Source organism: Sceloporus occidentalis, unplaced genomic scaffold (assembly GCF_023333645.1).
Source record: "Sceloporus occidentalis isolate IW3139 unplaced genomic scaffold, rSceOcc1.0.p SCAF_107, whole genome shotgun sequence".
In the NCBI taxonomy this organism is placed as follows: Eukaryota; Metazoa; Chordata; class Lepidosauria; order Squamata; family Phrynosomatidae; genus Sceloporus; species Sceloporus occidentalis.
In genome coordinates, this window is record NW_028317087.1 from 2,150,118 (window position 1) to 2,222,206 (window position 72,089).

General features: G+C 37.7%; 1 protein-coding gene across 1 annotated transcript; it reads left to right on the forward strand.

The window, feature by feature from the left end:
- The first annotated feature begins 14,151 nt into the window (after positions 1-14,151).
- LOC149283258 (gamma-aminobutyric acid receptor subunit alpha-2-like) lies at positions 14,152-55,408 on the forward strand. The gene is made up of 9 exons (XM_089497755.1): positions 14,152-14,225; positions 15,837-15,952; positions 23,841-23,908; positions 29,816-30,036; positions 36,616-36,698; positions 37,839-37,982; positions 38,851-39,003; positions 47,882-48,084; positions 55,115-55,408. Exons 1-9 carry the CDS (start codon positions 14,152-14,154, stop codon positions 55,406-55,408), a joined length of 1,356 nt encoding a protein of 451 aa, XP_089353881.1.
- Positions 55,409-72,089: the final 16,681 nt, after the last annotated feature.

Below are 72,089 nucleotides of genomic sequence, written 5' to 3' on the forward strand. Positions count from 1 at the left end.
AGCCCCATTGAGTATGGAAAAAAAAACATTTTACATTTATTTAAATAAATTACTGAAAACACAGGTTTTTACTTCACTTTCACAGTAGCTAATAAACATTGCAAATAAAAAATGAGGTGGGCTGAAGGAGGGGAGCATGTGTGATCTGCATGGATTAACAGAGAAAGTGGCTGTGTGTATATTTGCAAGTGCATAGTGTGTTAGAGTAGCTATTTGTATGTATGTACAAGTGTATGGTGGGGCTGCGTGTGTATGTATGCGTATGATTTTGATGTTACAGTGGTGTGTGTATGTATATGTAAGTGTATGGTGTTAGAGTGGCTATTAGTGTGTATTTATCTGTAATTTTTGTGTATGAATGTTTTTTTAAAGTGTTAATTAGTATGTATGTGTATATGTATGTGTGTAGAGCTGCCGTTGACCATCACCATACCCCCAAAATCCTAATTCATTCAAATACCCAACCACTATCATTATGCCCCTGGTCACCATATTCATACTTCCCCACCATAATTTCCACCCCCTACTATTATCTCCCCAAATTGCACCACAAGCAATCCCCTCCATCTTGACGCTGCCTAACATAACTTCTCATCATCACCATACCAATTTCCCCATCATCTTAATCATCTTAGCTTCCCTTCATATTCATATAATATTTAACAATAATTTTCATTAATTTATAGAATTGAATGCAGGGGTATAAATAGAAACCACAGGGCCCTGGTATAAAAAAAATTGCCCCCTGCCCGACATTGTCCCCAGTTTGCATGTGACCCCATCTTGTCAGTTAAATCCTTTTTACCAACTAGCCTGTCTGTGCCATCATAGTCCCCAAACATATCTGTGCCATCTTTGCCCAAGCTTGTCAGTGCCCCCAAACAGCATGCATGTGCCATCTTTGTCACTAAACATCTTGATAGAGCCACCAGATTGCCTTTGTCCCTAAAGAGATTGTCTGTCCCCCTAAACACCCTGTCTCTGCCATCTTATTTATTGAGAGAGAGAAAGAGAGAGAGATAGAGGTTGAAAGAGTAACAATTTTATTTACTGGTTTTATTTATCACCTGTGGTGCGGTGCTATAGTTTTGCTTTGGTTTTTTACTTTTTCAATCTATACGTTAGCCAGAGGATACAAGCAGTTTATGAGGGCTATTAAATGGTTAAGCTTTTTACCCCTGCTTGCACACTTTCTCCTGGCCAATTTGCTCAGGCCTAAACACAAATTGGTGTCAAAAAACCTGTTTGATTTAAAGGGGACGTATACTCTAAAAAGTGGAGAGGAACTTTTTTGTTGTTGCCGTTTACAAAAAACTGCACTTAACCCCTTAATGACATGTTAATGGCATTGTTTTCAATGGGTTTAGGGACCGCCCATTGTCCTTAAGGGGTTAAGCTACAACCTCCTGACTTTCCTGACTGTTTTTGAACTGCCCATTCATCAGTATACACACATTTGGATATGTTTTAAATGCATTTATGGAAACATGCTTCTGTAAATTTATTTAAAACAAAAAGCCCACTTTTCATCATTTGGATAGCTAAGAGCAACACATTTCTTTTTAAATTATTACTGTAAAAGATGAATCATTTAAAAGTTTTGCCTTATAGGATGCAGACAGTATGTAACCATATCTTTGTGAAAGAGCAGTGACACACTTGTATTTGTCCTGAGTATATTGTCTAGAGGGAAGGATTTCATATTAAAAATACAAAGTTACATAACTAATTCATAATTTTGTCACTACAAGTTAACTGCAATGCTCCTTGGAGGAGTCATTTAGTTCTAGATCAGTCAACATATTCATAACTGTATATAGGCTATACAGTCTCATTTGTGTTGTTTGATATCAGTTTAATTCTTCCCCATGCCTTCAAGGAAATCCTAGATTAAAGTTTTATACTCTCAAAGGGATGGACTAGATTTTAATTTGTATTCTCTACTACAAGACGTAATTGTATGAAACGCCTGCTAGCAAAATAAAAGAACAATGTTTAAAAAATGAATATATACATGGAGAAAAATAATACGCTGAAATAAGACTGTGAGAAACAACTTGCAACATTTACAGTTGTGTATGTAAACAAATACACAACATACACTCACTGGCCACTTTATTAGCTACACCTTGCTAGTACCAGATCTTGCCTTCAGAACTGCCTTTATTCTTCGTGGTATACTTTCTACAAGGTGCTGGAAACATTCCTCAGAGATTTTGGTCCATATGGACATGATGGCTTCATACGGTTGCTGCAGATTTGGTGGCTGCACATCCATGATCGAATCTCCCGTTCCACCACATCCCAAAGGTGCTCTATTGGATTGAGATCTGGTGAGCGTGGAGGCCATTGAAATACAGTGAACTCATTGTCATGTTCAAGAAACCAGTTCGAGATGATGTGACTTTTGTGACATGATGCATTATCCTGCTGGAAGTAGCCATCAGAAGATGGGTATACTGTGATCATAAAGGGATGGACATGGTCAGCAACAATACTCAGGTAGGCTGTTATGTTTAAACAATGCTCAATTGGTACGAAGGGGCCCTAAGTGTGCCAAGAAAATGTCCTCCCCGCCATTACACCACAAGCAGCCTGAACCATTGATACAAGGCAGGATGGATCCATGCTTTCATGCTGTTTACGCCAAAGTGTGACCCTGCCATTTGAATGTTGCAGCTGGAATCCTGTTCTTAGCTGCCAGGAGTGGCACCCAGTGTGGTCTTCTGCTGATGTAGCCCATCTGCTTTGAGGTTTGACGTGTTGTGCGTTCAGAGATGGTATTCTGCATACCTTGGTAGTAACGAGTGGTTATTTGAGTTACTGTTGCTTTTCTGTCATCTTGAACCAGTCTGCCAATTCTCCTTTGACCTCTGACATCAACAAGACATTTTCATCCACACAACTGCCGCTCACTGGATATTTTCACAGCCCCTCTCTACATCATGCTGTGCCCCCCCAATTGAAACACCATTTTTTTTTTGTGCAGCCGTGATAGACGCGAAGGAGAGAGAGGGGCACCAATCAGTCGCTCAGAATACGTTTTACGGGAACTGTTCGGCGCCCCTCACTCTCCTCTGTGAGGCCTCTGTCTTGGTCGCGGTGCCGGCATTTCATGCTGAGCACCAAAATATGATGTCATATTTCGACGCTAAGCAGTGAAACAGCGTGCATCACGGCAGAGCAGGAAAACAGAGGACTCCCACCATAGGACTTCTGCAAGGTAAGTGAGCTACAAAGGAGGGAGAGGGGGTAGATAGCGAGAAGGAGGAAGAGGGAGTAAATAGTGAGAAGGGTAGATAGTGAGGATGGAGTAGATAGAGGGGGTAGATAGTGAGAAGGGGTAGATAGTAAGAAGGGAGGGAGAGGGGACAGATAGCGAGAAGGGAGGGAGATAGGGTAGATAGTGAGGTGGGTAGATAGTGAGAAGGGGGAGAGGGGGTAGGTAATGAGAAGGGAGAGAGAGTTGGCAGATGGTGAGAAGGGAGGGATAGAGGGTAGATAGTGAGGGGGTAGATAGTGAGAAGGGGAGAGAGGGGTAGATAGTGAGAAAGGAGGGTAGCAAGAATATTGAAAAAAAAAGTGTCAGAATGAGTGAGAGAATGAATGGATTGATGTGTGGATGCATTGTGTGAAAGAGTGAGAGAATAAATGATTGTGTGAATGAATTGTGTGAATGAAAGTGTGAATTAGTAAGAGACTGTAAAAGTGTTTGTGTGAATCATAGGTGTATAATTGACTTGTGGAAAGGCAAAGATGGCACAAACAGGATGTTTAAGCCTTGGGGACCAAGATGGAACAGGCAGGGTGTTTATGGGACAAAGATGTCATCCGCTTGGCTGGTTGCTGTGCAACCTGTGATCTATGCCTGTAATTTAGGGGATTTATCTATACCTTTAATGCTGATTTTTAATGTGAATTCCAATTGATCTATACCTGCAAAGCTGGGTTTTTGTGTTATTCTGTTGATCTATATCTGCTATGCTAAGTTTCCATACATTATTTTCAGACCTGCAAATACAGGGTTTGTATGTCTTATTCAGTTGATCAATACCTGTAGTGCTGTTTCCATGTGTTGTTTATTTGATCTATACCTCCAATGCTGAGTTTACATGTGATTTCCAGTTGATCTATACCTGCAATGCTGGGTTTGTGTGTTCTGTTAATCTATACCTTCAATGCTATGTTACCATGCAATATTTATGTATACCTGCAAATACAAGGTTTTTATGTTGTATTCAGTTGTACATGCTGTTTGCATGTGTTGGTTATTTGATCTATACCTGAACCACAGGGAGTAAGTAAAAGATAGGTGTGGTTTAGTGAATGAGGGGACAAAGGGACTCTGGGGATGATTATGGGGGAGAAGACCTCTCAAATTCACGATGCGGTCAGAAGGAGGGAAGACTGCACTGACTCTAACAGTCTTCCCCTAATCTACGGTCAGTGTCGCAATTTTTTGGTGTGGTAGCAAAGGGAGTGATTGCATTCTAGGGAGCTTGGAGTGGGTCCAAGGAAATGCTTGGGTAGGGTCCAATTTTTCCCAATATAAAATATATTGGCAGCAGGGTCTAATATTTATATATATATTGGCAGCAGGGTCTTATACTTATATATATTGGCAGCAGGGTCTAATATTAATATATATTGGCAGCAGGAGCTAATATTTATATATATTGGCTGCAGGGGCTAATATTAAAGAATGAAAAATAACTGCCAGTTCAAGTGTTATTTTTAAATCATATTTATATCAAGGTCTTTACTTCAAAGAGATAAGTACATAGTATGTGGTTAAAAATGCATGTCTAACGCATATATATGTATATGGTGTATATGTAGTGCTTTATAATTGCCCCCTCTACTTTGGTCTCTGTACGCCCATGGGCCCCCCTTTAAATATGAAAGCTGGAGACGCCACTGCTACATGCCTAAATGCATTGATTTGCTACCATGTGATTGGCTGATTAGCTATTTGTGTTAACAAGCAATTGGACAGGTGTACAGGGCCGGCACCACCTTTAGGCAATATATACCTGGGAGCTCACCAGGCCTAACCAGGAGTCTTCAGGTGAAGCAATGCTCTTCCGGGTCACTCGCCTCATTCTCTGGGTCAGTGGAGCCATACTCACTCTTTGCACTCCCACCCCATGTAATGTTTCCAGGTAGGGTGATATGAACACTTTAAAAACCTTTTCAAGAATATCCCTTTTTATACATAACCCCACATACTTTTGTTTATGTTTCTATTAATAGCCCATTTATTGTGTACATTGGTGTCAGCATATCTGTAATTATTTCACAGATACAAATATCGATTCACTGCCTACATGCACACAAGATACAGTTAATAGAATCACTGGTTGTTGATAGTCTGCTTGTGGAGTTCTTTTCTGTAAGCTATAACTATTAAAAATATATATTTTTTATTTTGAAGGTAATGTTCCACTTACTCAACACATCAACACATTTGTATTGAAAGTCAACATTAGATGCACAACATTAACATGTCAAAAAATAATCAGTATTTGCTTATTTTTTGTAATGTTATTAGTGAAATGCAATTGAAAATATTAAAAACAACAAAAACGTCTGGTTTGTAAAGCTTCATATGGATGAAATCAGCAAAAATGTTGTTCGTTGAATGGTATTCTTGTATTTTGCTATTAAGGGTATTGTAACTGGAGTATATTCCATTGCCATTTTAATTTTGTATTTTATTTTTTTGGTCGTTGCTATCAATTTTGAAAAGAGGTTTTAGTAGAAGGGTTAATTTCTTAAACTTATATTTCTCTTATGTGATGTGAAAAGAAAGGCTGTAATATAGATTGACTGAAATAATAAAAGACAAGAAGCTTCCCAATTTAAAACACTATATGCAAAATGTGTTCACCTACATGTATTCTCAGTGGAAGAATATAAGGAGAACAGAGCTGCGTCATGTTTAATCAGACCCTCCCTACATTGCTCTTTTCATGCATATCTTTCCAAACAGAGTGTATCTGGTCTGGAGTGCTGGTCATCTAGTCCAAGAGCAGAAAGATGACTCTATTACTAACACCTCACTACAATAGTAACTATTGACCAAGTGGTAACATGAGAGATGAAGATATAGTATCCAATTAAATCATCAGGATCAGAGGAGTGAATGCATTAACATATAGAAGGGTAGGTAGCAAGGTAATTCAGTAGTTAAGTGATAAAAAGCATGGAAGAGACAGAGGCCTGAAAGAGGAACTGAGGACAATCGTAAAATCCTGAGTAAGAAACATATTTCACAGTTGATAAGGAATGGAAATCGTGGTAATTAAAGAAAAAAAAAAAAAGCTTTTACGTGGGGATAAGAACAGGGTATATTGTAGAAGCAAAAAAGGAAACTAGGAATGGGGGACTGGAGAAAGAAGGGAATGTGATAGAACATTAGTCAGGCCAATATAAGATACAAAATAAAGATTCTAGTTTGGTTGTATGTTTTAACAGTACATAAAACACATTGTACAGAAAAATACTAAAACATATAATAATGTGATTATTTAAAAAGCAAAGATTGTTAAATGTGTTAAAAATGTACATCCTACAAAGCTCTTCATAGCTATTTGCCTATTTAACTGTCTCCCCGCTGCTCATCTGATGATCGTCACCTATCCTTATGTATACCTCTAATAATCATATATAAGACTTCTAAAGGGGTTGCCCTTATCATGTAAAATTATCTACCCCAGCGTATCCGACTCTCCCTTTGTCTCCAGTCCTTCAAAAAAAGTTAAAATCCATTTCTTCAGGAAATCCTGTAAACTTGAATTGTATAGCAATGCTGAATATGATGGCTCTAAAAAAATAAAATAATACCATACAATAAATGCCAGGTTCCTGCTGACTGGACCATTCCTTGGTTGTTATGTTTATAAGTCCACTGCTGTAACTTTGCATCAGAATCACTTTTATATACAATCTCCACTGAAAAGCGAAAAAGGGAACTTTATTATTGTATATTACAAATTTAAAGCAAAAGCATGTATTTTTTATAGAATTTCGAGGCAATTAGCAGTAACCTATTAGCAGTATAGGTGTACTTTAACTAAAGAATGCCCATACTATTCTTCCGTACCCATTTTAGTTTGATGACGCTCTAGGTTGTTTAGTCTGCTGGCAAATCACAATGCTGGACAGGTGTAGGCAGCCTTTAATAATGAACGTGCGTCACATTGCTTGTGTCAACACACAACAGACCAAGTAGTACCGTGTGCCAGGAAATAAGTAGAAGCTGCTGGGAAAATACCCTTTTTTCAGTGGTACAATTGGTACCAGTGATGCAAACTCACTATTATTTGTAGTCTTGAAAAAGTGCATTACAGCCTCTTCCATTTGCTGGTAGGGTGCTTATTTCATCCCCAAAATGCATACCTTTAGGTTTTGCATGTTGAACTTCACCTGTTATATGCATGACCCTTTTCAGCTATTCTATTATATTCATAGACTATATTGGAATGCTATTTTTGTAGCAAAAAAGTGGGCTATTTCTAAGCCATGCTATATAACAAGTTAGATAAAATATTTCACCTGTGCCAGTATGGACATGCCCAAGACTGAGATGCACACAAACTGAATGTATGTATGGAGGACTTTTTGTTTTTGGAGGACCTACCATAAGCATGCAGAATTGTCAGTCTAACGCCATTTAAAAAAAGAATCAATACATTTAAGTGTGAGGACAGAATTCTGAGACACTATATTGCATTTTCTTATTTACCAGAAAATCTTTAATTTCACCATCTCTCTAGTCTGCCTTATGAGCTTTCTATACAAGTACAAATAGATTCACCTGCTGTGTGGCTCAGCATAAAAAGCTTTTTCCGGGATCTCAGAAGTTCACTGCTATAGTAAAGGCCTGGTCTTTTATTTTATTAAATCTTTCCATAGAATGTGAATCAATTAGCCAGAACTAATAAAATGATTTTGACATCCACTAATATTATGCAGAGTACAACCATCTATCACAACAGAGCATTACAAACACACAAATTACTAAAATGCTTGTTGTAGTTATTAGGTGAATCTACATTTAACCTCTATGAAACATCTAAAATGCCAAGTCTAGGAATGTATTAATTAATCTCTAGTCTGCAGAAGCCTTAAGTATTTCAAGTCTGTAGTATCCCTAGGTATGAAGGGTCGCTTTTGCCCCATGAAATGTGAAGCATTTCTTGTAAGTGACCTCACCAGTTTACCAATGCTCCAATTCAACTCTTCTTGCTGGAGAAGGTTACCAAGATTGCCCCTTCATAATGCAAAGAGAAAACAGTTTAAAAAGTTCAACGCAAACACCCATAAGCTTTTGAACTGGTGGCATAGACAATAACACATTTCCATATCTATGCAGCAATATATTATTTTTCCAACAGGAAATCCAGTTCAATTTCTTCAGTGGTTGAAATAAGATCTAGGTGTTGAGCACCAGTTATAAAGGACCAGTGAGTCACATATCTGTGATAAACAAATATTCACTAGACGAATCCTAATATTACGGCAGAATATCTGCCCCTGAGAACCTTGATTAACCAATGTGGAGTGGATTCTTTTTCAACAAAAAACAAATTCCCCTCCAGGTCTGCAATCAAAAACCACCATAGAGATTCAAGTTTCTGTTTTCATCTTTTGTCTTTTTTTAAAACATACCTTAATTGTGTAAAATTCATTACCGACGTTCATAGAATGCATTTCAATGGAAGGGGACATGACTCGCTATTAAAATTAAGTGTTTAGTTAACTTAAATCCACCTGTAGTAGAACACAGGTTCCATAGCAGAGATTCAAAGTGCTGTAAAGCTGTTAGTAACAATGCCTTTATAGATAACTGGAATGAAAGATAGACAGACATATATTGATTTCCATTGCAGCTCTGAAAACAAAAATAAATCTGCTTTTATACATCAAGGGTCCCATTAAAAGTAAGTGCTTATAAAATATGTATACTTAAGAAATACATTATACAGTAACCTGTTAAGTATTTCAAAATCTGCCTAACCATTTCTAATGCATTGTTACTGGAACCTTGATCATAGTAAATGCAGCATCATCTAAATAGGAAACACTTGAACTTGCATTACGAAGGGCCCAGCCCTGGTGGTATATCCTGCAATAAAGGCTGTTGGTTCTACATAATGCATAGCAAATCAGGTGAGTACAGATGTGTCATCTTATTGCAATGTAAACAAAACTATTTAGTGAGTATCCCCATAACACCTGAATATGTTTCAGTTTTGGTTTTTTTAATATCTTTTATAGCTATTAATGATAGTGTTGATTTGTCTTCAATAAAATGAAAGCTATACGAAAAGAAAAAGGTTGGAAGCCTGGGGAAAAATAAATACATAACCATACTAAACATACTAAAGGAGTAAGTGAATCTATAAGACAAAGGTGCAGAGGTAAAGAACTGTGAACAAGAGGCACCTTCAGATAAATAAAGGTGTGTGAATATACAGAGATGGATTTCAAGAGATTTACTTAGAATAATTCTTAATTGAATTAGTTAGCTGCACATTTCTAAGTTTGAACTCTAGACTTCTATGTGGCTGGATCTTGTTGCAGGCATCTCTCTCCATCCAGTGTTACTGGACCAGCAGTCACTTCCACAATGTTAGGAGACTGCACGAGTTACACCAGCGTCACTAATCGAGGTGATTCACAGGCAGATAATTGCGATCCTCATCACATTAAAATAAATGGAACACTCATTCGGCAGCTAATAGAAAATCGTGACTGCACTTCATTCACTGCAACAGTCAACGTTTATTAAAGCAGAAGTTCGACAAAATACGAACCCATGTAAGAATGGATTAGACTCCAGTGTGTATGTGTGGTTGGTACATGATAATAGCAGGGTAGGCAGAAAATTCTCTGCACCCTAACTGTAAGAAGGGGATATTTAAAGGGACCGCATGCAAAAAATGACGATTCGCTTGAGGGAATGTGGTGGGTTTGTCATCTCCGTACTGCATGCAGTGGGGGTAGTCGGGGTGCAGTAGCACCAGGTCTCGCTACTGGAGTCAAGCTATCAGACAGTTTCAAATCAGTGGTCATGCCATCAGACGCTTTTTCTTAAGATTAGCAAAATGTACCTTAGACCTGGAAATGTGATAATAATCATATAATGTTACAATTTTTAGTGGATTTTGCAGAGTTCTCACACAAATATATCTCCCTGCAAAATTAGATACGTTTATTAAACAAATTAAAGGTAAATATCCGCTCATTTCTAGCAAATTACCTTTTATAACATTTCTGCATATATTACAAAATTCCACCGTTGGACCAACACATTTACACTGCACATATCTCACACACACACACCCCTATATAATATCTTACAATATGGTGCATTTTTACTGTGGAAATTTAAAGATATAGCACCCCAAATAGCAGTGCAGTACTTGATAAATGTCATATTTCAACATTCTACATGGAATAAAAAAAAATTCCCCCATTGGACCAATACAGTTACACTGCAGATATCTCAAACACAACCCCCTCTATTATTTCTGAGAATATGGTGCATTTTTACTGTGGAAATTTAAAGCTATAGCGCCCCAAATATCCTCCCAGTAGACAGCAACTGGCATTTTTCAGCATTCTACAGAGGGTTAAAAAAAAATTCCCCATTGGACCAATACAGTTACACTGCACATATCTCAAACACAACCCCCTCTATTATTTCTGAGAATATGGTGCATTTTTACTGTGGAAATTTAAAGCTATAGCGCCCCAAATATCATCCCAGTAGACAGCAACTGGCATTTTTCAGCATTCTACAGAGGGTTAAAAAAAATTCCCCCATTGGACCAATACAGTTACACTGCAGATATCTCAAACACATGCCCCTCTATTATTTCTGAGAATATGGTGCATTTTTACTGTGGAAATTTAAAGCTATAGCACCCCAAATATCATCCCAGTAGACAGCAACTGGCATTTTTCAGCATTCTACAGAGGGTTAAAAAAAATTTCCCCATTGGACCAATACAGTTACACTGCAGATATCTCAAACACATGCCCCTCTATTATTTCTAAGAATATGGTGCATGTTTACTGTGGAAATTTAAAGCTATAGCGCCCCAAATATCCCAGGAGAAAGCAACTGGCATTTTTCAGCATTCTATAGAAGGTTAAAAAAAAATTCCCCATTGGACCAATACAGTTACACTGCACATATCTCAAACACATGCCCCTCTATTATTTCTGAGAATATGGTGCATTTTTACTGTGGAAATTTAAAGCTATAGTGCCCCAAATATCATCCCAGTAGACAGCAACTGGCATTTTTCAGCATTCTACAGAGGGTTAAAAAAAATTCCCCCATTGGACCAATACAGTTACACTGCAGATATCTCAAACACATGCCCTTCTATTATTTCTGAGAATATGATGCATTTTTACTGTGGAAATTTAAAGCTATAGTGCCCCAAATATCATCCCAGTACACAGCAACTGGCATTTTTCAGCATTCTACAGAGGGTTAAAAAAAAATTTCCCCATTGGACCAATACAGTTACACTGCACATATCTCAAACACATGCCCCTCTATTATTTCTGAGAATATGGTGCATTTTTACTGTGGAAATTTAAAGCTATAGCGCCCCAAATATTAGCCCAATTCATAGCAAATGGGATTTTTGCAGTGTACCTGTGTTGGTCCAATTGGTAATTTTTTGTAGAATGCTGAAAAATGCCAGTTGCTGTCTACTGGGATGATATTTGGGGCACTATAGCTTTAAATTTCCACAGTAAAAATGCACCATATTCTCAGAAATAATAGAGGGGCATGTGTTTGATATATCTGCAGTGTAACTGTATTGGTCCAATGGGGGAATTTTTTTTAACCCTCTGTAGAATGCTGAAAAATGCCAGTTGCTGTCTACTGGGATGATATTTGAGGCGCTATAGCTTTAAATTTCCGCAGTAAAAATGCACCATATTCTCAGAAATAATAGAGGGGGTTGTGTTTGAGATATGTGCAGTGTAACTGTATTGGTCCAATGGGGAATTTTTGTTTTTTAACCCTCTGTAGAATGCTGAAAAATGCCAGTTGCTGTGTACTGGGATGATATTTGGGGCACTATAGCTTTAAATTTCCACAGTAAAAATGCATCATATTCTCAGAAATAATAGAGGGGCATGTGTTTGAGATATCTGCAGTGTAACTGTATTGGTCCAATGGGGGAATTTTTTTTAACCCTCTGTAGAATGCTGAAAAATGCCAGTTGCTGTCTACTGGGATGATATTTGGGGCACTATAGCTTTAAATTTCCACAGTAAAAATGCACCATATTCTCAGAAATAATAGAGGGGGTTGTGTTTGAGATATGTGCAGTGTAACTGTATTGGTCCAATGGGGAATTTTTTTTTTAACCCTCTGTAGAATGCTGAAAAATGCCAGTTGCTGTCTCCTGGGATGATATTTGGGGCACTATAGCTCTAAATTTCCACAGTAAAAATGCACCATATTCTCAGAAATAATAGAGGGGCATGTGTTTGAGATATCTGCAGTGTAACTGTATTGGTCCAATGGGGAATTTTTTTTTAACTCTCTGTAGAATGCTGAAAAATGCCAGTTGCTGTCTACTGGGATGATATTTGGGGCGCTATAGCTTTAAATTTCCACAGTAAAAATGCACCATATTCTCAGAAATAATAGAGGGGCATGTGTTTGAGATATCTGCAGTGTAACTGTATTGGTCCAATGGGGGAATTTTTTTTAATTCCATGTAGAATGTTGAAATATGACATTTATCAAGTACTGCACTGCTATTTGGGGTGCTATATCTTTAAATTTCCACAGTAAAAATGCACCATATTGTAAGATATTATATAGGGGTGTGTGTGTGAGATATGTGCAGTGTAAATGTGTTGGTCCAACGGTGGAATTTTGTAATATATGCAGAAATGTTATAAAAGGTAATTTGCTAGAAATGAGCAAATTAATTTGTTTAATAAACGTATCTAATTTTGCAGGGAGATATATTTGTGTGAGAACTCTGCAAAACCCACTAAAAATTGTAACATTATATGATTATTATCACATTTCCAGGTCTAAGGCACCTTTTGCTAATCTTAAGAAAAAGCGTCTGATGGCATGACCACTGATTTGAAACTGTCTGATAGCTTGACTCCAGTCTCTAAAACCGCGCAGGCGCCCCCTGCTCCTTACCGCAGCACACCCGGCAGCTTTATAGAGAGAAGTAGAGCGATGTACACCACATTCACGCTTAATGACAAACCAAATAAATCGATCCCTCTCTCTCTCCACCCCCGATCTCACCATCACCCCGAATGAGCTGGAGTACTGCATGCTGGGGAACTCCGGGAACACTGCGCGTCTCCGTGTATTTGGTGCGCGTGCACAACAGCATCAGTAGCCGTGAAGCTCGCCCCCGCCAGAGACCCTCCTCCATTCAAAGCAGCCAGGATCCTGTTGTCAGCGAGCCGCTGCAGCAGCCTCTCCGCACCTGCAGCTCCAGCATCCTCTGCAGGGTCAGTGCTGGCAAGGAACCCCCTTCAACCCCGAAGCCAGAGCCTTTTCACTGACTCCAGGTACATAACCCAAAGCCTTTGTGAATGGCATCCTGCAAGTCTCTCCCCTTATGGCTACTGGATTCCAAACAACTTGCCACTTAACGGATTTGAAACCCCCCAAAGCTCTTTCTTCTTCTGAAACACGAACCCCAGAGCTTGGATCTATTTTTTTTAGTGTACTGATTTTGTAGCAGATGTTGCCCATAGAACATGATGTTGATGGCTACATAATGGCATGTGTACTGCTACACTCGTTTGATGTTATGTCAGTTTCAGCCGTGGAATGGCAGTCCCACTCGTGTTTTTGTGCACTGCATGTCTGATACAAATCGAATGATTAGAAAGGATCTATAAGCTGCCCATGTAGCACGTGATACTGGTGATACATTGTTGCAAAGGTTCTATACAATGTTTCCAATACCTACAGACTTCAGTTCTGTCTTTATGGACCCTGCATGCAGACACACTGTGACTTGAATCAACTGTGGTTGCCTAGTGATTCCTCTTCTTTTCCTTTCTGCTTCTTAATAATGCTATTTTCCTATCTCAGGTACTTGATTTAAGATCTTCTTCAGAACAACCATGGATTCCAAAATGCTGTTCTGCGCAAAGAAAATAGTATTGTTCCTCACGCTGGTAGTATGGGAGTCATCAAGGTGAGGAGATATTTTTATCTTTCTACCACTAAAGACATAACTTAGTTTATTTTTATCTGCTTCAGCAATTTTTGTCTGAAAAGCAACCAGTTACAGAAAATCACATTGGTTGCCATATCATTTTGTTGACATCTGCTTTATTTTAGTTTGTTATTTAGTTGTGGTTGCTATTATTATTATTATTTTTATCATTTTTACTACAGCAAATAGTAACCATTTCACGTTATAATTGCCATGTCAGTTGGGGTTGCACTTTTTACATTTCTATGCAAAATATCATAAAAACCTCTGTGCATACTATTTGCCCCTGCCATGTGCTCATTACATAGCAGTTAAATTACTATACTACCAAAAGCACATACAATGCACAAAGAGTAGAACAGACCTTCCATATTTCTAATACTTCAGACTATTGTATACTATAGTGTTGAAATCAGCACATTCTAGAAAAGGAACCTTCTAATTTGGATTGTCCTAGACAGAGTACTGGTTTGAACCATGCTAAGTGATGATAGCTTTGTTGGAAATTGTCTTTGCTCTTGTACAACAGAATGCGAATGCTGCCAACCTCTAGATGGGGGTAGTGGACAAAGCCAGCTTGTAATATTATAGACTAATTCTTGGTTTGTTATGTTCTGTTGTTATTACATGTTTAATATATAAATATATATATAAATATTGGGAAATGTAAATCTAACCATTGATTTCTTATTTTATCAGAAATATACTTTCTTTAAATAAAATAAAGCACATTCCTTATATTCTGCAAACAAAAGTTGTGGTTGGAAGTAGACACACATTTGGCATGTTAAGAAATCAGTTCCCATTCTATAACTGATTTGTAAAAAGAGTATCTCTATACATTTCATACACAGTGCTAAATAACTAGATTGCAGTTATAAATAAGCAACAGAAAACATATGCATATAAGGTTTAATGATTTAAAATAGTCTAGTATATCATATGTACAGATATTGTGGGCACATTACGGTGGTATAACATTAATGGAAGCTTGTGCTTAATGTAGATTATAAAGTTATTACATCATGACATGAAGTTGAGATGGCTATGTGCCAGGCATTTAGACATGTACATCTAACTTTGCTTATGTTCATTTATAAGCATACATATAATTTACATACCAATATTAATGCATGTTATTATATACATATGTACATAATATTTTGAAGTGAACTATAATGTCAATATGCATGAATTTTTTTTTTTTTTAATGTTTCAATATCAATGTAATAACTAATTTGCCAAATTCTTAAATATATATCCTTTTTACGTTATATTTAACTTATGTATTAATGTTCTAACTTACAAAACATCTTTCAACTTCCCTTCCTAAATTTAATGACATACCATCATAAGCGTTTAGTATAGCAAACCAAGCCTTTTTATAAAGCTAGTAAAAAATAAATACATAATAATAATAATAATAATAATAATAATAATAATAAACATATATATATATATATATATATATATATATATATATATATATATATTTAGACGAAATAGCTTGCCAATAGGGTCTAGGATTATTGCTTTTAAATATTGTAATGCATTTAAATATGTCACAAAACTTCTTTTTTTTTCCATTAGGCAAGGCCTGGCAGATACTTTGGATGATGATGCAAAAAATAACATCACCATCTTTACAAGAATTTTAGATCGTCTTTTGGATGGGTATGATAATCGCCTAAGGCCTGGATTAGGAGGTAATTTCCTAATTATTTATGCTGACCTATTCATTGATCTGTTTTCTACTTCTACATTTTTATTTTCTCTAAAATATTTGTGATGTAATATGATGATAAAGATGATAATTTAAAATTGATCATGATAATTTTAAGACACATTGATATTATCATATTTCTGCATCATATTATGAAAAGTACACTTGTTATATTGTTAATAGTATCAATTAGGTAATATGCTAAAAAAACAAAAAAACAACTTTTTGGAGTTAGAATAGATTCATTAGATTCTAAATAAGCCATCATGCAGATTTACCTTGTTTTAATTATTCTTGCAAAACCTGTGATTTTTAAGCTACACACATCCACATCCTCCTGAAATAATTCTGATCAGGACAGGGGTGAGGATTAATTCATGCAGTGTGAAATCTAGAGCTCTTCTTCCTGTCGCTTTTTCTTTTTGATGCTGACTGGGTTGGTGTTTGCTATAATAATATACAATAATGTAGAGTTTCTTTGTGTACGTTCTTAAATCATTGGCATTTATATCACAGCTGTTTTTCTTACAGCTTGCAAACTTTTTTTCCGTTTGAAGGTAGTGAGGCTGCTTTTTTTATTGTATTATTCATCTGTAGCTATAGATTTATCTGTATGTACACTATATATATATATATATATATATATATATATATATATATATACGTATGTATAAATGATATATGGATAGATTTGTTTATTCATGTTAATTCATCATACTTTTAATAATGGCTTCAAAACAGTGTTGTAATATTCATTATATTACATTTTGCTTTGTTGCTCTTTAATTTAATGATAAATTAAAAGGTGAAATAAGCATCATGGAATGAATACAAATCTTTGTACACTAAGGATATTATTATTTCTTATTTGACAAGTGTCTCATCCTAGTCTTTCAGTTTTTTCGACCACAAGGATTGTGTGCGGTCTTTTTTTTTATACCCATATAACGATACTAATATTAGAAAAGGCATCTTTTAATGCGGTGTTCTTATGTTTTCTTAGGTTGCTTTGTTTTATCTTAGATGTGTATTAATTGGATATTATCTTTTAAAATGTGTGTGTGAATGTGTGGGAGCTCTTTATAATTGCAATAGCAAATTTAACATGCAGTAAAAAAGCATTAAATACCTCAGGTATCTGAATCTTTTAACCCCTTAATGAAAAAGTCCGTACATTTACGGGCTCAAAATGCATTGTTTTCAACGGGTTTAGGGACCACCCATTGTCCTTAAGGGGTTAAACATGCCTGTAATATACAGTATAAAATAAATGTGATGTGAGGGTGCGCAAATATATATATATTTACTTATCTTTAAGTTAGAGTTTTGGTTATCAAAATGCAAATAGAAAAAAAACAGTACATTATATACCACTTGGTTGTTAGAGCATAAAAACCATCCAATGGAAATGCACTCAGAGGTGTAGAGCCTATTTCATCTAGATTTCATCAATGGAAATCACAATTCACCTTTTAAGCATGCGCATTTTTTTGCATAAACACACAAATTATACACAGTTTTTTCAAGGACAGATAGGACTTTCTTTTTTATATGTAAAAGGTGATTCACGTGACAGGATATAATGGTACAAAACTGGGAAAAAAACACTTAAAAACATGTTTTATCTCCATTATAACCGAATATATATAGCTATCCAAATAATATACAAAAGTAGAAACTAAATATTTTATGAAAAGCCCTGAACATCCTTAGAATTCCTAGCATGTATGTAACTGTATATGCATATAGATTGCTCTTGCAGCCCATATAGGTGGACACAACATATGGCAGGGTAGGTGCACGTAAAATTATCTGTTAAATACCATAAGCATGCAAAAGAAACGCATATGCTAAAGGAACACAATCCAGAGAGAGAATACACATTTCACATTGAGCCCCTTCTTGCGCTGCAGATGCACTGGTTTCTGTTTTTTTTTCATTAAAAAAAAAAAGTTATTTGGGGGTAGGATGAATTTGACAGATGGGGTTGCTTCTTATGGCACAATATCTGATCCTCTGCAGGTTGAATGGGAACAGGTTATTATTCCTGTATGACAGCCAGCTGATCTAACAACAGATCAGCGCTAGTAACATGCAAGTATCTTTACTATTGAAAGCAGAGTAAAAAGCAGCCATGTTAGAACATGCACAGACCGCTGCCTTCGATTGGATTCTCTTTGAGCTATGGGAGAAGGCATCTCTCTCGGCAAACATAGCCTTTGAGTTTGGTGTAAAAGCAAATCTTCCATACTTAGTTGACGTCTTGCATTTACACATGATTGCATGATACTTCTGACATGGAATTGGATAAAGACTGGAGTTGAATGTCTTCATTATGTGCCATGCCATCACTATATGGCTTTAGGACACTATTTTTATAATATTGAAGTACATCATGATGGACAGAAGAGTTAAACCTTTAGAAGAGAGAAGACTATCAAATACGACAGATATACTAAGGTTTAATTGTGTTCCATGTTACAGACCACAGTTATATTACAACTTGTAATATTTTTAAAGCTGTTTGTTTATTTACATGTTCCTTCATTCAACACACATGGGTTGCAACATGTTTTAATCCTCATGCTTGTCACCTTAATGCATTCAGCAGTGCTCAAATGACACCGTCAATGCCTGTGCGTTCTTCTTTCTTTCTTGTCTGCAATCCTTTCCTGTTTTAAAAATAAAAAAATGCATAATGTTCTGGATTGCCATATGGCTGCCCCATGCATGCTTAAATACCCTCACTGTGTTAGCCTCTACCACTTCTGCTGGGATAAATATCCAAACAGTTAATTGAAGGTATTTATACTACTACCTTTTACATGTTCCAGAACTTCTGTATTCCCCCATCCTTAATGCTACCGGTAAATAACTTTTTTACGTTACAAATAATTTTTCCTTTCATATAACCTTAAAATGTGTCTCCTATGCCATTATATAATCCTGGGAAAGTCAACAGGAAATGTTCCGTCAACCATCGCTGTATTACTATTTAATATTTAAACTGGAAATAAACAGATAAGTTAGTTTGTTGTTTATAACATCATAGAGCGAGAAAAATGAAAGGTTATAAGAAAGTCTTTGGAGCCTTTGATTAAAACCTTTTATTGGGCAGTCAAGCCAACAATCGGTTTTGATTTATGTTTGGTTTGCGTTTGACATATTTGTAACATCCTCGGTATATGCTGTGCTGTTGTCTGTATGCTGATTAATAAAAAACAGCATTTTTTTTTAAAGAAAACCCTGCTTCATGCGTGCTGTACCTCCTGCAACAGCCATCAAAACAAATTTTGTTCTCTGCCCATTCGATTCAGGGGCATTTTTGATTCAGGAACAAAATGTGTTGCCCGGTGCCCATATACACACTTACTTTCTCTCTCACTACTCTTTCTCATACGTTTTTTAAATGTTTCTCTACCTTATCTGCCGACCATTTCCGCTTCTGTCGACCAATTCTTCTGCAGACCAATTCTTCTGCAGAAGGCTTTTGAAGAAGAAGATGTAAAAGTGGTTGGCAGAAGCAGACGTGGTCAGCAGAGAAGGTAGGGAAACATTTAGAAAGCGTGAGAAAGTGAATGAGAATGTGAGTTAATGTGGGCTCACAAATTTCAGACCAAAATTCTGAGCCTTGTGTCCGATTTGTGGAATATAAATTAGAATTGACAAGACTATATATGGAGAACTTCAGTAATTGATGCTTTATATTGCAGCTTCTATCATGATAAGTCTATTTAATGATCCACAAGCTTTTACTAATTCCACAATTTGCAGTTTGCCAATATTTGTTATATACAAAATAATAAGTATTCAAGCACAGGAATTCAGATGGATCCCATCTCAGTATCTAAATGACAAATGCATTCAAAGTTTTGCTAACATAGGGTTGGGGACGTTAATCCAAGCTTGCGGACCAAGTTTGCACTAGAGACGAAAGGTCTTAATTTGTCCAAAGCTGTAGTCTGGGAACGGTTATAAGGCCATTTCCAAACAATTTAAAGTCCATCATTCTACAGTGAGAAAGATTATTCAAATGCGCAAAACGTTCAAGACAGTTGCCAATCTTCCCAGGAGTGGACCCACAATGTTGAAGAGACCGATAAAGTCATACAGAAAACAATGACATCAAATTATGGCTGCTAAAGGTGGTTCTACAAGCTATTGAATTATAAGATGGGTCTTACAAATGGTTCTTATCTGCCATCAAACTATATGTTTCTATGTATAATTATGAATGTAAATATGTCATTAGATGTATAGATGTAATAATGTATTTCATTGATGAGACGCCTTATAACTGAAGTAGAGGATGTATACATTTCTTGCCACATTGTATCTTGTGATGGAATGAGGTTGAAACCTACAAACAAATATCTATTTTTTCTTTTGTTGAAGTAAAAAGATGGATTGTTCAAAGTGTGTATATCAGATTTTATTAGCTAAGATTTAAGCAAGAACTATCTGTCATGCTGTCTCGAATTAAAGAACATATATAGCAAAGTGCTATCATTCAGTAACATTCAATAACCCTCCATGGTGCTTGTTTCACAAGAACTTTGTCCCTTGAATTTCTATTCTAAACAGGGTCATAAATTCATTGATTTGGAATCCATGCAGGCAGAAATTATCTTTACTGCAAAACACTTGCTGCTCTGTGGTCCCTAAACATAGAAACCATACTTTTTGAATAGACGATGATTTACTTAGCTTAAAAAGGTTTAGCAGATTTCAGCCGAATAAAGCATTTTAATACTATTAGCAGTAGCTATTGTCCTAAAAACTGGTGAGATATTATGCTGACGGGCTTATCTCTGCTCACTCATTTACATAAGAATGCAAGTCAATCTAACTGAAACCCAACAGAAAGATAAAAAAAAACCATCACACTGAGACGTTTATTCAAAACAACAATATTAAACAGTGATTCCTATGCAAATTTGCAACACTTCATAAATACCGTGGCCACTCCAAAGATATAAGGTTCTTCTATAACGTATAGGTGTGTATGGCATTAGCTTGTGTATGTGTTATCTTATGGTGTTAGAGAATTCGTTTGTGTGTTTTGGTGTTAGTGAGTGTGCATGTTGGCATATGGTGTTAAAGAAAGTGGCATATTTATTTATAGTGCAGCCCTAGGCCTAACCCAATGCAGCACCGCCTGCTTCTCCTTCACATCGTTGTCCTTTCTAGTCGGCATCAAGATATGATGTCATATCCCAGCACTCCACTTTTACAGGAAGTGCGAAAGGAAACTATGGAGGTCTTGATCTCTCTTTTAACTGGCCCATTGACTAGTGATGATCAGGCTCGATGTCTTACCTTCAGTCAATTTCTATGTCCCTATGTCTCTACGTTAACAGTTTTCTTGGGGGGCAGCATTTAACAAACCAATAATGTAGACCATTTGATGCTTTTTAGAAATGTCAGTGCTGCTTAAGAAGTGGTATCAGAGAAAAATACTTGCATATTGTACCCCCCCCCAAAGAAATACTCTGCACGTAACTGGTAAGCATTAACAATATACGCCACTGGCTTACCTGACATCCTGTATCTAGACTGTACTTGTCTCTCTCCGATTTGGAAATTGTAAAATTCTTAGATATGTAGATGGGCGCTAACAGTAACAAACTGTGTCCAAACCAAAAAAAACTTTAAAAAATAAAACAAACAATATGCTTGGGAATTTTTGGAAAGACTGCCTGTAAAATGTTCTGAGACCTTAGATGCTGAATTTACAAAACCTTATATCTCTTGATTGTAGACACACCCCTATGCAATATGGAGGGCCACCTCCTAGCATGTTTCTCCAGCTAGAAGGCTGAGATGCCCTCCGCATAATTCCATCTGGGGGGATGAGCATTACATTGGTTTAAGTAGCGCCCTTATTTTTTAAATTTAGTTTGGAGGTAGTTTATTTTTTTTTTTCAGGTAGCTTTTTTTTTTAGGGGGGGTGTATCTGAGCCAGGGTGTATCTGAGCTAGGGTGTCTGAAATCTAATTTTAGTTTTTCTTGCATCTCTACCGCAAATAGTAACCTTTTATGCAGAAAGGTCCTGTTAACCTTCAATAAGCAAATTCCCTTACAACTGATAATTCTAACACCAAATTCTATTTTTTTTATGTTTTACTCATGTCTACATTTGGTAGCATTCCTTTTTTAAAAGAAGTTTGCTGACTGGATATTTGCATGTTTTCAAGGGTCACACTCAAAATACGCTATGGTGGGGACAAGAAACGTGATGAAAATCCCCTCCACTTAAAATTAAGAAATAACAGTTTCTAAACACTAAATTGATATATTCAGGGTAATATATGCTGGTGGTGGGATATCACACTGTAAAATGTAGCTCAACCCTAGTTCTGGGGAAGCTGGTATTAACATGCCAAGTAAAACCTATTTATTTGTACATTGCTCAGGCAATAAAACACATATCTGTATTACCAGGTAACAACAACAAGCCAGTAGTACAAAAAAAACAATTTGGCGTTTAAAAAAAAAAAAATCTTGCATTAGAGAGTGTCAGTTTCCATGGTTACAGAACTGTTTGTTCTCACAGATTATAATGTTTAATGAAGATGATGGTTTCTTTATTTGTGATATACCCAAATTTAGGAGTGAATTGAAGCCACATAAACAATTAGGGAAAAAGGAATCATTAAAGTTGTTTAATGGCATATCAACCAATTATTTCCCTTTCATCTGTTATGCATGCAAAAGCTAGGATGGCTTTAAAAACTAAATGAATGAATAATTGAAATATTAGGTTCTAATATCACATTTTGGAATGTATCAGATGTAATATCATAGTTTTTGACTTAAGATATGATTATGTGCTGTATATGCTTTGTAACCTGCTGCAAGGTTAAAGTGGCTATTTTCTAGACTTGTGTATTCGTATTAGGGTGAATATGAAAACGAACATGAAGGGTGCATTTTCCTTGTTCAGTCCAAATACCTAACATGGCGGCGGCAAAATGAATACGAAAGACTAAGACACACAACACAAAGAATCTTTGTCTTCGTTTACTAATCTCCCTGGTCCCTTCCCCATCTAGCCTACCTTATTTACGCAGCATCGCAGGGGTTAACGGGAGCAGAAATCCGTAGGTTCGCTGTCAGGGGTAAAGACCTCTAGCAGTGAGGAGACAGGCCAAGTTCCCCGTCAGGAGTTAAAGGGCCGTGCAAGCGACTCTATTGGTCGCCTGCAGGGGGCCTTCTCTGGCATCAACCAACTTGGCCTGGGGAGACCGTGGTCTCCCTGCTCCAAGAGTTAAAGGTCTGTGCGAGCGACTCTATTGGTCTTTCTAAGATAGAAAAGGGATATTTGTATAGGTAAAGAGGCATAGTACACCAATATCCTGATGAACAGGAGGGTTGCTAATTGGGGAAGAGGGAAATTACCCCTATAGATGCTCTTATTTAAAGAATTTGGGAGACCTCCAGAAAGCTTTTCAAAGGGATTAACTTCTAGATCCACATATAGCTACCAGAGTGGCATAATATAAATAGGGCTTTGTGCTTTACACATTGTGATCTTTTTGTAGTACGTTTTGGCAAATATGTATTGGACAGTACCGGATTATGAGTGTTGTGCATTGCTGTCCTCTGCTAATGAGGAATGTCTCATTACTTGGGCACCAAAAATGTATCCCTATTCAACATTTTATTCCCAAATATTAAAACACAATTGGTATAGTTGTTATTCCTGACCTAGTATATTCTTGTGCTCTTGGATTTTTCCAAATAAATGCAAATCCATATACAACTTGGACAATACAAAATATATAAAGTGACAAACAATATTTAAAGCACTGTTAATGTTAAATTTAGTATTTTATTGGTTTTAAATACTTGTTGGTTTCTTATTCTAGGCCGAGTAACAGAAGTCCACACTGATATCTACGTGACAAGCTTTGGCCCTGTTTCTGATACAGATATGGTGAGTCATTGCAATTCCTTCAACATATCTTTTGCTTGTTTGTTTTCAGATATGTACCTAAAGGATGTGTTTAACTTCCATGGATCCTTTGTCACATAAGACCAAATTGTTATAGCTTTAATGTAAAGGCATTCAGGACATCTTACGTGTTCATGTCTGAATTGTAAATTAGGGCAGCCAAGCAAGAATAAGCTTGCCACTCAAGGCATGATAAATGACAAAACCTGGCATTTCCAGCCTGCTAAATTTCATCATTGCTCAAATAAATCTTTGCCAAGAAGCACTTGCATGATCAGCTAATGTCCCGATTTGCTTGATTAGAACACGGAATCTACAAAGCGAAAATGTAATCACTGTAGGTTCTATTATTCAAAACATATGAAACTGCTTCTCATTACTAAATCTAAATTGTTTCCTTAAGTTTTTAATTAGATGTAATTGAAAAGCAAATAACCAACAAGGCACCCAAGATTATTCTTATGATACCTGCCTAAAGAATATAAAATATCCAGATATTTTGATATTTTTTTTAATTATGTATTTCTAAAGTATTTTATTAAAGGAACAGTCATATGTTTTGTCAAGACTCCATTTGCAGAAATATATCAGGTCTCAGCACAATGCACAATGCTTCTCTGTGCAACTCTCTGCCGATGTGGGGGGGGGGCACATTAGCCTGTTTAGTTAACCAGATGTGTGCCTGTGTACATACTCAGCGGTTCCAGAGAAAGAGATCTCTTGGCAGTAAGACAGATTCTGTAAAGCAGATGTAGTTTTTACTGACTCCTGGAAACAGACCTGGACATGAACAAACTCCGAATATATATTATTTACTAGACTGTAATCTACTATGCAAGTCTAAAGTTAATTTCAGTGTTGTGCAAAGCGTTGTGTCTTTTGTGTATGGAAAAAAAGCAATACTCCTCTCCAGTTCAGGTCTTCCAAACTTTTCTTGATATTTATTATATTATAATAATAATATGAAATAACAGAGACATTACTAAATACTAACTTACATCCACAAGGTAAGCCAGAAATTCTCTAGCGCAAAGTATTCTGATTGTTTTAACCGTTGTTTGTGTCATGACATATATGTTGCATAATTGCTTGGAACACCACAATGCACACGTCATAAAAGGTATGTGCAGAGTGTAAATGCTCCTGCAGAAGTAAAAAATTGTGCTTTTTTGATTAATTCAAATGGGAGCACCTATTTTCAACAATATTTAAATTTTTGCCCCTGCGCTATGTAGTGCATCCTGAGAAAGATTGTGAGGTCCCACTTAATGCTTAATTTTGTTCATACGCCTGTAACCAGGCAAATTACATTTTTCTGTACTGTACAGGTGTGACATGTCCTTAACAGGAAATGTTGCTATATCTTTTCATTTTAAGAGACTATAGTCCTCAAAAGTATGGACTACTGAAATTCAACAAATTGATCAAACTGAACATATCTCTTCTGATGTAATTTAATTTGAAAAACATTAAAATACCAAGTGGGCTAATTTACTTTTATGGAATGGCAGTATTTTGGGGTGTGAACCACAGTCATGGACTGATGAGACTGGTGAGTAAAGGCAACTCATGCAGTGACCAAAATTATGTACTTATTGTGTTGACAAAACTGTGAATGCAAGTTTTCCAGGCAGACGACTCTTTAAGTATTTCTTAAATTTTCAAGTTGGCGTAAATTTCATAAACAGAAAAGTGTACTATTTACAGTTGTCCTCTTTAGACAAGCATAGTAAGTTGTAATGAAAACACAATACCTAGAGCCACAACTCCATCTACAACTGCCTGATCCTTAAGTGATGGGACAGTATTTTCAAATGCTTGATTCAGAGCTTTTTAATACACCGCAGTCAAATAAAACATTTATTCCTAAAATACATTTAATTTTCCTCTTTACTACCCCCTGTTTTATATATATATATATATATATATATATATATATATATATATATAAATATTTTCTTTCATCAGCCCCAGGACTATATTAGCATCCAATCCATTGCTGACCATTATTCTATGTTATAAAGAAATCCATCGTCTTCTTTGCCAGGTATCGACTGTGCTACAGCTAAAAGCATTTCCCACTCTAAACTAATTGTTTGCTGCATAAGGTGCCTTAGGTTATTACTGAATTACAATAAATCATGAGTGCCTTTGATGTATTAGTCCATTTTTGGTCTCATATTAAACAGCATTTCCTCCTAGCATTTACCCTCTATGATGGTATAACTAACTAATCAGAAGAAATACATTTTAGTAATGTAATTTACGGAGTCTCTGCGATCAGACACCTAGAATCATCAGTGACGAATCTGACAGATCATGTGAAGGACTACATCCTTAACAAGGTCTATAAAATCATATCATATTCATTTTTAAAACCATATTGTTTCTTATAAATGTATGCTAGCAAATTAACATGGTGTATTTGATTTAATTATAGTACACAAAGGAAAGGGAAGGAAAGGTCAATTTTTCTAAAAATGTTCCTTGCTGTGCCCTGCACATTATTTCAGTCTGCAAAGCCCTTTACTTACGAACTTCAAAACAAACTTGATTTCATCCAGTGATCCCTGAAATAAAATACATTTGGCATGACCCCTTTAAGCAAGTATGAAATATGTGTATATTGTACACATATACACATATCCAAAGCCATATTGTAGTCCCCATATTAAATATAGTTGCGTTACCCAATTATTTTTGGATGTTTCTCTGGGCTTTAGACCAAGAAGGATGTCAGGGCAGATAAGAACCTCTGCCATTTGTTCCTGCTGAAAAAACTCAAACCATATTTGGCCCTTTGTCTTGCCATATGCCTAATCAGTTCTGCTTATCTACCACCCTCTTGGTAAAGTAAAACACCCTTAAATTACCTCTAACATCTTAGCCTTTGTTTTCAATCATGGCCCCTTTTACTACCTGAAATATACCATCATGCACTTTAAATCCTGTTATGTGCAGATTGGGTAAGTATGGGGGAAAGTTAAATGATAGTTAATCAGAAAAGAAAGGACAAAATGTAAAATCATACTTGGCAAAAGCACAACAAACCTTTGTTAAAATGACTTAAAGCAAATGAGTTCACATCTATCTTAAATGGCAACATGAATATGAAAAGCAGGAATGTTAATGATGTATGTTGAAAATAATTGGGTTTAATCCAGTGATAATTTAAGTAAAACAGATGCTGCCTATGGTAAGGGTGATAAAGCTGTCTAAAATTCAAAAAGGGAAACCGTCTAAAATATTTTATTTAGAGAAATCGGTAGCTGAAACCTTAAAATTAGAATAAATTGGTTAATTGAATGAGTCATTCGTTCAATTGATTTGTTAATCAATAGCATTAATGCATGTGATATGTTTAAAATTTCTGTTCTTCAAATTACTGTACTATACGGTATAGTTGAAGACATGATATTGAAAATAGTATTAGCATTCGTAAACACTTGGCTAGCGCAGTCAAATGGCGGCTAGACACAATTAAGAACAAGCATCTCTGCCAGCTGGCATTGGTTTAAGGGCTCTTATAGGATAATGGAAGACAAAAACAGCTCTTATAGGAAGACTTAAAGGTTTTTAAGTGGTTGGGTACTTTGTGGAAAGCCACAAGAGTACTCATTCAGATTTTGGAGGTGATGGTGCACTAGTTCAAAAGTTCAGTTAGTTCAAAGAGTAATACATTTCTCGATTAACCCATTGGTGATAAGACTTTTGTACACTGGAGAACTACTGCTAAAAGCCTCTTTGGCACATGGATTTTCAGGACCCCTTACACATACAGAAAGAAAACTCAGCATACCCTGTCAGGCATCTGACATCAAGCCTTGTTGCTTTGGTGGGAGCTGCTGTGCTAGTAGTAGCAAGTACTTGTCTCCTTGTCGTTTCTACTATACATCCGGTGGCAGTAAGGTGGCCAGATCACCTTAGTATGTCTAATGGACATACAACTTAATATTTCTCATTTTAATTTAACTAATGCCACTTAAAGACCTTAATTTCCCCTGGGTTCAGTAACTCCATTATTTAGTATTTATTTTTTTATTTTCTTATTTGTTTCTTTTATTAAGTGTGAAGACTTTGTTTCCCCCCCACTTCTCACTCTTCTTGCTAGGTTATCATACAGGGTTCATTGTACAGTTTATTTTGTAAGGGCAGGGAAAATGAGCCCCTAGCACAGGGGTGTCCAAGTTTTTTCTGCAGTGGGCCGCTTCATCAGAATTGTATACGTGCGAGGGCCGCACTCATTTTTCACTGTGAGAAAATATGGCCTTTAATAATTTATGCAGATTAAAATAAAGTAAATGACACAAAACCTTTTCCTCTCATTGAATTCTGGGCCTAGAAAGTTTTGTGACTACAAATTCAGAATTCTGGATAAGTAAATGAAATAGTTCTATTTATTCTAGGGATGCACCAAAATGAAAATTCTGGACCAAAACCTGAAAATTCAGGGTTCACTTAGCCGAAAACGACCCCCCACCTTTAAAAATAATAAGAAATCCCACACTTTTAATAAAAGTAAATTACACACCAAAATTGTACAAAAAAATGTAATAATGTTGTTATTGTATTTTTTGTCCAGTTTTGGTGTGTTAACCACACTTTTATTAAAAGTAACACACCACAATTGGACAAAAAAAATCAACAATATGACTAGGCATGATAGGAGTGTGATTGCTAACAGCAATCACACTGCTATAATACCCAGGCAACCCGTAAATGCTGGAACCTAGGCATGATGGGACTGTGATTGCTGTTAGCAATCACACTCCTATCATCCCAAGCCAGCCAGTACATGCTGGTACAGGGTGGCTGTAAGTGCAGACCCCATACTGCTGGCAGCATCAATACACAAGGGGGCAGCTAGCCAGGTTTCAGCATGTACTGGCTGACTTGGCATGATAGGAGTGTGATTGCTAACAGCAATCACAGTCCAATCATGCCTAGGTTCCAGCACTTACACATCCATGCTATCACACACACACACACACACAAATTCATTCATTCACAGATTCATTCCCTCAATCACGCATACTCATTCAAACACCCTCCCCACCCCCTTACCTGCACTGCATGCCTCGATGCCGCTCACAGACTTCAGCAGGGGGCGTGGCCTCCCTCTGCCTTCTCTTGTACTGCACAGAGGAGCCAGGACTGGAGCAGAGTCATGTGATTGGTTCCGCTTCCTCTGTGCAGTACAATAGACCCTCCCACAGGGCTCTTGTGATCCTGGCTGCCGATCTCACGCAGGCCGCACCTGGAGGTCCCGCGGGCCACATGTTGGACACCCCTGCCCTAGCAGGAATCGTACAGACAATGCAAAGATATCTCGTATAGTGTCAGCTAACATAATTTTAGGCATTTTATACTTTGAGTGCTGAGGCAATTTTTTGTTTTGTGGATCTCGGATGCTGGGCCAATTTGAACCTTAAAAATGTCAAAATGTCTAGTTCAAGGAAATGTATGCATCTTATGTTATAATGGTACAAACGTTAAAACACAAAATAGAGACCACTGCAGCATCTAATGTATATGTAACTCATCTCAGTATATAGGTGCATAGAAACGGCTTCTTAAACTGTGAGACCAAAGTCCAATACAAAACAAAAACAAGATACCTTCCGCACTCACGGAAAGTGAAAAACAGACTGGATTATGAGTATAGTTAAAAATATGTAAAATGTATTCAGTTTCTTCTAAAACACAGAAAAACAACACGTACCAAAACAGGAACTATCTCAACTAAAAGCTAGAATGGAGGGGGCTGACTTTGCATCGGAAGAAGAAATCACAGTGTCTTTTCTGGGACAAATACTGCAGTATTGATTTTTTGTGTTCATTATTGTTAAGCAGTGATAACAAACTTTTAATGCTTTCTTTACATTGTAGGAATACACAATAGATGTGTTTTTTCGTCAAAACTGGCAAGATGAGAGACTACGATTCAAAGGACCAATGCACATTCTTCGATTAAACAATCTGATGGCAAATAAAATTTGGACTCCAGACACATTCTTTCATAATGGAAAGAAATCTATTGCTCACAATATGACAATGCCAAATAAGCTTTTAAGAATTCAAGATGATGGAACCCTTTTGTATACAATGAGGTATGTTTGTATTTCTGTGTGTGTGTAGTTTTCTTTTGTCCAAAGGGATACTATATAATCTATAAATAATAATACTATTAACTATAATTACACAAAATTGCTAACATAATATATAAATTGTAATAGTTTCCATCATTTTCAAGAGGGATAATTTTCATGTATTAATGCAAAATAACGCATTTTGTATTTATAAAAAATGCACAATAAGTCCGGAAAAGTGAAGGTAAACGTGTGGTAGACTTTGTCAGAACACGTAGCCACTTAATTTAATAAACCTAAAAAAGTGGTGGTGAAAATAGTATTTTTTATTTTTTTTACACCTGGACCGACAAAAATTAGCATTTATTTGGTTTCTCGAGCCAGTCTCTCTCAAAAACGCAAGTTTTTTTAATTTCAACCACATCATTTGCAATTCAGTGGTTTTCCTAAAGATGGTATGCATTGTAAAATAGTACCAATGGTCAAATTTCTTATATTTAACCGGTTTTGCAAAACAATGCAGTGTATTGATTACAATTTTCAGGAATTAAAGTCAGCAATATGCTTTGGTGTCCCACAGACAATTTGTTGCTAATAGTGGATGGATTGTACTGTTCAAACTCTGTTCAGCAAAGGTTGCATCCTAAAGAGAATTACCTTTCATTCTCTCTTCATTTTGAAGCACATGTTTCAGTGTAATTATAAACAAACATTTGAAGATGTATTCTCACAAAGCTGTGAGATATGGGTTCCTGAGACCAACTGCTAAGTCTGTATTGACCAGTACTCACACAATGAAAGTTCAGCAGACAGTGTAAACTCAGCAAAACTGACATGTAGAAGAGGATCTCAGTAAAGTTTCAATCTTCAGGCTGACAATCCCTGTAAATATGTACAGATGTGCAGGTGAAAAGACAGTAGTTCTTGCTAACAAACCACAGAAAATGGCTGCTACCAGACAGTATAAGTAACAGCACCAGAATGAACTGAAAAGCGGAGGGGCTAGCTGAATACAACCTGACTAAGGGAGCCCAGCAGAGACAAATAACATGAAAGCCAGTAGCAAACGGCATATAAATAAAAATAAACCATGAGTCATGAGACATGACAAGATGCTTGTACTGTATATATATGCACAAACATATAAAAGCCATGTCGGCATGAAAATTGTTTGTCATGCTCAGCAGGACTTAAGGCTAAAGTCCAGCGATCATGTAGTTGGAGCAGAATGATTGGACACTATGACACCTCCCACTGTCTATCATCTATCCACACACACACACACATGTATGTATGTATGTATTTTACTATTTAGGTGGAAATATTTTTATGTAAACTATGTTTTTGCCTTCACTAAGTAGGTCTGGCTTTTCATATCATTGGTGTTAGAGTTAATATAAAGTTATATGTATTTGTATTTAGACGAATGACGTATTTGTATGACTAAATATTTGTATCAGTAATATTTCTTACATTTGCGTAGAAATAACCCGGTTCAGGTATCTAATACTGTATTTGAAGCAGCAGGCCCAAGTATATCAATTTCCTCAAACTGGGTTTAGCATTTTACAAGATTGTTTTAAAACATTTATGTTCTAAGGTAGATACACACTGTGTCCTCAAAACTCAAGGAAATTATGCATTTTTCTTGAGCTCTTGGCCACGCATCACTACCTGCAGTAAGAATGATACGGAAAGATCTAATTCTGGAAATAGTTTATAATTTTAGTCTTCTAAAGAGTACAAAGAACAAAATGATGAAGATCCAGCCAATGCTTGAAAGGCCTTCAAAAAGCAAAGGTATGCCTTATAGCATTTTGTCATTCAGAACATTATTACTCCTGCCAAAATGATTAGCTTGGATTAGCATCAATTGGAAGATTAATAATGCTTTGATGGTTTTGGAAATCTTTGAAGTGAAAATCATAGAAAAAAGGCAAGGTTTATAATTCCATAACTATGATTTCCTGCCTTTACTTTAGCTGTTTGTTCATACCTACCTGAAATATGGGCATACCAATTTGTATAACTTAATATTTTCATGGTTAACTTTTATCTCTAAATGTTGTCAGCATTCAGCTTATACATGGGCATTTTTACATTTAAATTTAAGCCATTCATGACATAAACTAACCTTTTTAAATTGACTTTGAAGCTATTATAAGGAATGTAGGTAGGGTATAATTATAAAATGTAGAGGGGATGACAGGAACGTGCCTAAAACATGGAGGAGCTCAGTCAAAATGGGCAAAGCACACAAATTTGAAACTTGGGAGTTAATATCCTGTTGCTGGTTGTACTCGGCAAATCTCCCTCTACTCAGACAATTAAAACTAGACCTGCAGATGTGGTGACCGTATTATATGTCCTAACTGGGGATGGTATACTGGGTAAAGATGAATTAATTGCCCAAGATACATTACTTGATCCGTTCCCTCCCTATACCTGTCGCTAGATCAATTTCAATGAGACCCATTGCAACAGGTGTATGGTGCCTAGCCGTGTAGTTTGCATTTACAAACATTTGTAAAAAAAAAATTCTGAAGAGCTCAGTGAATTCAAGTATGTTACTGTGATAAGATGTGATAAGATCTTTGCAATAAGTCTATTTGTGAAATTTCACCCCTGCTAGATATTTCACGGTCAAATGTAAGTGGTATTTTGGTGTTTAGGAACAGCAGCAACTCAGCCATGAAGCGGAAGACTTCATAAAGTCACAGACCGGGTTACCAAGTGCTGAAGCGCATCAGCGCGTAAAAGTCACCAAAGCTCTGCTAATTCCATAGCTGAAGCAATACAGACTTCCACTGCCATTAATATCAGCACAAAACCTGTGCTGCCGGAACTTCATGAAACGTGTTTCCATGGTCGAGCAGCTGCATTAAAGCCCCATCACCAAGTGCAATGCCAAGCGTCAGATCGAATGGTGTAAAGCATGCCACCCCTGGACTCTAGAGGAGGGGAAACGTGTTATGTGGTGTGATCAATCACACTTCTGTGTTTGGCAGTCTGGTAAGCAAGTATGTGTTTGGTGAATGCCAGGAGAACGTTTCCTGCCTGGCTGCATTGTGCCAACTGTAAAGTTTTAGTAGAGGAGGGATAATAATATGGGGCGGTTTTTCAGGGCTTCAGCAAAGACGTTTTGGACAATGCTTCCAACAGTTTAAGGAAAGCCCTTTTCTATTCCAGCAGAACAGCAAAAACATGGTTGGATGAGTTTGGTGTGGAAGAACCTGACTGGCCCTGACCTCAACCTTACCGAACACTTTTGGGATGAACTGTAACAGAGATCGTGAGCCAGGCCTTCTCATTCAACATGAGTGCCTGACCTCACAAATGCACCACAGGATGAATGAGCAACAATTCCCACAAAAGCATTCCAAAATCTTGTGGAAAGCCTTCCCAGAAGAGTGGAAGCTGTTATGGATGCAAAGGGGTGATCAACTACAAATCAATGTCTATGAATTTAGAATGCTATGTCATAAAAGTCCCTGTTGGTGTAATGGTCAGTTGTCCCAATATTTTTGTCCATATAGTGTAGCTTCCTTACTGCGAGATATCTCAGAATTTACCTGGCAGTGCAAGAGCCATAGGCTCATAGAATACACCTTATTGGCCCAAACATTTAGGAGGTTTGACTGTGCCACATCTCTGGGTTTATCATTAAGTGGCAAAATATGCTCATCTCCTGCATTGGTGCAGGTGGGTCAAACTAGAAGGAATATTGGTATCCCCTATCCTGCTTGTGGGCCTTCCATGGTTAGATCTGCCTCAGGAGAAATACAGGCTGCTCTGGAAAAATATAGTGTGGTTGTTTAAAGAAGCACAATACGACAATACTTGAACAAAAATTAGCTGCATGGTCCAGTTACCAGAAAGAAGCCTTTACTGCCCAATGCCACAGAAAAGCCTTGTTACAATATGCCCGTAAACCACTTGTCATGCCTCACAGCTTCTGGCATACTGTAATTCGGAGTGACAAGTCCAAAGGAGAGCTTTATGGTCACAACCATAAGCGCTTTATTTGGATAGGGGACAGCAAGGCCTATAGCGAAAAGAATACCATGGCCATTGGTGGAGTGTGAGCTCTAAAGGCAAAGGGAATCTTGTGAAAGTTGGTGGCAAGATAAATGCAGCATGTTATCAGAAAATACTGGCAGACAATTTGCATTCTTCCGCACGAATGCTGCGCATGGGAGGCACTTGTTCTTTCCAGCACGACAATGACCCTAAACACAAACCCATGTTGAGCATCCACTGGTTACAGCAGAAAAAAAGTCAAAGTTCTAGAGTGGCCATCACGGTCTCCTGACCTTAAAATACTTTGAGCCACTATGGGGAGATCTCCAACATGAAGTTGATGCAAGATGACCAAAGATGTTGTATTACATGGAGGCATTTTGCCATTATGAGTGGGCAGCTATACCACCTGCAAGGTACACCGCCCCTTAACAGGCAAGGTACACCTCAGAGCAACTTGGCCTGGGGAGAACAATGGCTTTGTTGTCAGGATTAAAATTTTAAAAGAGCGACTCTATTGGGACTAAAATCCAAATTTTTCCCAGGTCAAGTTGTTCAGAGCAGTTGCCTAAGACTGCTAGAAAACCATCAGAAAATAACGAGAAAAATGAACGAAGACCATATATGATTATTCGCTCAAAACGAACATCAGAACAGACGAATGGAATACAAAGAGTTTTTTTCCCGAAGACGAACATGAAGCTGAGGGCCAAGTCTAGTATTAATGCAGACTTTTGAACAGTGGTCATTTCATTTATTTATTTGTTGCCATGTTTTGTTTTATGATTGTACCATTCTGTTATAACCAACAGTTGAATATGAATCCCATAAGAAATACAAAAAAAAGTGTGTTTTGCCTGCTCACTCATGTTTTCTGTAATTTTGGTACCTAAATTACCAATTCTCCAAGGGTATGCAAACTTTTGATCACAACTGTAAGTTTGGGGCAATTAGTTTTGGGTCCATTTTTGTGCTTACGCAGCCAGTGATTTGCCTGCCCGCCCGCCCTGGAGCATGTATTTTAGTAGGTGTAGCTGCGTTTGGTGGGTCCAGAGTAATCCCTAGGGGTGTTAAAGTGTGTAGTACACCAGTTCTGTTATGGTGGATGATAACGCCACCTAGCTAATATGGTTGTGGCTTGGTGCCTGAGAGTTAGCTTGGAGTGCCTAGGATTGGCTGGTGGTGTCTCAGGCATTTACTCAGGCCCAGGTGGTTTTATGCTGTCCTAGTTTAAGAAGGGATGGATCCTGGGGAGGGGAACCCCGGTTGATGCTTTATTACCTTTTGTTTTACGTTTGTTAAAAAAAAAACGTTGAGGCCATTTTATTCCAACCTGTCACGTATTGTGTCTTTATTTCAGATGTTTGAATGGGGGGTTCTTTAGAGGGAATGACTCATGTAATTGTCATGAGGAGCACATTATATCCATTACTTAAAAATCTATTAAACATCCGCCAATCTGAACCAGCTGGTGAAAATGCTATATATGACAGCCTCCTTTGGCTATTATTGTATATTTACAGTATGGTTAACCAAAGCATTGTGGAAGTGCTACATCCCAAGCTGGCCCTTCAAAATTTCCTGTCCTAATATTTGAGCCCCAGGCTGTAAATGACTAAAGATCATACTGATGGATATTGTAATGGAAGATAATAATAATTGTGAATTCAGGCATTGCCATTCCAAAACTGACGTCAGTCTTGATTTTTGGGACACTGGTATGGGATGCATAGCCAGCAGCCAAGGTGGTTATTGGAACTGTAATGAAAAATTTAAGAATGTTGGTACATATGATAGTACCTGGGAACTTTCTGATTGAACTTCCCCTCGTGACTCATGAAATATTAGTCATTTTATAGTCCATCATGAAGATTCTGTGTAGCAACATGCCAAATGTGTTACCCAAATGCCTCTAATGCCGCTTCTCATAGAAACTTTGTCATTATTTAAAGATACAATTGAGTCGCTTGCATTCAAGCATGGATATCAACCATAACATACCGGTAGCAAAAAACATCAGTTTGGGAGTTTTATATTTGATCCTAGTAGAATAGGAAGAGATTGGGATTGAGATTGGAGCAAAAACCATAAGACTCTGGGTCAAACCCTGAGAGTTCCAAGATATGCCTATGATACTGTAGCATCACACATATCCTCTCCTTATTTGCTTTCAGAAGTTGAACAACTATTTTGCTATGAATGAACACAAAAAAACAAATGTATGCATGCATTTAATAGATGTATTGAGTTGAAAAAGCCTTAGTTTCCATTCCTTCACAATAAGCTTAGTGTCTAGAAATTGTATTGCTCTAATGTGACATCTATGTATAGCCTGATTCAGTTGATTAATATATGCAAGATATGTAAATCTTGTTTTTATTTCTAAGAATTTGATGAATAAATAAACTTCCAAAGGCCTACATAAAATAAAAAACAGAGGAGGTGATTTAAATGTTAATGATGTCATTACCAGCGCAGAACATTTTTATCTCATCCACCATAAGCGCTGTTGCTTTTGTGAAACAGATTTCCTTTTGTATTGTTCCTTAGAACAATAAAATACCGATCTTTGCTCTTCAGGCTTACAGTCCAAGCTGAATGTCCAATGCATTTGGAGGATTTTCCCATGGATGCTCACGCTTGCCCATTAAAATTTGGCAGCTGTAAGTATTTGCAACTTATTGTAAAAAAGGTCATTAACTGCATTGCATGTATTTGTCTGTTTAACTCGTAATTACATTAATTGAACTTATTATGAAGTATCAGGGATAGTTTTCAACAAAATACGCGATAGAGCAAGTTTGTACTTTCAGGCTATTGTTTGGGCCAAAGTGAATAAACGTAAACTAAAAAATTGGATTGATTTAGCTGTTTGTAACCAGTTACCATCTCTTCCTGTTATTTCTTCGCTTCATAAATTCTCCTGTTGGTTTTCAACCCTTCCATGCAGGCCCAGACAATGTATTTTGAGCACGTACATGTATGGACTTTGTCATTAAGGGGTTAAGGAGCAATTCAAAATTCAAATAAATGGTTGCTGATTTTCATTTATATATAGCATTTAATTTCCCAGCTACTCACTTAGCTGGCCCTTATCTCCTTCTCAGATCAAGCCACATTACATCAACCACTGTGCTAGATCTCAGGATGCAGCAGTTCTTCCTCTATTTTACTTAGGTGATTCATTCCTTACAAGCACATTATTGTTTGGTAGCTTTCTGAGCAATATTTATTTTCATCATTTTCCTTTTTCTTATCATGTTTGTGAAGTGTCAAAATAACAAAAGTAAAAAAAATAAAAAATTTTGTACATATTGTACATCATATTAATGTTGATGCCATGTTCAAGAGTTGGTTGAAATATATCGGTTCTAGAACTAACAATGAGTGGCCATATTAAAAAGGGAATACCCATGCGATTTTTATTAATGTGTTATTATTTATAGTTTTCTTCATAATCCACAGTGAAAGTATACGTGAAGTGATACAGAATAATAATATTTCTGTGACACACTGTATGTGTGTATGGGCAGGTTAATATATTTAACACTTGTGAAAGTAATACATTCTAGCAAACACCCACCATGCTTGTATATAGGCACTGAAGCACAACAGAGAAAAGATGTCTACACATCTATTTATTCATATATATTTGTGTTTGCTGTTATGCTGTACTGTTATCACTATTTCATATAAATAAATGTAGAGATATCTGTATGTTTGCATGTGTTCCAAGATAGATATAAATGTAGCTAATATCTTATAAATATTAATATATTAATCATACACATTTTCTTCTACAGATGCCTATACCACCTCAGAAGTAACATATGTTTGGACGCGTAATGCCACAGAGTCAGTTGTGGTGGCACCAGATGGGTCAAGATTGAATCAGTATGTTCTTTTGGGTCATTTAGTTGGAAAAGAAACTATTAAGTCAAGCACAGGTTTGTGAAATATACCTAACTGCAAAAGAATGGGGCGTTTTCTTGGTTTCATTTCATTGGAGGAAGCCGATGTCCTACCTACCTCCACATGTGTCTTGCATGACCCGTGTATACAAGTTGTTGAAGATGTATGCAAACAGGGGCACGATGACCCAGGCTGCTGGGGGGGGTGGTTATTTCTCTCTGTTTGGGTCTAAAGTTTTTCAAACAGAGCTGGACTTGGTGCGCGGAGAGTGGAGCACAGTGGGTCATGCAATGTGGTATTATGCGACCCCACAGTAATTACAGTTATAAGGAAAGCGGATCTTCGAATAGTAAGGGTGTGAGAAGTGAGCAGTGATGAGGTATGGTGTGTGAGATGTGATTGATAGAGTAATGGAGTGAGTATGTTAGAATGAGTGTTAGGTATTTGTTAGTGTGAGTGTATGCATGTGTTGTAGTGAGTGTTTAAGTGTGTGTGCTAGTAACTATGTTACTGGGAGGAGCAAGGGACCAGAGAACACTCCACTGTGTCAGCCCTCCCCTGCTTGCAAACAAATGTTGATTTTCAGACAGACAGACAGGCAGCTAGAAAGAAAGAAATATAAGCTTACAAGAGAAAGGTTTTTGTCTTTCTGTATTAGTATGTGTGTCAATGTTATTTTGTCTATTGTTAATGTTATTAAAATCACTCTCCGCGATTGTAATAGCGCTAAGGAATCTATTGGCATGCTATAAATAAAATGTAATGAAATAAGATATAAAAGCATTGTTATAATATGTTATACAGATCCCAGAATAGTTATGTATTATTCAAGTATTTAGTAGTGATAACAGAAGTTGTATTATTTGCTGTTGCTGGACACTGTATATTTATTTTTTTTCTTAGGGGAATACACTGTAATGACTACACATTTTCATTTGAAGAGAAAAATTGGTTATTTTGTGATTCAGACATACCTCCCCTGCATTATGACAGTTATCTTGTCTCAGGTATCTTTCTGGCTAAACAGGGAATCTGTACCAGCAAGGACAGTTTTTGGTGAGTAGAATTAGCTACATTTCCTAGGTCATGATTTATGGTAATTTGAAATGAAATATGTTTGATAGTAGCATCTATTTTTTATTATTTTATCATTGGAATTTGAAAAGGATATGGGGGGTATGCTATAATAATACTGCTAGCATGCATTAAAATGGTTACCTTTTAACCCTAGAAACAATTAAACTTCACACATTAAGAGTAAAGTTTGCAGAATTGTCTGAAAGAAAAAACTACCTTGTCCCTGGTCTTCTCTGTAGAAACAGGTATCCAGACTTGCATATAGAAATGTTAGAATTTGTTTTCTTAAATGTTTACCATCACTAAGTGAATGAAAACTCTACAATATTTTTAATTTTATGGTCAATAAATATATATAGGACAAAATTTCAAAATCCCACAGCTCCCTTTCTCAAGAAGAGACCCCTAAAGTATCACCCCCGGCAATCTAACAAGACATACCTAAAAGTTATGGCAAACAAAGATACCGTCTTCTGGGACTTCAACTACAATATCTATGTTCATCCATCCATTGACATTTGATAATTAATTTTCCTCTATATAAATATAGATTTATACATAACTGTATTTAATCGGATATACTATAATACATTTGCAAAATGTACCTTTACACACATTTTTGTGTTGACATATGTGGTTTGCTTTCATGTTAACATATTTTCTCCTTCTGCTTTTATGACTAATCATCATCTCAATATGGTTGCACTCTATTTAAACATTACCAAATAGGGTGGGTAGAAACTATATGTATAATATAATTGAGTATTGCTACACTGCTGAAGCTCGTTATTCTTTTTTTTCTTTCTTCCATCATTTGCATTCTGTTACTGCTCACCAGATTCTGGAAGTGTGAAATAATATTGAAAAAACCTATTGCTTTAATATTTATAGCTTGCCCTTTGAAGGAGGAAAATCTGGTTACTATAGAAATGTACACATTATATGACACATGGTTTCAGAGGAGAAATACTAGCAAAATTTAATTTGCTGAAGATATATAATGGCTTTTTGAGTATATCGTGAAGAGAAACGTACATTAGCAATATGCTCCTAGATTGGGCTGTGACCTCTTGAACCAGGATTTTATGGTCTAAGTATGAATGTTGAAGCCTGGAAGGAAAAGGATAATATCCTAAACACATCATTGTATACAGAGGCATAACTAGAAACCACAGGACCCCTGCCCCCCAACAGCTGATATGTGCCATAATTTCCCCCAAACAACTTGTCTGTGCCCCTCGCCCCCCCCTTCCAACATACATTCTGGCACACATATGAACACACTCAAATATACAAATTACACACACACATACTGACTAACATACATATACACATTCATTCTAACACACACTCAATCAGACCCCACTTATACATACATTCACACACAGAATCACACATCCATGCTCTCTCACACAGTTAGAGATCCTTTATCACATACACAATTATGCATGCATGCTCACAGACACTCACAATTACGCATGCATGCTCGCACACAAACACACACACACAATTACACATGCATGTTTCCACACACACACACATAAATACAATGAAGGAAAAAATTATTTGATCCCCTGCTGATTTTGTACGTTAGCCCACTGACAAAGACATGATCAGTCTATAATTTTAATGGCAGGTTTATTTGAACAGTGAGATACAGAATAACAACAACAAAAATCCAGAATAACGCATTTCAAATTAAACATTGATTTGCATTTAACTCAGTGAAATAAGTATTTGACCCCTTTGCAAAACATGACTTAGTACTTGGTGGCAAAACCCTTGTTGGCAATCACAGAAGTCAGACATTTCTTGTAGATGGCCACCAGGTTTGCACACATCTCAGGAGGGATTTTTTCCCACTCCTCTTTGCAGATCCTCTCCTAGTCATTAAGTTTTAGAGGCTGATGTTTGGCAACTCTAACCTTCAGCTCCTTCCACGGATTTTCTACGGGATTAAGGTCTGGACACTGGCTAGAGCACTCCAGGACCTTAATGTGCTTCTTCTTGAGCCACTCATTTGTTGCCTTGGCTGTGTGTTTGGGGTCATTGTCATGCTGGAATACCCATCCATGACCCATTTTAATGCCCTGGCTGGGGGAAGGAGGTTCTCACCCAAGATTTGACTGTACATGGCCCCATCCATCGTCCCTTTGATGCTGTAAAGTTGTCCTGTCCCCTTAGCAGAACCCCCTCAAAGCATAATGTTTCCACCTCCATGTTTGATGGTAGGGATGGTGTTCTTGGGGTCATAGGCAGCATTCCTCCTCCTCCAAACACGGCAAATTGAGTTGATGCCAAATAGCTGACCACAACACTTTCAACCAGTTCTCCTCTGAATCATTCATATGTTCATTGGCCTGGAATAGTTTTATTGAGTGTGAATGTTTTTCATATTTTTGTCCAATTCTATTTCATATAAAAACAGGAGAACGTACATAACTTCAATAAATCGTAGATAGAAGATGCATAATAGAAGTAACAGCTTTCAGAAAAATCCATATTCAAATTGTTTTGTTTCTATAATCCAATAACCACATCTGATATTGAATTTTCTATTGCTCTGATTGGTTTATTCTGTAATAACAAACACATATGTACATGTCAGAAAATATATTTAAAAGATGTCAAATAGCAATATATCTGTCTCAATTTTATAAATCATGTTTTCTGCATTCAACAACATGAAACTAATGGTCTACGTAAATACAAATAGCCAAAAGGCAACATAATTTACATGTTAATGTTGGAGATTTATAGTTGAAAGTAATGCATATGATGTGATAATGCTTATTTGACATGATCCAGTAATAGTGGGAAATCTATCATGATCACTGATAGGAGCAAAACATGCATGAAAACAACTTATTTTCAAATATACATCAACAAAATAAAACTGTTAACAAAAATCAAATCCATGTTTGTCTGACATTAGAGTGACAACATTAGAGCGACTTTTAGACGGTACGAATACATTCTAGGCTTTCTTGTAACTTAAAAAATACCTTCTTGCTTCAGATTTATAACAGAATGTAGAATGTAGATAACAGAATGCCATAAGCAACCATTAGACTATACTTCAAAAGTTTTGCGCAAGTCAAAACAATTTGTGAAGTTTACTGTACTGAGAGAATGGTAGATGCTGTACAGGTGACCTGTAGAAATTGATACTTCCTTTCACCAAAAATAAGAAATACAATAAAACGGGCACTAAAGGTTTATACAAATGCTTGGTACATTCAGATTGAAATTAAATATTTTGGACCTTATTAGATAGCAAGATTAATGCACATGCTTGTGTGGCATATATCTGTGGAATAAATACATGTGGAACATTTTAATAAGGAATGCTATAATGCTAATTTAAATCTGAAAAACTCAATAATGACTTTTCAGGAATTTTTTTATTCATGTTTTATAAATGATGCAACTAATCCTTGACTATTAGAAATACACCCCATTTTATGGCTGTGTTGATTAAAATACATATAAGTCTGCTTACTAGTTAGCAAACGGAACTCCTAATATGTAAAGTACAGTAATTTAAAAAAAAAAACCCACAAAAAAAACAACCCAAAACACCAAAATGCTGAAAATGTTTGCGTAGGTGCTATAGGATTTCGAGGATAAGTTTATTATTGGAATCATTCTTTATAGAATTAAATATAATGTTAAGTAACATGTGCTATTGCAGAAAGATCATACTTTAGATAATGGATTTTCCATGTGATTTCTCACGACACATTATCAGAAGCAACTTCTATTTGCGCCAAAGTACTTTTGAAATGCTAGAATGTGGCAAGGGATGCAGAACCATCTTAATATCGGTTGGATCCTGGGCAAATTTGCTTGGGGTCCCCTTGCGCTTTATATGTGGCTGAGTGGCACTCAATGCAGGGGTGCAAGAAGTAGGCAGAAAAAAGTTCAGCAAAAGAAAGGATAGAAAAGAAGAAGTAGAAAATAACTTCTCTCCCTTTTTGTGTTTTTCAAATGCCTCTCACATTTTTCTCTCTTGTATTTCATTTTCCTTTCTTTTCTTCTCTACATTCTAGTCTACTTCTGTCTTAACAATATCCTTTAACTACCCCCACCAGCTCCCCAGAAAAAGCCGCCACCACTACTTAACCACTACTTACTGCCTCTAAGGTCCTCCTGCAAGCTATTTGCTTCACTGCACTGCACGCCAGGAAATGACATCACTTTCCGGCATGCTTAGAAAGTTACCTTGAAAGAGACCATGTCACGGGACTCGATCAGGCCACCAAGAGGGCAGGTTATCATTTTCCAGTGGTCCAAGTGGCGGGCACCAGAATTCTTTGTGGCTCAATGGGCAGCTGCTTTGGGCACCCCAATAATGACTGGACCCGGGGCATCTGTCCCTTTTTCTCCACGTTAAAGATAGCATGAAGGGATGTGGTTTCAACTGCTTACCTGCCACCTCCTGCTTTAGTAAGTAGTTACTATTGTCATTTCAGTCACCCTCTTTAGCCGCCTAGTCTGAAATTTGTACAAGCACTTCTCATAACATATATCGGATGGTGTAATTCATTTTCTAGAATTTCACAACTCCATCAGATTTGCTTTACAAGGATTCGAATGAAAGCTTGTTTTGGTAACAATTAATAAGACCAAGCTTAATTTCATTAGGTACAGTATATTTTGTGCACCCATTAACTCCAATATGGACATCAATGTCTACTTCCATATTCTTCTATGCTGTACATTTGGAGAGATTAATGGTCCATTAAGAGAGAATGTTCAGATGCTCCATTTAGAATACATGTACTTGTACTTTACAGGACAGGTAATCCAAAGGGGAAATCCATCTATCACACTAAAATGTATTACAGATACCCTTACTGAAGTCAAAGAAATTAAGAACACAGGAAAGTTTTACAATAAACACAGATAAGAAAAGAACAGAGTGTTTTGTCCAGAAAGGCAAAATTGATAAAATAACAGTTATTTTCAGTGCAGTGTTGTAAATTAAAGGCTAAACTGTTACATTGCTTAGTGGGATGAAAGTTGCAGTAATTCACGACATCAATGTAACCAGGGAAGTGGAACCAGTCTTCTTTGTCAATGTTCCATATGTATCCCATTATTCTGGGAAAAGATAAATAAAAGTGACATGCCAAATAGTATAGTATAATGCCTAAAAGTGGTACTGTGGCATGTTGAGAAGAATTCAAATACAGTATATTCCCACAAACTTAAAAGGACCCACAAACAGCCTTATAATATATGTTAGCTATGTGTATGTTTTAAAACAATCTAAGGTTGGTTGTCTATGTGTACATAGTTATTTCATTATCATTCAGTTTTCATGACAATACTTTCACCTATGATTTTTGAGTTTAATGTATTAGGGAAACTAAATGATGGTGTGGTATCTAGGGAAAAAAGTACAATTAGATGTTTAGGAAAAACATATTGAGGGAAAAAAAGTACAATTAGATGTTTAAAGGTAGATAGCACAGAAATGGAGAAGATTGAAGAGCTAAATATATCGGTGCATGACTCACAGATGGACTGGGAATCTAAAATACTTCGTGGAATATAATCTAGATGGCAAGTTGCAGGGGAAATAATAATTAGAATGCCGCTTCTTCTATTACATATCTATATGCCCCATTTCTAGGCAACGGGGATTGCATTGACAGATACAAAGCACAGAAAGAAAAGGCTTAATTGTTCAAGAGGAAAGTGAATGTAGAAATAAGTAAAAAAGTGAATAAAAGACATCTACAAATGCAAACTAATGTAATAATAAAGTTATGGACTATAAATCAAATTATATTAAGGTAAATAATTTCCAGTGCTTCTGTATGAATGCAAATATAGTATATATTGTTTGTAGAACAAATGTTTTTTATATGTTGAAAACATTCGTTAGTACTGCTTCAAACCAATGGGTTAGACAGTTTTAATGAGGGTGTGGGGGACTATAGGTTTTGTGGACACATATCTTCCGATGTTCGCTTGAGTCTTTCCCTATTTTTGGTTTTGTAAGCCCTACTGCCTTGTGCTTTTCTGGCATTTTTGAATTCAACCCTATAACAAAAAAGGTTGTTGTCAGCACCCTAACAGATATGGGTAAGAGGTAGTAATAGGTTTGTTTTTACACTTGCAAGATATTAACCGAATAAATAACAGCTTGATAATGATTAAATGGATGCTATTGAAGTGGAATATATTATTCTAATCATTACAATAGATTTCAGTTAGCATTTTTAGTAAGCCTTAAATACACGGGTCCAATTGTTAAGAACTGCAAGCAGCAGTAATGTCTGACACGGAAGTATATATACCGGTGTGTGTGTGTGTGTGTGTATATATATATATATATATATATATATATATAGTATTCGCAAGAAGGGCCACCCTTTTAGAGATGATTGTTAAGTTTCTATTACTTATTGTTACTTATTGTATCATCATGAATCTATCAGGGCTACTTTCAAGCTGTCAGTGGAGAATTATTTCAATCATACAATTTGGATTATACCGTATTTGCTCGATTATAAGCCGAGGTTTTTTTCAGAGCAAATGCTCTGAAAAATACCCCTCGTCTTATAATCGGGGTCGTCTTCTAATCAGACCTCAAATAGGTCTGACTATGAGACGACTAAGATCCAGATCCCCCGCAGCTGCAGGGGACCTGGATCCTCCTGTCCCCGCCCCCCGCCCCACTTACCGGTGCTTCTGAGTCCCCGGTGTGTAGCCGGGGCAGCGTGTAGATGTCTACGCGAATCGCTGCAGACGGAAGGAGGTGTGGCTAGCAGCGGGGGTTGTCTGCGTCCATCGCGCAGACCGTCACCGGCTGTCAGAGATCAGAGTTCCCTGCACCAGTGCCGGTGCCGCACCTCCTTCCTTCCGGCTGCAGCGTAAGTTGTCTACGCGAATCGCGTAGACATCTACACGCTGCCCCGGCTACATGACAGGAGAGTCAGAAGCACCGGTAAGTTTGGGGGGGGAGTGTTAAATGGGGGGCATAAGGCATTTCTGGAGGCCGAGTGCTCTATGAAATGCCTTTTAACCCCCTTCCCCCTTAATTCCACTTTGCCTCCAGAAATGCCTTTTTAACTCTCTATACGCCACTCTGCCTCCTGAAATGCCTTACACCTCCCGTATACCGTATAGAGCAAATACAGTATATATAGATATATACACACACACACAGATAAGTACATACATATAATGCAATTGGATCCTTACTAACATCAGACTAGTAGTAGAATTTCTGTCCAAGTCCTGATTCCTTTAAAGCAGAATGCATGAATGGGGCATAAAATTCCCAGATCTATGGCCATGAATTTAGAGTACTAAATAACCCTGCATAAGAAAACAAGCTACTGTCTCTAAAAATTCTGAACTTTTATCACTATTGCTCTGTATTGCGTAAATTAGAACAACTGCTAAGTTGTGGGCTGCTGCGTATCAGTAAAATGCCAGAGTGGCATATAGGGGTATAAGGCATTTCTGGAGGCAGAGTGGCACATAGGGGGTCAAAAGGCATATCATGGGGCACAGTGGCATATAGGGTTAAAATGCATATCATGGGGCACAGTGGCATTTAGAGGGTTAAAAGGCATATCATGGGGCACAGTGGCATATAGGGGGTATAAGGCATTTCTGGGGCAGATGTGCATAACTGGGGGGGGGGCAGGTTGGAAAATAGAAGGAAATAAAACCAAAATATTTTTCTCAATCATAGCTTTTATTAAAAAAATAGTGTACATGAATTAACATTTACTGGTAAAACTTTTTTCCTATAGGGTTGTCTTATATTCAGGCTTTTTCTTTTTTTCCTAAATTAATATTCAGATTTGGGGGGGTCGTCTTATAATCAGGGTCGTCTTATAATCGAGCAAATACGGTAATAAGCAAATGCTCGGGTTATTTTTGATAACATATCTATGACGGAATAGGTAGGTGCTTTTCTCAGCTGGAAGACACATTTGAAAAAGCTGCTCAATATAAATCAAGAGATTGTCTCTGAGGTGAGTATTTTCAGAATTCTACAAATCATATTCAAAACAGATTGGGTCAAAATGTGCCATATATTTACATTCCTGTCGATCCAGGGGATTTGCTATATGGTAAACGCCCTATGAATTAATCATGATCTGTTGAGATTCACTGCAGTACGGCAGATGTTGTATCCTGAAAGTATCCTGAAAGTTCACAGCATAGTAATTAATTGTGTCCATTGTCAAAGGATGCACTGAACCAGACATAATGTCACATTTTTTCATTCTGGGCCATGTTATAATACCCTGTTCTACTTACTTGTAGAATGCAAAGTCACAATTTTTTTCCTGATATATGCAGAGGCATTAATGCTGTGAAAATGCATAATGTATACAGAGCAAATAGTATTGTACTCAATCCTTTGACAACCTCAATAGCTTTTATTGTATGATTGACTATCATTAAAAAGTGCGTGTGGGGCTGACGAATCTCTTAATGTTTTGTGGGAGACCATAACTAAAACTGATATATTATACATACCATTATTCAAGAAAGAACAAGTAGAGTAGAAAAGGTACACAACAATGCACAGCTAAATACTTCTCAGAACACTGAATCTATTTAAAAATAACCCATGCATGAAAGGATGGTCAACAAGAACGCTGGTCCCACAGCCTTAAGTGGAAACAGTGGGCCCAATTCTACACCATATTAATATGCACCCAGTTATAGGCAAGTTTTATATTCCAGACTATTGTGTTTAAAATTAAACATCTCCATAATATTAGATATACCCCATTCAAAAAACCTTTTTACTTGTTATTTATAAAATAACAGAGATTTCACATTTAAAATATTGTATTGCATTTTTGTTTTTCTCTAGGTGTTACCACTGTTCTTACAATGACGACACTTAGCATCAGCGCTAGAAACTCTCTTCCAAAAGTAGCATATGCTACAGCGATGGATTGGTTCATTGCTGTTTGCTATGCTTTTGTGTTTTCAGCATTGATAGAATTCGCCACTGTCAATTACTTCACTAAAAGAGGATGGGCTTGGGATGGGAAAAGTGTTGTCAATGACAAGGTAAGAAAATGTGTTTTTTGAATACAACTCTAATATCTATGTGAATGTATTCTATGAACTTAGTTACTCCCCGTAACTAACATATGCTAAAATGCTAACTTACTCTAACACCTATTGTAACCACCTTACCTATGGCTACGGCTGCAGCAACCTCCCGCAGATGCCGTCGGACCTTGCGCAGGCGCAGGCGCAGGCCACTCCAATGATAGCCGACCATTTACTCCTGTGGCAGTATACGCATGTGCAGGCCATTTCTCCATCTATTTGTGCACTTGGCTTGGGGCGGGGTTATCTGCCTGGGGCCTATTTTAGGGCTCCTTAGCTGTCCACTGGCTGCCTGTCAAAGAGATTCATTGCTTGTTCTCTGGGCTCGGCTCGTGCTTCTCAGTTATCCTGTTTGTTCTGGTTTTGACCTCGGCTACGTCTCACAGCTATCCTGACTTCTCCAATCCTTGACCTCGGCTTCGTTTGTGGACTGCTATACCCGTGTCCCAGACGCCTGTTCTGGTTCGTGTCTGGGTTCTGCACTGTGGATCCTCAGTTACTGATCCTGACCATTCCCGGCCGTTACAGTTTTGACAGGCCATTATGGATCCCGCGGACCTTAGTCGTTTTTCATCTCGACATGAACAGCACAACCAGATCTTGGCTTCCCATGCGTCTCACCTCCTTGCCCTGGAACAGAAGCTGGACACTATGACTGATCTTCTTCAGGCTCTCTCCTCTCCAGCTGCTCCTGCTCCAGTCCTGGCCTCTGCCGCAGAGGGTTCCTCCGCTACAAGCTCTCCGGTCAAGCCCCCCAAGATGCCCATGCCGGACAAGTTCTCTGGTAATCCGCTCGAATGTAGGGGGTTCCTCAACCAGTGCCAGCTGCATTTCAGGACCCAGCCTCAAACCTTCTCCTCACATGCTACCAAGGTTGCCTTCATCATCAATCTATTAAGAGGGGAGGCTCTGGCCTGGGCCTCACCACTCATGGAGCAGCACTCTCCATTATTGGATAACGCTGATTCCTTTATTGTAGCCTTTCGGGCTGTTTTTGATGCTCCAGGACGCCGCGACAATGCAGAGACGTATATGATGGACTTGCAGCAAGGTAAAAGAACTGTTGCTCAGTATGCTGTAGAATTCCGTACCTTAGCGTATGAAACAAAATGGAATAATGAGGCATTGAGAGCAGCATTTCGCAAGGGACTTAATAACCACTTGAAGGATGCTCTGACCTATCGAGACATTCCCGAGGACTTAGAGGATCTTATAGCCCTTTGTCTCAAACTGGATGCCCGAGGACAAGAGCGTAAATTGGAGAGAGAACGGGGTGGAAAACCTCGTCCATTCCATCCTTTTGTGTGCACACCTCCTCCATCTGTCAGCGCGACAGCCTCTGCAGAGGAACCCATGGACATTTGCCCTATTCTACATCTGTCCGAGGAGGAGAAAAGACGCCGTAGGATTCTGGGACTATGTATGTATTGTGGCCGGAAGGGCCACAGAGTCATCTCCTGCCCTCAGAAGCAGAAACGCCTAAGCTTAGCGGCGTTTGGAGGTTGTCCACTGAGCATCTTTACCATAACACCCCCTGTCCAGAATAGATTTTTAGTTCCTGCCACTCTCCAGTGGTCAGGCCAACGGGTGGTCACGCAAGCCTTCATAGACTCAGGGGCTGCTGGAAATTTCATAGACTCCACCTGGGCCAAGAACATGGGCATTCCGCTGATTCCTTGCATCCGCTCTATTCCGATTTCTGCATTGGATGGCTCCCCCCTCGGTTCTGGAGTGGTGTCCCATTCTACCATCCGAATTCTGATGACCATTGGTGTTCTCCACGAAGAGTCCATCTCTCTCAACGTCCTTCACAGTCCCCACATTCCGTTAATCCTAGGGCTACCTTGGCTGTCGCTCCATAATCCTAGGATAGATTGGGAAGCTAGACAGATATCTGCGTGGAGTGCCTCCTGCCAAACCTCTTGCCTCCGAAGTTACCGCGCGGCCAACGCTGTGCTCGAAGCTCCTGGAATCAATCCCCGACTACTCGTTCCCCTGCAATATCATGACTTCCTAGATGTCTTTTCTAAACAGAGGGCGGAGAGGTTACCTCCACACCGTCCGTATGACTGTGCCATCCAACTTCTGCCTGGTACTTCACCACCCTCTGGAAGAACGTATCCCTTGTCCGAACCAGAGAACCGCGCTCTTGCTCAATACATTGAGGAGAATCTCCAGAAGGGCTTCATCCGGTCATCTAGCTCTCCAGCTGGCGCAGGATTCTTCTTTGTTAAGAAGAAAGACGGCTCCCTCCGTCCGTGCATCGATTATAGGGGGTTGAATAGCATTACCATAAAGAACAAATATCCTATACCCCTGATCACTGAATTGTACGACCAACTCAAGGATGCAACCATTTTCACTAAACTAGATCTCCGCGGGGCCTACAATTTAATCCGGATTCGCCAGGGAGACGAATGGATGACTGCATTCAATACCCGGTATGGTCACTATGAGTACCTCGTGATGCCATTTGGGTTATGCAATGCACCTGCCGTATTCCAGAGTTTTGTTAATGACATATTTCGTGATATGCTGCTGTCTCATGTAATCGTTTATCTCGACGACATTTTGATCTATTCCAAGACTCTGCAGGAACACCGCGCACAGGTCCGATCAGTGCTCCAACGGCTCAGGGAGAACAACTTATTCGCCAAGGCAGAGAAATGCGAATTTGAGCGATCACGTACCTCCTTTTTGGGCTATATCATCTCTGAGGGTCATCTGGAGATGGATCCCAATAAGCTGGCCGCTGTGACTCAATGGCCCCTTCCTACTGATCTAAAGGGGATCCAGCGCTTTGTTGGTTTCGCCAACTACTACAGACGATTTATTAGAAATTTCTCTCACATCATTGCACCCATCACCGCCCTAACTAAGAAAGGCTCAGATGTTCGGACTTGGTCTCCGGAAGCCCTTGCAGCTTTCCGATGTCTCAAAGCCGCTTTTGCATCCGCACCTATCCTGAAGCGTCCGGATCCGACCAAACCATTTATCTTAGAAGTGGATGCTTCTGAATTGGGCGTAGGGGCTGTGCTGTCACAGAGACATCCATCTTCCAATAAGATTCATCCCTGCGCCTATTTTTCCAGACGTTTTACTCCCGCAGAGCGTAATTATGACATTGGTAACAGAGAGTTGTTAGCCATCAAATTGGCATTCGAAGAGTGGCGTCACCTCTTGGAGGGTTCAGAAACTCCTATTGTGGTCTACACCGACCATAAGAACCTCATGTACCTCGAGAATGCTAAACGCCTCAACCCAAGACAAGCTCGGTGGGCATTATTCTTTACCCGCTTTAACTTCAGAATCACGTATCGTCCTGGGTCAAAGAATGTAAAAGCAGACGCCCTCTCCCGGCAGTTTGAGGACTCCAATGTTGGAACCACCAACGAACCTATCATCCCCAGAGATCTCATCATAGGGACCATCAACGCCGATCTAACCCGACTGATCGCCGGTTCTCAATACCCACGACCCATGTCCCTTCGAGTACCTAGTCAACGCCTGTTCGTCCAGCCTCGGTTCATCAGACCTTTACTCGCTCAGTTCCACGCTTCTCCCGTCGCAGGACATCGTGGTATCCGCAACACCCTGTTCCTCCTGCAACGGACTTATTGGTGGCCCGGCATGCACAAGGACGTTAAAGACTTCATTCAGGCTTGTTTGGTCTGCGCCCGCCACAAAATCCCACGTTCCAAAAAGTCCGGGTTGCTGTGTCCCCTGCCTGTTCCCAATAGACCGTGGAGCCACATAGCAATGGACTTTATCACAGACCTGCCAAGATCCGACGGTAACACTACAATCTTAGTGGTGGTCGACTTATTCTCCAAGATGGCTCACTTTACCGCTTTACCCAAGTTACCCTCTGCCAAAGAACTCTCCACCATTTTTCTGCGGGATATTGTTCGCCTCCACGGTGTGCCGCAACGAATCATCTCGGACCGCGGTCCTCAATTCGTCTCTCGTTTTTGGAAGATCCTGTGCAAACATCTCGGCATAGCTATACACCTCTCATCTGCATATCATCCGCAATCCAATGGTCAGACCGAGAGGACCAACCAAGTCCTCAAGCACTACCTCCGCTCCTACGTATCCGAAGATCACTCCGATTGGTCCCACTTGCTGCATTTGGCGGAGTTCTCCTATAATAATTCGTTCCACGAATCTCTAAAGAACTCTCCGTTCTTTGTGGCATACGGGTTTAATCCTTATATCTGGCCCTCTGCTCTGACGCCGTCCAATTTACCTGCGGCTGACTCTTCGGCACGAGACATTGTTCAAAGATGGCAATCTACGCGACAGCTTCTCGCTGCTGCCAAACGGAAACAACAGAGGGCAGCTGATCTGCATCGCTCTCCAGCTCCGTCTCTTCGGCCTGGCGATAAAGTCTGGCTTTCCACCAAGAATCTTCGCCTGCGTCAGAATTCCAGGACTTTGGGTCCCAAATACATTGGGCCCTACACGGTTCGGTCCAGGATCAATGACGTGTCTTACAAGCTGGACCTACCCATCACCATGAAGATATCTGATTCGTTTCATGTATCCCAGCTCAAACCTGCGGTCGCCAATAGATTCTCAGAACCATTTCGAGCCCCCAAGCCCGTGGCGCTCCAGAGCCAGGAGGAGTATGAGGTGCGTCGAATTCTAGATTCTCGCGTTCGGAAGGGCCAACTACAATATCTGGTGGACTGGAAGGGTTACGGGCCAGAGGAGAGGTCTTGGGAACCCGTTTCCAATATCCACGCTCCGGCTAGGATCCGTGACTTTCACTTACGTTGGCCTGCTAAGCCTGGTCCTGGGCGCTCGGAGCGCGCCCTTGTGGCGGGGGATGGTGTAACCACCTTACCTATGGCTACGGCTGCAGCAACCTCCCGCAGATGCCGTCGGACCTTGCGCATGCGCAGGCCACTCCAATGATAGCCGACCATTTACTCCTGTGGCAGTATACGCATGTGCAGGCCATTTCTCCATCTATTTGTGCACTTGGCTTGGGGCGGGGTTATCTGCCTGGGGCCTATTTTAGGGCTCCTTAGCTGTCCACTGGCTGCCCGTCAAAGAGATTCATTGCTTGTTCTCTGGGCTCGGCTCGTGCTTCTCAGTTATCCTGTTTGTTCTGGTTTTGACCTCGGCTACGTCTCACAGCTATCCTGACTTCTCCAATCCTTGACCTCGGCTTCGTTTGTGGACTGCTATACCCGTGTCCCAGACGCCTGTTCTGGTTCGTGTCTGGGTTCTGCACTGTGGATCCTCAGTTACTGATCCTGACCATTCCCGGCCGTTACACCTATTCACGCTAACAACATACACTCACATGTACAAACACACTTTCTCCCCCTCTCTTCCCCTCTCTTAGACATCACTAACCCTAGGCTCACCTCTCACACTCACCATGCCCTGATTCATACACTTATGTTGACACCATACACTAAGGCATGATCACACATACTTATACTTATACTGACATATATACACACACTAACATAATACAGTAACATGCATACACATGCTCGCACCAAACACTCATGCTAACGCACACTGACACCCACACTTTAATACTATACAGTAACACACAAATTAATATTATAGACTCTTAAACTTATACACTTAAACTTACACAAATACACTCTCTAAAACCATACTCACTCTAACAGCATTCACTAACACATATTAATACCTTACACAAACATATACTGTTTTAGATATATTCACATTAGCATAAGTACATTTTATTTTGCTTTCCCTATCAGGTTAAGCAGTTCCAGACTGCAGTAATAGCACTTCTCCTGAGCAGCATAGACTAGGTCTAAACATCTTTCTTTTATTACTTTGAGTTTCTGAAACAAAACAAATCTGCAGGCAAGTTTGTGAATTGAGTTTGTTAACAGCATTCAAGAAACAACCGAAAAGCACAGGAATGCTGATTTTCAGTGCTGCAGGCAATGAAAGCAAACCAAGAATTTCTAATTTAAGTTCCCGCTCTTATCAAATAGAAAGTACTTCAGATCTAATGCCCTGCTGGTTGTGAGTATCTTGGGATGGCTTAAAATTGAGCTGGAACTTGACAACATTTCCCATCTGGGAAACAACAGTAGAAGAAACATAGTTTGTGGAGTTTTAATCAGTTAAAATAGGATGAGCAAGTTTCACACCTGTAAGTTAACTGTCACAAAGCCACACAGATATTTTTTTGTATGCTTAGGCCTGTTTTTTTTGCCAATCTACAAAGATTCAGTGAGTAAACTGGGAAATTGTAACGCCATTTTTTGTAGAAATTATTCATCGGCTTAGTATTGGTATACAGTGATACTGCTGTAGTTATTTTTTGCTAATGTTATTAGTAACGTAGCGTGTTTTATTTAACATTCTAACTATTATTAAATTATAAAATACCAGTTCTCAAATAAATGAATGATGCCTCTTGTCATTGCTTTAGGGAAGGCATCAATGATGATTGCTCTGAAGATTAACTCCCACCTTTCTCGAGTCCAGAGCCTTTTGGCGTATTGTTCAGTCCCCGTTGTTTTCAGGAACAAAATTAGCTTAAACCTAGCAGTGCCCAAATTAATTTTGTCTTTGTAGTAGTTGAGATGTTTTGATGACATTCTCCACTCAAACACCACACAGGGCTGATTGGAAGAAGTAGTGATAATGATATAATATCCATTTGTGAGGGAATGTGATAAGGGCTTAGTGTTTTTGTGCATTAAGTTGCATTAAGATAAAATAGTAAAACACATACTTATAGCTAATACGTAGCTGTCAGAGATATTACGGCCTTTAAAATATGACTATTTTTAAACAGAAAACTGTTATTTTTAAAGGGATTCTAAGTATTAAAACATTATATAAGAAAGTCCCCACTGAAGAAGAATAGTAAATGTGATACCATGACAACTGCTTAATAGACCCTGTTTTATATACATTCTTGGTAAATAAAGCAACTGACAGTTTTATTTTAACCAAGTTTTTCCTTATCTCCTAGAAAAAAGAAAAAGCGTCTGTAATTAAGAAAAACAATGCTTATGCTGTGGCAGTAGCAAATTACGCTCCCAACATCACAAAGGATTCAGCTCTTCCAACAATATCAAAAAGCGCTACAGCAGATGCCAACAAAGCCAAACCACAGGAAGCAAAGAAAACATTTAACAGCGTTAGTAAAATCGACAGAATGTCTAGAATAGTGTTCCCACTTTTATTCGGTACATTTAACTTGGTATATTGGGCCACCTATTTGAATAGGGAACTTGCCATAGAAGGGCTTGTCCTGTCCAAGTAAAACAAACACCTGCTAACATATTATTAGCATCTTCAAACATGGATAGATTGTTTTAGTATGGCTAATAATAAGTACTGGTTTGTGATTCAATATGTACAGTAAGTACCTCTAGTGGGAAGAAGCTCTGTTAACTAAAACCAGCTTTGAATAGCTAGTTCTCATGTAATATAAAAACTTGTCGACAATGTACTTTCACTTTGGACTAAGGTTTTCATGTACTTTACAAAGAGTGGTTAACGTTAACAGAAAACAAATTTGCTAGTACATTTTTTTTGGGGGGGGAGTGGAACCCTATTTTGTTATTTAGAATTCCAATCTTTTTTATGACAATGCAATATGCTGTGTATAAAAAAACAAATATTTCTAATTTCATAAATGCAGCATATATTTCACATATAAATTAAAGGTTATCAATTCGTCTCATTTTTTTTAAATGTAAAGTGCATTTTTGTGTTTGTGCAGTAGACTAATTGCTTTGGTATATGGTGACAATTCAACAAATCAGGGAAACTTGTATGCCATATACACCTGTTTTCGTATTTGCTAAGATCTGCTTCTGTTATTTAATGATCTATAATCCTGCCCTCTTATGTCCTATTTGTTGTGCCAGAAAACCATATGATAAATATTGCAATGCAATATATTACACAACTCAAAAGGTTATTGTCACCTTCTTATAATTAGGATCTGTATGCGGTTTATACATATAAATTGACATTTTGCTGAAAACCAGATGAAAAAGGTATTTTTTCATGTTTCTATTCATTTTGTAAAAAAAACCAACTCTTTACTTAGTTATACGATCATCTGACATGACTGTCTCTATTTCTTTTGCATTCATTTTCATAGCCTTTTATGTAGATCTATTTTACAATTATTTTTTCCCTCTTTTTAAATATTATTTTTAAACCATAATGTCTTAAAGTCATTTTCAATTAATTGTGGTGTTGTATTGATACGTTTTTGAAAATTTCCGACAAATTGTTGTGGATTTAGCAGTGAACGTCACTTTACTTATTAACCCAGATTTTACTCTGTGGATTTAAAATTTCAAAGGGGATTGAAAGAGCATTAAAGGGGAGCTGTCATGTCTGAGAAAAGATAATATTTGATTCCAGAGCCTGACTATGACCAAACATCAGAAAATTCAGCTCATCAGTTCAGTAATACAGCTGAAATATAGGCCCAGACTCAGTGCCCTATCTTGTATGGCCAGACAAGATCTCTTTGGATCCACTGCTAAAAATGATCTGTCACTTGTGTTGATATTATGCATATTTAATATTCCATATCAGTTCTGATCTGCTTTTAAGAATTACATTCTAACGATGCAAGAGCATTTTATGCACATTTCCCTTTATTTTCTATAATTCTTCAATAAACATGGAAATGGAATATCACTAAGTCTAAGTGGGAAGATGCAACACACTTTCAGTGATCTAGCTGCATCAATTAGACCCAGAGATAATCTGATCGGTGGCAATGCCCCTTTAAAATTTTAATTTACATAACATTTTTATTATGATTTTTTCATACATGTTTACCCAAATATAGGCATTAAGGAGTATGATTTAATGTCCAAACCCACAATTACAATCCCATACTTTAAACTATTATAATAGAGTTACAATTTGAGTTTCAGAGACATGAATAGTGCTTTCCCTACAGCACACGTTCTCATATCTGACACTCAAAGCATTACGGTGCCTCCTTGCCCTACATTCTTATTAACACAAAAATGGTTTCAAGCTAGTGGCACTTTATTGCAAATCCTCCTAATAGCTGAAATTGTACATTAACAGATAATTGCTAGGTTTTCTCTTTTATGTGAAAACATTGTAGCTGTACGGTGTTCTTTGCATTGCATTTTTTTTTACCGTATTTCAGTACAATATAGTGCTGCATTTTATTAACATTTGTCAAGGCTGTACATATTTCTGATTATTTAATAAAGTAGCAGAATAAGGTGTAAGCATAGTTCATTACTTTGTTACTTTACCTTAAAAGTATCCATTGCATGAAAATGTAAATGCCAAGGTCACAAATACATTTAATTACAGAGTTTTTTCTATTAAGCCTGAAAGCAAAGAATGTATAATGCACATAGGTTACGCCAAGCTGAGCACTTTATCAGATAGAAATATAGAAATATTTATTTTGATATGTATATATCTCAACAAACAGAACACCTACATTGAATCTGGATCTTCCATTGTAGTGTGTGTGCAATATATATGGTGGTAAGCAATAATCTTCTGCAAGTAGCATATATATTGATGTCGTGTCAGCAAGGGCAAATTTAGTTGATTTGCAGTGTATTGCAGTCATTAGATGATATAACCCAGTTTTACCTTAAACTTAAATTGTTGTACACCATTCATTCATGATCATGCAAACATGAAATTCAAAGAATAAACTAATTTAGAGCATTATAGTTCAACTGGAGGTTTGCAAGTACAAAGTTCTCCTCTAGAGTTTACTGTGACCTCTATCATAACTGAAAAATGTATTTGTTATTCCAATTTATTATGACCCCTTCTGAATGTTATGCATCATGTTACTCTAGGGATCTAGGGATGTACTGAATAGCTTGTGCCATACAAACTTGTTTAATATGTATGTATATTGTTAAGTGTTTAAATAGTATATAAAATGTAAATATCCCTTCTGCATTTTTTCCATATAATTTTTGTTTAAACAACAAAAAAAAAAAAGCTGTTTGTAATGTTGATTGTGATATTTTAATTTAGCTTAATTTGTACTAGTGGAAATAAGATTTAGGTTGTTTTAAGATTAAATTAGTTATTTTACATAAAAAGCAGTTTTTTTTTTTTAGTTAAAGTATTGTAATTAAAGTTCATTGTTTATTTGGTATTAGTTCTCTTCATCATACCAACCAAGAGTTCTGCAGGAGAGGGCTGGCACCCTTTGGTCCCTTGGGGAAAGTACAGCCGGCAACTCTCTTCCACCTTACGCGCACTCTTACTCCATCCAGTGCAAACCAGTTACACAGACTCACTGGCATACGCATTTCAGCTTTCGTTGTGTTGCAGCCTGTATTCTGTTCTACTCTTATGCAGTGCTAGCTGATTTGCCATTACTGCAGGATTGTGTAATGTTGTGTCCGCAGCATGCTTCTTGATTCTGTCCAGCCGTGTTTGAAGAATTTCCACCATTCCAAAGTGTTTTCCCAGTTGTAGCTTTATATACCCAACTTGCATATATCCATACTCCATAATTTTTTAATAGTCAGGTACTGGCATTAAATAGTTAGTTTTATATTTGTTTTTTTTTTAAAAAAAAGGAAAAACACACAGTTTGATTATTTTGACTAGTGATGAAAGAAGAGTATGAAGGGCGTATTTAAACATAAAGGTGCTTGTGCCCAACTGTACCTGAGTGAAGTTCAAAGTCTCTGCAACTACTGGGCCAGACCTCTCTACCAATGGTCCATGGTCTTCAGATACATAGACCCTCAACAGACTATGGTGGTAGTTAAGCTGACCCAAGGAACAGATGTCGCAGGTAGGTAGAGTCACCTGGTTAGATGTACCTATAATAAGTCCTGCATGTCTCCTACATGTATTAACTTTACATCTTGATAGATATATGTAGAAAGAAGCCTACATGCCAAATGCCCTTAGCTTACAATTGCAATCCTCAGTGTTACTCTCTTCATTCACTTTGTGTCTAGTGAGAAATGCAATTCTGACACACATATATATATATATATATATATATATATATATATATATTAATATGCACATAGACTATGAAGCCAAATAAGCATTATTAGCTGCTAGACTTATAAATTATAGCATAAATAATAACATAGAATAGGTGTTTTGTGTGTGTGTATATATATATATATATATATATATATATATATATATATATATATACACACACTGCATGTATGTGGGGAGGTAGGAATGTTAATGCCGTGTTATAGAAAATGTAAGTTTTTTTTGCTAGTGAAGAATGAACATTAAACATTGTTTTGCGCTTTATATATATATGTATATACACAGTATAATCATTATCATGTTGTCCTAAAACAAAATGAATTTGACACAATACATTGTATATATTTTTTTTAACACTTGGTCTTCTACTCCTTCTTTATAAGCAAAATAAATTCCTAGGAGATATACTATAAAGCTATAAACCGAATATATAGAATAATACATGAGATAATAGCTTCTAATTATATGGAAATTAACAAATTGAGTTGTGATACAAATAATAGGAGTAAAGTTAACCCTAGAATAAATTACTGTAACTAAAGGGTAAAAAAATAGATGGGTATCTATGTATTAATAGGTTTGAAAACTCACAATACTGTTCTCTTACATGAATTGTAGTGAGTTTTACACTTTTTTGCCCAATGTCAATATATTTTCTTTATATTAAAAGATGTAAAATGGTAATTTGGTACATTTTGAAGAGGAAAATAAATGTTCATTAATACTAGGCTATAATTCTAAACATATAAAAAAATGGATCAAAAGAAGATGCTAAGAGGGAAAAATGCAGCAATTTTTTAATTGCCTATACTTAAACTTTCAGTGTCCCCTACCCTAGTGTTGGCCAATAGAACAGAAGCATTTTTTATGAGTGTCACAGTTACTGTTACGGTACTGTGCTGGAATCTACTCTTTGGTTATAGAATGTATTGACGATTATCTAAAAGAGAACGTACATATATTGAAAGGTTAAGTATTCTTTTAGTAAGTATTCTTACTACTTCCAAGTCTAGATTGTCTTAAATTTATTTTGAGCCTAGTATAACATGTGAACGCTCACCGTCTCATCTTGGTTGTTAAATTTCTCATTTTGGTAGCAATATGTAAATGAATACAAAGCCCTTTACTTCATTTTTGTAGAAAATGTCCTAATGGCTCAGATCACTAGGCTTTACATAATGTTTAGCCTCTCCTACGTTTAAAAATCCCAATTGCTTTTGGTTCAAATGCACTAGTTAATAAAACCTGTCCCAGAAGCTTCGCACCTAAAACAAATCCAGGTGTGACCCTGGCACTTTCAAGTGTTTATCAATATTTTATGAAGCTAGCTGAACTGGTGGAACTGAATGTACCTTTTGGATCAATGCTCAATTTGAAAATTAAGGAAGCATCATTTTATGATTAACAGGGATCTTTTAACTTTGGCTGCTTTATTGAATGAGTCCAAAATGATTGCATTATTATGATAAAACATAGTCTAAATGTGAAGAAAATACAATATATTGTTCTAAGCTTATAGAGTATTTTCTTTGTTGTCTATGTTTCCACAAGGAAAAAACAACCCTTTATTTTAAAAATAACTGTTAAAAAACAGACTTGTTAGTATGGAGCAGAAACATAAAAGTATTATGAAGAAAGATAATAACAGGGCTGATATCTTTATAGTTATCTCATTTGTTTAACCTAGAGATTGTCTAAAGGGGAGAATATGTTCACAAAAAATATGATGACTTTTGGCCCTTTTAGAAGTAACACCATAGAGAGAGAATTCCCAGTTTTCAAACAGTGGGAATTTTCAGGAGGTGAAAAGTGTTATAATGCTCCAAATGTTTTTTGCCTTTAATGGCTCTGTTCTGTTAATTTAAGATTTTCCACACAATATAGTTTCCAGGAAACTGATATTTTACCAGCAGTGCTGATAGGCCCTTGTTTTGCTTAATCTTTGGAATGAAGAAGGTAACCATCTTGTGTAATTAATGAAAAAATTACCACCACAGTAGTTGGAAAAATCAAGCCTTGATTATATTAAACTAAGGACAGGGCTGAGCTGTGGAATAAAATTAGAATATAAAGGGCTTCTATTTGGGGGTCAGTCCACCAACGAAGCCCTGATATGGAAGGGACAATATATTTAGATCTACTCTGGTCCAAATATTCCACTTGGACCAATGAATAATAACATGGCATGGGTCACTCTATTAATTTTGCATCCAAATGGTACATGTAAAAATATTTTCTTTAAATGCACGTTTATCTTTGTCATCCAAGCAGGTGATCCATACAGCCTGGGAAATAATATTTTAAAATACAAATAATTTCAAAAAATTATGAACCACATTCTAAAACAAATTAAAACAAAGATGCATAAACATGTTCTTAAAGTGCCCACCATGAGCATTGAATGTCTATATAATCTTGTTTGATGAGATTAGATTGTATGAAGTCTATTAAGTTTGAGGATGTCTTTTCCCCCAACATTACAAAAAAAAAATCTTATTGGGCCAGCATATGTGACTTTTTTTGATGATCCATGTCTGTGGCACTCACCTGACCCATTGAAGGAAAACACTAAATATGATTTTCTCTTTAGATTACTTAACTTTTAATAACATTCTAACAGTGTGTTATTATTTTATACAAATCTAAGTGAGGAGGTATAGAGTTCTCTTTGCACTGGACATAATATGTTGCATTTGAGCAGATTCATTAGCAAATCTTGTGATTCTAAATCTACATTTATTTACATAGCCATGTTTTTCAATGCCACAAAAAGCAAACTGATACAAGTCCCATCTGTCTCTCCAATATCCTTTATAAACTATGTTTATTTAACATAGTTTTGTATGAGCTGCAATTTTATATTTTAACACAGTCATTCTACATTATTTGCACATATTTCCAAATTAAATAGGTTCCCATTTCTAGTTTAAAACGGCACTTCATAATTTTTTGTTTTCTTGTGGATGCTTAATGATGGCATACTTTGCCAGAATTCACTATTATGTTGCCAAAAGTAAATTTATTTTATATTGGCATGAATATACAAAAAGTGCGATAAGCTGTAATTGAATTTCATTTGCACCTCAATATTACACAGAGAGTTCTTGATGGGATTGACTTTATTTTAACATTTACAACTATTACAAATGAGGGAATGGAAATATTCTGTAATTTGTGACCTTGTTTAAAAAACAAAACAAAAAAACAAATGTGGAATACTGTATATTGTATCATGTTTGCTTGTTATTTCACATCAATTGCTTAATATCTTTTTGTATTTCATATTAAAAATGAACTTAAATAAAATAAATGGTTGGCTTTTTTTCTGAACGGTAACAGAGGCAAATGCGCCCAGGCTTAATTATGTAAGGAAAGTCTACGTAAGCACCCATACTGATGCCCAGAAGGGCCATAAAAACGAACTAAGGGGAGAGGTTTGTGCCAGCGCTGCTCTAGCTTGCATTCCATCAATCTTAACAAGCTGGGGCGAGCCAGACACTCAGTTAAAGCCCAAATCTGCTTGCTCAGCTATAACATACACAGAGTAAATGTCTACATGAAGCAAAATAGCTTTCAGACATACACTATTATCATATACAATGATACCAAAATGAGGTTGCATATTTATGAGATGGTAACAACATTGCCTGTTGGCATTGCATTTAAAGTGTTAGAAATAGAAATAGAAATATTAGAAGTATATCAGAAGAAAGAACACATTGCCTGCAAAATTTCTAATTTTGCTAGCAAAGGAATTCTACCCAAATGTGATGCATGGCTGAAAACTTCAAAACCATACAAAATAAAGATGAACTGTCGATGAGACGTTAGTATATGGACATCAAATATGCATTGGCTTCCATGCAAGGCCAAATATGTGACACCACCATTTATACATAATCATGAAGATTTCAGAGTATCTCAATACAAATCCATCTCCTTGCTCTCCCATATGCACCTGTTGATGCCTTTAAAACATAGTACACAAATGGGTGCGACTAAACATTTATTGTTTAAACTGCAATAACAGATACCCTATGTAGTTGCTTCTTAGATGGATAACCCATGACTTTATAGGAAAACCCTAGTAAAAGCCTCAATAAAGCCTCTGTATTAAAATTGCATTATTATGGTTTGCTAAAACCTTCCTCATCCAGCCCGCCAAACCAATTTTGCTTTAAATAACAAAAATCTGGTTTATTTATTTATTACACTTTTCTTTTTTACTATCACGTAATCATTTCTTTAAAAAAAGGTGAATTCAAACTTTGATTTAGGCCATGAAAAATGAAAAACAGGACTAGGCTGTGGGAAAAAAAAAGTATTATGTTTGAGAACATGAGTCATCGGGGTGAATTGGTGTCCGGTGAAATAACCAATATTCTCTCTCATGACCAGCCCACTGCTTATTCTGATGAAAGGGAGCTGGCCAGCACAAGCTTGTGTTCCTCCCAGTGTTTTTACTCCCTTGTGATACATACAAAATGTCTGAATACAGTGCGCCGGGATATGACATGATATCCCTGTGCTCGAAGGCGAAGGCAGACACCTGTTAGTTTCCTTTGTAGAAGTTCCCAAACTTCCTGGACTGTTGTAGTCAATGTGATTTATTTCATCTATTAAAGTTTTTCCTCCTTTCAAAACACTTTCTTGTTCAAAATAGTTTGCACGCACTGTACAAACACTGCGTTTATAACATACAGTAAAATTCAAATTTCCTGTTGTGTTGGTATGTTGATGATTTAAAATAAGTGACATTAAAAAGGGATTTAATTATATGAAAAATATTTTTGTTTTGTTGTAATACTTGACTTATGAGTAATTCCGGTCATATTTATTGCTGTTCATTATTAAATTAATCATCTTAATAAAGTGCATCCATTCTCTTTACTATATGTCAAAAACCTTGTCTTGGATTTGAGTGTTTAAAAAGCAATTCCTCATGTTTCCTTCTTGTCTGTCCAGGCAGAAGCTCGCATCTTTTTGTAACACCTAAAGAATTCACAGGAAAGACATAGTTAGTGCATAGTCCCTTCAGCTGTTGCTGGACTACATATAACTGAAATCTAAGTCTGATTCTGGAATATGACACATGTATTTGACAGCATCATTCCACACATTGCACACACTTACTGAACTGGATATTCTCTAAAAAGGCTTTGAGTTCTCAAAATCTTCATTTTTTAAGACTTTGTTGAGCCTTTGGAAATATGTCTCTTGAAAAGTGGTACCATCTGTCAAGTGTATTTTGTGCTTGTGCCTGTCATTTGCCAGCTGTGGAACTGATCTCATCAGCATAATTTTTATGGGTTCTGAGCTAAAGAATAAAGACATGATTAATGCTTTTTTTTCTTCAAGTAATAATAAATGTCAAAATTTAGACCTTTCATTATGCACATTCATCTGCTTAACAGTTATGAGACCAGAGACTGTTTCTTTTTTATGTACTTTAATAACTATTAAGTATGAAACAAAATAACTGCAGTTGATTAAAGGCAAAGAAATGTCATGTCCTAGGATGCGCAAATAAAAGTAATATGCAATAATAAAATATGTAATATTTTAATGTGTGAATACGGATCTATAGCTGTTGTATGCCCATTTAGAGAGCGCTTATTTATTATCTTAGAGGAAGCTATGAATTCAACATTTTACCACGTGAAGCAAGATAGACATATTTGTTAGACACAAGCACTTTTTTTCGTATGTACAATTTTATTAAATTACACTTTATTGGGCAATTATTTCAGATATACAGCAACGTGTAAGTATTTATCACTTTTGATACATAGTTACATATAGTTACATAGTTATATAGGCTGAAAAAAGACATGCATCCATCAAGTTCAGCCTTTCCTATATCTGTTAATTTGTTGCTGTTGATCCAAAAGAAGGCAAAAAAACCCCGGTATCGCTCTTTCCAATTTTGCACTAACCAGGGAAAAAAAATTCCTTCTTGACCCCAAAATGGCAGTCAGATTTCTCCTTGGATCAATAAGATGTTTCCCCATAATTACAGATTATATCCCTGAATATTATGTTTTTCCAGGTATCCATCCAGTTGCAGTTTAAACGTCTGGACAGACTCCGATAAAACTACCTCTGCAGGCAGAGAATTCCACATCCTCATTGTCCTTACTGTAAAAAACCCTTTCCTCTGCTTTAGTCTAAATCTCCTTTCTTCCAGTCTGAACGCATGACCACGTGTCCTATGCATAGTCCTGTTTATGAACAGATTTCCACACCATGGTTTGTATTGGCCCCGAATATATTTATATAATGTTATCATATCCCCTCTGAGGCGACGTTTTTCTAAACTAAACAGATTTAAATTAGTTAACCTTTCTTCATAACTATAGTGCTCCATTCCTTTTTTTAATTTTGTAGCCCGCCTCTGCACCCTTTCTAGTGCTATGGTATCCTTCTTTAGAATAGGTGCCCAAAATTGCACGGCATATTCAAGATGCGGCCTTACCATTGATTTATACAGAGGCAACATTATATCTTTATCCCGCGACTTGATGCCCCTTTTTATACATGACAATACCTTACTGGCCTTAGCAACCGCAGACTGACATTGCACATTGTTGCCTAGTTTGTTGTTAATTTAATTAAACAAGAAAAAAAAACAACCTTAATCATCATGAGTAGATTTGCTACAATGCAATTTCAGCTACATTTTTGCAAATGATAAATGATAGAAAAAGAAGACATTGTATCACTGTTATAATTAAATAATGAAATAATACATATTATAGCACTATAAATCCTAATTCATATTCATATCCATCGATAATATAAACATTATAATCCAGAATATATATATATATATATATATATATATATATATATATATATATATTTATTTATTTACTCACAGAGTCCATTGCACACCATTCCAAATATTCCAAGCCCGGTGCTAGTAACCAGCAGTTTCCATGTAAAACACTTTCAAAAAGATGGTCAGCACTCCAGGTCTTTAAATAGACAATTTCATTTTATTCAAAGTCAAGTCGACGTTTCAGGTATGTCCTGATGAAAGTCAGTAATGACTGAAACGTCGACTTGACTTTGAATAAAATGAAATTGTCTATTTAAAGACCTGGAGTGCTGACCATCTTTTTGAAAGTGTTATATATATATATATATATATATATATATATATAAAAACATCCAAAAATAGTTACCGGCACTCTATTTATTAGACTTTCATCAGGACATCTAATAAATAGACTGAAACGTCGATTAGAAAACTGCAGTTTCTTGAGTGATTATTTAAAGAAGTCCCTGGAGTGCCGGTAACTATTTTTGGATGTTTTATGATTTGCTGTTGCAGCTACTTGGCACCGGGCTAAAAAGGTGGTGATTGGTGTGCAATTGTTAATTTTGGACATTATATATATATATATATATATATATATATATATATATATATATATATATATATATACATAGTGTGTAAATAAATTAAACTTTTCCGAGCTTTAACTATTGTATTCAATTCTGCTTAATTTTGTAGCCTGCCTCCGTACTTTTTTAAGTTCCATATTGTCCTATTTAAGTACAGGTGCCTACGCTGGATATTTTTGGTGGGATGTTACCATTGACTTATACAAATGCTAAGTTATACTTTCCTCACTTGAACCAATATCTTACTGCACTTGCAGCAGCTGACTGACATTGGACAAGCTTGCTAAGCATATTGTCTACAATTATTACCAACTTCTTTGATGATGTTCCGTCACATGACTTTTAAGGTATACTTTGCACATTTTTCAAAAAAAATAAAATGTGTATATATATATATATATATAAAGCATGTTTTAGTAATGTCTCATAGACTTCTTAATTCATAACAACTGAGCTATAGTAAGTAGCGTACCTAGCGGGGGGCGGTCCGCACCAGGTGCCGCTCATCAGGGGGTGCCAATTTGCCGGCACCCGGCACCCCTCCAGAGACGGACAGTAATGTCCGCCGCTGGAGGAGCAGGCTCGCAAGGAGCGGTATCTGAGGTCTTTAACAGACCTCCGGCTCCCTTGAGTGATTTTAAGACGGTTCAAGGATCTTCCTTGAACCCGGCTTAAAATCAGTCAAGGGAGCCGGAGGTCTGTTAAAGACCTCCGATACCGCTCCCTTGCGATCCGCGCGGCAACAGCTGCTGTGCGCCGGGGTTTGTTGTCAGATCCCGGCGCACAACACTGAAGCCGCGCCCACCGCTGTCCGTGCCCTCTGAACCGGAAGAAGACAGAAGAACTGAAGAAGAGGAGCGAAGAGGAGGAAAAGGAGCTGTAAGGAGAAAAGAGGAAAGGTAGGAAATCATAGAGTGGATTGGTGTATGTGTGGATTGGTATGTGTGTGGATTGGTATATGTGTGGATTGGTATATGTGTGGATTGGTATATATGTGTGGATTGGTATATATGTGTGGATTGGTATATATGTGTGGATTAGTATATATGTGTGGATTAGTGTATGTGTGGATTAGTGTATGTGTGGATTAGTGTATGTGTGGATTAGTGTATGTGTGGATTAGTGTATGTGTGGATTGGTATGTGTGTGGATTAGTGTATGTGTGTGGATTAGTGTATGTGTGTGGATTAGTGTATGTGTGGCTTAGTGTAAAGAGTGAGTTGGTAAGTGTGTGAGAGTGATGGGTGTTATGCTGTACCATTTCCAATGAATTTTTCATTTTATAATTATGCTCTAAAGTACATCATAACTCCCAGCAGGCTTCTAAACTAGAGCATAGCATTGAGCTGCTTCGGATAAGTTTGATGCCATGTAATATTGCTCTGTATTAGGAATATCCACTTTAATATAGCAAGAAGTGACATAACCTTCCAGTGCTCCACCGTAGAAGCCCTGGAGGAAGTGCCGGCAGCGGAGGTTGACTACGCGTATCGCGCAGACGTTCGCCGGCATAAAATCCCCAAATATCAGGGGTTATAAAGCATATCTGGGGGCAGAGTGGCATATCAGGGGGCAGAGGGGCGTATCTATAAGTAAGGTGCATTATGAATTAAGGGGACCTTAAAATGGCTATTGGTTTTCTGTTTGTATATAATTTATGCTGACTAACTGTATAATAGATACCAAAAATTTTAAAATACATGTATACATGCCTGTTCATTAGATAAAATACTGTTTTACCATTCTACTAATGTGTATTTTTTTCTTTAAAAATACTTTTTTCTTTAAAATAGCACCAAACTTGAAGGGTGCGGCCGATATTCGGGTGCGGCCTATATTCAAGCCAATAAGGTATTTCTTGAAATACTGTCCATTTGTTTCAGTTACACACCAGCAGCAAAGCTTCAGGTTTTTGTAAAGCACAAAATAAATAAGAAAATATTGTTCACAAATTAGGAAGGCCAGAGCACTGGATACACAGTGTGTTATTTCTTGAAACACTTTTCCTAAGTTGGGTTTTAGTTTACACTACAAGCAAAGCCTCGCATTTTGTAAAGCACAAAATATATATATATGTGCCTTCATTAATTATTAATAGATGAGCAGACCAAGTTTTGCACACTCTATAAGTCCAAATAGTCCTTCACCTGTGCTCTTATGTCCACCAGAGACAGCTCTCCCGCTGAAAAACTCTCTGCACCACCCAGATAAGTCAGTTGCCTTTTTCCTGGATTTTGTTGACAATCTAAGTTATATATTGTAAGATCCTGGAGCAGCAACGGCCTCTTCACTCCATGTCCTCTGAGCAGAATATTGAAGTGCCCATCTCATTCCCCTCCTGCTGACTTTCCATCACATTCCTTACTCTGAATAATCAATTCACCAAATTATCCATTTTTTGGAGAAATTCAGTTCCATACTGAGTGGCTGCATGTGTCTGACTGCCAGCGCCTGTCTAGAACCCTACTACTGCTGCTCTTTCACCTTTCAAAATGGTCCAACTTTTGAGGAAATTCAACTGGTGCAAAGCTGCTATTGCTGCTAGTAGTGGACCTGTAATGCAAAATATAGCCTGGAGTTCTTCCTAAGCCCTAAGATGCTGCTGCTCAAAATGAGCGTGAGGCAATAACTCAATAAACATTGCTCAAAATATTGTTTCCAAATGAAACAACACTTCTGATTTTTCTTTTTTGACATTTCTTCTGGACTGAAAGGTCAAGAAAAAAAACAAGAAAATGTAATCAAAATAGATTTTGATCACAATATGTCTAGTTTTTGAAATAGGTCTTTCAAAAACTTGAGCTGAATAGTCTAAATTGAGAACTTGCATTTTTGTAATATTGATTTTGTCATACAAAAGCATAGCTATATGTTTTAAATCATTTAGTCAAGGCAGGGATGGACTTTTAGTAAAGAAAGCTAGGGTGTTGTATAAAAAAACCCACTTAGCTTAGTTTGTCTCCCAGCTGAAACCTGGAAAGGGAAGCCTTGAAATATTACTATTATTTCTAATAATAGGTTGAAAACTTAAGGCATACAAGGGGGTAGAGACATGCAATTATACATTTTTACCTATTTGTAAAAGAAACCTAAATCAGAAATTTGGGCTGTTGATTGTTATTGACATTTTCATGTTTTTTGCAAAAGAAAAGTAGGAAAAAATGCACATTACTTGCATGTATTGAACATAGAGAAAAGTTTTTTCAAAATTTCTCACACGAGATACATGATGAGATTTCATCACCACTTCTATAGAAAAAGGAACCATCCCAAAAAAAAACCATACAACATTCTGTAGCTTGGGTGTACTGTTAAGAACAAGGGGGGGACTTTAAAATTAGAGTAAAGAAGCCATAGACTGAGAGCCAATTTTAAGGCAAGACAGGAGGCTTCCTATTTTGCATCTCTTCCAGTAAAACTGCAGTACAGTGAAGTACAAATGCAGTACAACTGCAGTAAATATGCAGTAATACTGCAGTAAAAGTGCAGTATTGCAGTTTTTTCATGTCCAAAAAACAGCAGTATTACTTCAGAAAAACTGCAGTAATTTTTTTCGTAAGGGGAACATCACACAGGAGGTATATAAACCCCTAAACCTTCCCCCTTTTCCTCTTTCTTTGCTGCTCACCGTGGCTACAGGTCAGATCATTTGCTCCTTTGGTGCTTTGATTATCTGATTTATTGCTCTAATTACCATTTGTTAATTAATTTATTTATTTATTCACTTATATTACCGTGTCACATTCCTTTCGTTATCTACCGGTTTATTGCCTTGTTTTATTTCTTGCCTGTTTTACAGCGTTTTATTTGTACTCCTATCCTTTTTTCATTTCATTTACTTATTTGTTTGGTGTACCGTTTTTTTCGTGTGCTGCCGCTCTCCCTCCCGGGTTTTGTTCCCGGGGGGGGGCGCTTCCCGTTCCTTCCGGGGGTTATACCCCTTCCTTTCCCTCTGGGTGCCCGCCCGGCATCCTTCCCTTCTCCGGTCCCCTCCTTGGGGGCTGGTTTACCTTCCTTACCTGTCCTGTCCGGCCCTTTCTTCCGTTCCCGCGGCGTTTCTTGCCTCCGTGCATGGTCGCGGCCATCTTGGCTCTGGGCATTGTGTTTGCTTTCCCGGTTTCTCCCCTTGCGGCGGCCATCTTTCTTTTGGGCGACGAGGTCTCGCATCGCGTGATCTCGTCGCCATCTTGGTTTCTTCTTTATTTTTTGCCGCGGGGGCCATATTGCTGTACCGCGGACCTCGTTTTCTCCACAGTTAGCGGCGGCCATTTTGGTTGGGGCTCCGGATCTCGCGAGTTTTGAGATTCGGACGCCATTTTAGTTGTTTGTGCCGGTATTTTCGGCATTTGTCAGCGCATTCTCCCTCGTGGACTGCTCGTTTTCGGCTGTTCTCCGGTCCTTTTCAATTGGAAGTGAACCTCCTTCTCCAAAAAGTTGTGCTCCTTCTGGTTGTATCATTTTGCTGTCATTCCGGATCTCCTGTTGGGAAATTTGCAGGGTGAGCTCCTGCTTTATATATCATACGGCCATTGGGCCCCCTGCATATACATATATATACATATATAGATCTATCTGGGGTGAGCCCCTGTAATCAGATTGCCACTGCCTGGCTGAGCCTCTGTGTTTCCTTCACCATGTCCCAGGACAATACCCCTTCTCAGGATGCCTTCATGGCCTGGCTAGAGTCCAAATTTTCCACCTCCATGGAATCCTTCATATCCAAGATGGCGGCTAACATGCCTCCAGGGCAGCCTCCTGCACCTTCTAGACCTACTGCTGTGCCATCAGAATCTGACTCTGAGAAGTAGCAGCGTGTCAGCTGGCATGGGTAAGGCACCCGCTAAACGGCCTTAGACCTCTGACACCCCTCTCCTAGACTGTGAGGAAGGTCCCTCGCAAGACCCACTCTCCATAGTGGATGAATGGCGGGCTGATTCTTCTAATGGATCTGAAGCCTCAGTAAATCTGGTTTCGTCCAGAGATTTCGACTCACGGTTCGTTCGTGAGTGTTTGGTGGATGAGCCCCACCTGGCCGAGCCCCAACAACCTTCGGGTTCTTCACTCATGGCACATACGGCTTCCACCTCTACGGACCTCCCGGTCCTTGATCCTACGGACACCTCCCTATTTGACCCGAATACTATGCGCCACCCCAGAGCTACAGAATGGGCCCCTCCGGAACACATCGCTCTGTATTTACACAAGTGGCTACGCAAACCCCTGCCTAAGGAGGTGCGCAACAAGATGAGGGCTGAATGTCCACGCCCCTGTATACCCGATAAAGTGGCCTTAACTCCTGAGTTTGACCCCAATGTGGTCTCTCTCCTCTCCCTCCAAAAGCGGGACCCCAGAAAAGGGCTGGAGCAGGGTCTTAAGTCGGCCCAGGACAAGCTGCTGGATCTAGTTGGCCCAGTCACCCAGATCCTTTCTCTGGCCGACAGGGCCTTCCTACAAGCGGCTCCCCTCAACCCTAAGCTCGTCCGTGATAGTGTGCCTCCTGGGCAATGCCAACGTGGTCATAGCCA

Bases quoted from the DNA above. Each gene is read 5' to 3' on its own strand.
- LOC149283258 (XM_089497755.1), top strand. From the start codon at position 14,152: ATGGATTCCAAAATGCTGTTCTGCGCAAAGAAAATAGTATTGTTCCTC. The intron at 14,226-15,836 runs GTGAGGAGATAT...TTTTTCCATTAG, and splicing joins GTAGTATGGGAGTCATCAAG to GCAAGGCCTGGCAGATACTT. The intron at 23,909-29,815 runs GTGAGTCATTGC...TTTACATTGTAG, and splicing joins CTGTTTCTGATACAGATATG to GAATACACAATAGATGTGTT.